Below are 72,089 nucleotides of genomic sequence, written 5' to 3'. Positions count from 1 at the left end.
GATCGTTTTCCATAAATATTTGACCAGTAAACACCAATAAAAAATTGCGGAAAAGTGATATGATAGCCAATAAGGCAATAATACAATATTCATTTGTTTTTATTTGGTTCCAATATATATTATAATCTTTTTTTGCATGGACGAAATCGAAATTACTCGATGCTTATAATGTGAAATTTCTACCACAATCTTCGTTATGAATTTAAAAAGAGGGACGAAAGATACCAGAGGGACAGTCAAACTCATAAATCGAAAATAAACTGACAACGGCATGGCTAAAAATGAAAAAGATAAACAGACAAACAATAGTACACATGACACAACATAGAACACTAAAGAATAAACAACATAATATATTCGAATAAATAAAAGTAAATGGAAATACACGTACCAGTTACCACCAAAATATTTCTCCAACGAGAACGATTTTCATTCTGACTACATTCCTCATCTTTTTTAATCAATAATGGCCTGGCTTTAACTAAGTACCGTTGAGACTCGCAAAAATGTGGTTTGTCGTCACTATTAAAGATATAATCATTCATTTTCAAATGCGCATTGTAAGTTTCCTCGCGATTACGTGGGCCCCATCGAATTTCAACATCCAGTTCAAGTTCTGAAAAAGAATACTTCGAGTTTTTGCAGATGAATAAATCCGATAATTTTATTGGTGTTATCATTTTATTGCCATCTATGTATAGCGTGAAGCTTACAGGAGATACTTCGATGGGATGTTCCACTGAAATAGAATTAAACAGTATTAATGTTTTGAATTAGTACTCTCACTGAGCAATACGGATTGACAAAGAAATTCAAATTAAAACGACAACTGATTTAAACATTCAATTATAACTTAGGAATCATTTAAGGAATGACTGTAATATTTTTTTCTGTTTATGAATAAATACCATAAAAAATTTGGTGCACACTGAATAACGCGCGATATTCATTTTGTTAATTCCTCTATATGTAGCATTTTTCTAGGGGGTTTCCCAGTAATTAACCAAAGTGTATATGTCTGAATCAATTCTCGTTATACTAACTGTAAGATTATAGGCGCTGTTAAAGTAAAAATGTTGCTAAGCTTGAAATCTATTTGACACTTTTGTGTATTAGGTTTGAATTAGGAAACATCTCTTTGAATGTCGATAATAAAAGGTCATAGAGCTAATCAGCAAAAGTCTTTTAATACTAAAAGTTACATGTGTGTGAAAATATTTGTTGAAATTATCCTTAAGGTGTTTAATTGCAATACTCATATATGAAGACCCTATTTCAATACTGAACGAATAACAATGAGATGAAAAACAACGATCCAGAGTTGTTGACGTATTTTCTAAACATATTAAAACTTAATCAAGAGTTGTCTCCCTTTTTTCGTTGTGAATTATAATTCACAAATACCAAATACTAACTAAAGACTTTCTGTATATTATACTCATTTGTGTAGAGGTTCCATCCTCTGTAATTCATATACAACTTATACAAAAACAATCCTTTGAATTAAACATACATTTTATTACACCAACTTGTATTTACATTTTCATGACTAGAATATACATTTTTTACTTTTTGGCAATACTTTGGCTACAGAGTATTCTATGATATTTTGTTGAGGCGCCAGGGTGACTACTGATTACCTACACACAATGGCTATCAGCTGACCTATGTTGACATAGTGTCATAAAACCCCTGGTAGTTAAACACGGTTACACCACCACCTACCATGGGGAGTGACCGGGGAAAACACTCGTATTACCAATGCTCCAGTTAGCGCCCCACCTGTTGGCAGGTGTAGGCCTCCCCTCTATGAGATGAGGTGGAGGAGGTCCCAGAGTCACCCATCTGTAGACCACACCGTTACCACTAACCACATTTTCCAAACCTGCAAATTTTATAACTTGTCAGGCCCAGAGCAAGGGCCGAGTGAAATAATCCCCCAATCACTACCAGTCTCCCTGGACCTCCCCCCATTCAAAATTGACTCTGCGCCTTAGGTGAAAGAAGATAATTGATTTTTTTTTTTTTAAATGTCTCGTTTTCGTTCCAATTAATATAATTGTTAATTAATAAAAACTAAAATTAATGCTGGATGCTCAAATCACAATAGTCCATAATATGTTAATAAAGTGCTTAATAACGGAAATGTCCAATTCATAGAAACGCAAGTTTATTCGCAATTATCCTGTATTGGTCCAATACTATGCAGGTCCTGCTTGGATACTGGTAACCATAATATGCTAATCAAATACAGCAAACAGATGCCTGAAAATATAAAACAAAAACAGCAGCAACTATTCTCATAGGGAGGGCGGGCGGGTTTAAAAGTTTAACTAATTTGTGTAACACCTGCTTTCTAGTCGACAGCAAATTAACAAGTGCCCGATTCGGGAATTCCAAAATTCTAATTCAAGCTGATGCGGGAATTCCAAAATTCTGATTCAAGCTGCGAGCGCCCTCTATGGCCATGCCGAATATGGCAATGAGCTACAGGCTGCAACACCCACACACCCACACAAATATTTGATTGAATTAAACCAGATTATTGAAAATATGAAATTTTTATAATCTCTATTAATTGCAATACTCATATATGAAGACCCTATTTCAATACTGAACGAATAACAATGAGATGAAAAACAACGATCCAGAGTTGTTGACGTATTTTCTAAACATATTAAAACTTAATCAAGAGTTGTCTCCCTTTTTTCGTTGTGAATTATAATTCACAAATACCAAATACTAACTAAAGACTTTCTGTATATTATACTCATTTGTGTAGAGGTTCCATCCTCTGTAATTCATATACAACTTATACAAAAACAATCCTTTGAATTAAACATACATTTTATTACACCAACTTGTATTTACATTTTCATGACTAGAATATACATTTTTTACTTTTTGGCAATACTTTGGCTACAGAGTATTCTATGATATTTTGTTGAGGCGCCAGGGTGACTACTGATTACCTACACACAATGGCTATCAGCTGACCTATGTTGACATAGTGTCATAAAACCCCTGGTAGTTAAACACGGTTACACCACCACCTACCATGGGGAGTGACCGGGGAAAACACTCGTATTACCAATGCTCCAGTTAGCGCCCCACCTGTTGGCAGGTGTAGGCCTCCCCTCTATGAGATGAGGTGGAGGAGGTCCCAGAGTCACCCATCTGTAGACCACACCGTTACCACTAACCACATTTTCCAAACCTGCAAATTTTATAACTTGTCAGGCCCAGAGCAAGGGCCGAGTGAAATAATCCCCCAATCACTACCAGTCTCCCTGGACCGCCACATGAGAGCCCAAGTCAGCTTCCAAATCTGACATGGGTTCTCACCTCCACAAAATTTTCTTTATTGACTCTAAGGAAAAGTTGATTATGTTGTGCGTAGGACCGACTCCCCCCTACACAAACCCTTGTATATTATTCAAGAAAACCTGATTTCCAGTTTGTGACAAATAAGTTCCATTTGTTTTGTATAAAGACACTCCACTTGCCCTAATGTTCTCATGTAATATAGCTTTACCCCTCTTTTCCGTAACAAAGATTTTTGGCCACTAAATCACTCTTTTTCTGTTCTGTTCTATTATTGCACCCACATTCAAGGGTGCAACATGCCAGTATCGCACTGAAGCAATAAAGGCCATATTATAATAACCTTTTTAAATAAAGCCTGGTTACGTAGGGTAGACCATTTTTTCATTTTCAATTAAACCATTTGATGTCAATTCTAAATATGTCAAATCAATAGCTCCACAGAGAATAATAATAAAATGGGGAGATGGTAAAAACAAATATTCTTTTTGCATCCAGTAGGGAGTTCAAATCTTAAAGAGACTATAGAGACAATAACAAGTGGAAACAAGGAGCTATCGTTCATAAACTCGGAACAGTAACTTACCTAGAAGTGACATATTTTTCAGATTCGTAACTTCATACCGCAGGAAAATAAAAACATACCAAACATACTTGAAATGACCATATCTGATATTTACACTGAATTAATAACCTAACCAACATGTAATTCACTTGCGATACCGAAAAATCTGAAAATAACAATGAATCCGAACAAACTAAAATAACCGAAAATAAAACAATTGAAGATGCTAATGATACTATAGTTATGCATCGCACATAAAGAGTAAGAAAGGCACCAGACTGAGAGAGACTTATTGAAAACATATATGACTGTAAATAATTGTGGTTAATTAAGTTAGTGCAGTGATATAACTGTAGGTTTAGGATTTCATAATTGAACATTAAAACTTGTAGCTATCTAGTTCAATTGAGTGCAAATTGAATTTATTGCTTTCATTCACTGGAGATTAATCTTGTTTATCTTGATCATCTTAATTAAAAGGGGGAGGATTGTTATGTTAACAACAAACAAATGGAAGTGTTTAACGACCTTGTCTGGTTATGTTTACATTATACGTTATCACTAATTTATAGTTGAATCGGCTTATAATTAATACTGACAGTTAGGAATTTATAATCATCAGATTAGCGGATGTTGTGTATTTGTCCTTTAACCCTGTGATTGCACTGACACGCTGTTTTGTACTATGGGAGATGTGATGTGTAATAGCCGTGTTCACAATATTCACCGTGTATATTTCCCCAAGATAAATTTGGATTCTTCTCTATTTTTAGCCTAAATTGCTCGTCATAGGTGGCCCAGTTTTCTGACCTCGTTGCCGCTAGTCTTATATCGCGCATATATTTTAACAATTCCTGTGCCCGTGTGCAGTATTTCTCAATGTAGACACTCATAAAAACCATGAATGCTGAAGTCCATTCATTTATGGACAAATTAACACTCGACGATCTTTTTTCAATGCAAATTTTTCCCCTTTTTAATTTCAAATCGCCCTCGTCCACCTCTTCCATTGCTTTTTGCGTTCTCAAAAGAGAATGCAGCTCAATAAACTTTCCCTCCCAAATTTTTTCCTTAATTTTAAAAGGCACGTGTTCCCCCACTGTGTCATGAATGCTAGATTCTTTTGAAGGAGTGAAATCAATGGAATTATTTGCAATTTCAAAGTTTTTGTGTAACGGGTCGTGCCTTAAAGAGGTGAACGCTCGTGCATCCTCCTCCGACTCATTACCTGATGAAAAATCAGTAGTTTCCACCGGTCCTTCTGCCACCACGTGTCCGACCCCTTGTGTTTTCTTTGCAATTCTTCTCCGGCCAGCTCCGTCCTTCTTTTGGGTTATTTCCTCGTTCTGCATTATCCTCAGCATTATCTGTCCGCCTGTCCTGTTAGCCGTTCTTCTCTTCTTTCCCATGGCCCTTGATGGCGATCCTACGGCATTTCTCTTGTTTGGCATCTTTTCTTTTTCTTTTAAAAGTTTAACTAATTTGTGTAACACCTGCTTTCTAGTCGACAGCAAATTAACAAGTGCCCGATTCGGGAATTCCAAAATTCTAATTCAAGCTGATGCGGGAATTCCAAAATTCTGATTCAAGCTGCGAGCGCCCTCTATGGCCATGCCGAATATGGCAATGAGCTACAGGCTGCAACACCCACACACCCACACAAATATTTGATTGAATTAAACCAGATTATTGAAAATATGAAATTTTTATAATCTCTATTAAACTAAGTAAACTAGTTTTGTAAAGCTGTTCCTGATATTCATTCATCAAAAAGGTACCGCGGTCAAATATGCGAACTGAACACTGACATCAAAAAGAACTTGTCTGCACTTGAGTGACCAGAATAGGTCACCTTATAACGTTGCTTCAATAGTACTATTCTAAAAGGAATGCAATAGTGCATAGTATGTAAAAGAATTGTATTTCTGTAAAAATTATTTAAAATAAAATATTCGAAAGATTTTACCAGTACTGAGGTGCTTCAAAGTATCCAGTTTCTGCCTGTAGAGAGTAAACTGGTCCCGTATTGGTGTAGGCATAGATGGTATTGAGTTTAAAACTTCTTTCGTCATGTCTTGAAGCTTGAACCAACTATACAAAAAGTGAACACACAAATGTTAGAGTAGTGGCTAGCGAAAAGAACCTTATACAAGTCACCAATTATTATTGTTTCAGATAAAGTATTTGTAAGTAATGAAGTAGATATTTTTAGTAGATTAGATGATAATTCGTTTATATGCGCCATATTTTAGAAAGCTTTTCGATTATTTTAGTCTCTTCTCAACATGTCGTATATCCTGCATGAATGCGAAATTCAATTATGTGTGTATATATATGATGTAAAAAATATTTTCTACATATGGGTCAGGATCCCTAATAGACCTTGAGATGAGGAACTCAGATGACGTAATTAAAAAACAATATTAGTCCGCCATACAATTGTGGATGCTGTGATTTTAAAAATGGACATTAATGAACAATAAGAACTGTTTTATAGAGCTGATGTGATGAGAAAAGAAATATGTAGATTTGACCTGAAATAAATTATTAGAAAGGACAATTTTTTTATTGAGTTTTATGATCAAATTTTTGGGATTATTTCATGTGGAGAGTGACATTTTTCACCATCTTCCGGGGTCCAGCAATTTGCGAAAAAAGTAATCTCACTTGCCACCCCGAAAATTTAACCAGACATGTATAAATGTATCAGCTTCGATATGAGCCATCATACATGTTCAAGTAAACGATATGGACTGAGCAATGGAGGAAAACGTTACCATTGTCGCCTATGGAGAATTAATTAAAAAAGTTGACCCAAATTGTGAACAATTATTTCAAAGGTGTTGGAGTGTTTCATGGTTCAATGATCACAATTTCGGATGGGAGCTACTGAAATCGAGGTCAGTTACACTCTTTTAGTGCTATTTGATTAAAAAGAATACAAAATGGCTTCCAATAATTTAGATTTTTATCAAAAATATACCAATTTTATACTTATAAACAGTGAAGAGGCAGAAAATGGGACCTGCATTATTTGGACTGGGGCCACTCAGAGGAGAAATAATTATGTTCTAGGGATGATCAATGTTACATACCCAAATGCCAAACGTACTAAAATGAATGTTGCACGTTTAGCAAAAATTTTGCAATTGAAATCTACTGATTTAGCCAAAAATTTAGATGCTTCACACCTTTGTCATAATGCATTGTGTGTGAATACAGACCATATTGTTTTAGAACCTCGGGAGATTAACAATCAAAGAAAAATATGTGTAGCTTCACACCAATGCACCACACATATTGTGCATGGCACAAACTATACTAACTGCATGCTGAATCTGAAATTGTGGTTTGTTATTATTTTGTAGTAAACATGCCTTGCACATTTTACCTCCACATTAATCATTTCTAAAAATACAAGTTTTTAACACAAGTAAAAAACGAAAATGGGAAAAAAGCCCACCCTCATACCCCCAAGACACTGAAACAAACATGGCAAACATGTTTATGCAAGATTATAAGCTCAGTCAAACATTTATGTGGTTTTTTTCGCCAGTGTTTACTAATTTTTACAGTGCAAGGGGAGTAACTCTTGATGGTTTCATTACTGTGTCAGAAAACTGGGTCATTCAATCAACAGCTGATCAAAGGCAGTAAACATGCGGTAGAGAACTAAATGAAAGTGAAACATAGAGACAAATCAATGAACAAAGTATGACAGTCATTAATTTAATAAGACAACAAAAAACAAAATAAATAAAAACAGAAAGAAACAAAAATCCAAATATAACTTCGAGTTACAAAGACAAACTGTGAATGACCCAATGTTGTAATATTGATTTTACATGGTTTTATTTTGTTTATAATTTTATTTCTGTCATTGTATGTACTGTGGTTGGATATTGGGAGATTTGAAGTGGTCTTTTTGTCTGATACAAAGTTTATTTCAGTGTCTTGGACCATTATCCCATTTTCATAACAAACTAAAAATAAACAAACTTTTTAATTTAAAAAAAACACAACTAACTCATATCATGCTCATATATTCCTGAAAAAGTGTTTGTTTTAATATATTGTAAGATGTTTAGTATTCTCTGTAAATAAATAAATAAATAAATAACTAAATATGCTTCCTGAAAGGCTGAAAGAAAACCATATTGTGTAACCTTTTAATATAAATGTTAATCTGGCCAAGAACTACAACCTGGCTGTGGAACGAATTCTTTCGGACTTGAATTCTGACATAGCTTTGGTTCTAACTGATGTTTTTTATATCCACTAATCAACCTGTTTCGCACTCTCTTGTTTAACAAGAAATCGATAGCCTGTTTTTTGCGAGCTTTTAACCTGTTTAATTTGACACGTAAACTTTTTTGATATGCACAATCATATATTTCACGTTTACGTATTTTTTTCAGAGCCACTACAGCACGAGACTCTCTACCCAGACCACAACCTACAGCTTTTAGTGTCTTAGCCAATGCAACATCCCGTTTATTATTGACTTTCAAGACTGCTGCAGATGCACGGCCTAAGGCATTGCGAGAAAAATTCTTATTCTTTGGTAAGTATGTAGAAATTGTCCTATTGACGGACTCACACTTATTAGTATTGCTGAAAAATTGCATCTGATTTAATGCGGTCTGAGACAGTTTCATTTCTAACAATGATTCTATTAATAATTTGTCAGTCTTATTTGGTTTCAAAGACCCATTTTGTAAACCATGACTGCTAAGGTTAATAGATTTGTACCACCAACTAGTTTTTATACCACCATTACATAGTGTTATGCTCCATCTACACGTATCGCTACAATTACCACTATAACAATTCACGACAGACTTAACAATGCGTGGCAAACATTTTGAAATTTGTTGTCGGTCACCATTATATTTTGCAAATAAACATTTCATTATACCATGCGAACGTAATTTTAAATCATTGGCAAAAGCTATTTTAATATCATTCCTCTGAGCCTTTGTAGCTCCAGGGAACATACCGACACTAAATTTTGCTCGCAATACCTCACGGAACTGACTTTGACCCCGGTGTATAGTATCTGCCAGTCTATTTACTGACCATAAAGGGTCAAATATTTCTTGCATGGCTTCTTGTAAACCTTGTACACTTTTTGCATCCCCATCAGTAGTACAATAGTCCACAAGTAAATCAAGTTTAGCAATTTTTTTACCTATTTCATACCCAAGATCCTTCTCACTCAAAGGATCATGCCTATTTGTATTTGATGTGCAGTACTCGTGATTAGGACATTCAATGTCATAACCTTTACCGCGTAACCATGCACCAACCCAGCAAAGTTTGTTTACAAGGTGAAAACCAATGATATCATGATTGTCAGTTTCATTTTCACAGGCAATACCAATAACTTGTGATGCATTTTGTCCCATTTTATGCCTACTTTTTATATGCACACTCTGATAGGTACCATCCATTTGCAATTTTATAGGACTATTTTTATTTAACCCTAAGGTTTCATTTCTCTTTCTGAAACTCTCAACCACTTGTTCGGTTTCATTTTCAGCAAGTTTAACAACCTTGTCACAAACAGTATTTGTTATTCTCTGCATTGTTCCTTTTGACATAGGAGGAATACATGAACTAGTTAAAAGTAGTCGCGCGCTATCATTACCAATATTACAGTTTATCACGCCAGTCTGAAACCCATAGTTAATTGTAGCACTCTTGCGACCAGCACGTCCTGTGTCAATTTCTCTAAATAATTTATATTTTTCTGAAATAAATTTACAATTGGTACACTTCATTTTCCAAATCCAACCAAGACCCCATTGAGTCTCTTGTACCAGTTCAAAATGTGGAACAACACACTTTGGACTTTTATTTAAATGACATATTATAAGACTATTGATCATTAAAATATTCAGATCTCTATCTACTGTTCTATTTTCAGTACTTTTATCCTCTAGATATTCATCTAAATAATCATCTGACAATTTATGCGGTCTTAGTAGTTTGACTGCAGTCGCACATTTTTCAGTTTGGGGGGCTACATAAGATTTTTTATCGTAACTCTCTTTTGAGTACAGCTTGAATTCCTTTTCTGTAAGGCGGGGTAACCAGACAGATTCTGTGGTGTTTTTAGGTGCCAAATCTGTAGCGGAATTAGATAATTTAAGTTTAGGTGGTGCAGGTGAAACTTGCATAGATAATTGTTTTAAAACCTGTGTAGATGGAGGTGTAGATGGAGCTGTAGATGGAGCAACACCATTATTAACACCACAACCTTGATCTGTTGTTAGGGGTACAAAACGCAATAGATGGGCTTGGTTACCAACCTTATATTGGTTTCTTTTCCTTTTCCCTTTCATTATTGAATAAATACACACTCTGTTATGTTTGTACAATTCTAAATTATGACACCATAAAGTCATGACGTCACAAAAGCGATGACGTCACAATGTTATCTTTACCAAAGAAAAGCACCATTTTTCCCTATTTGAACACTCACACAAAAAGAACTCTAAAATGGTTATTGCTTGATGGATTTTAAAACTAAAACCTGTTTTAGAATGGTCTGTGAATGATCTTAACAGTTATAAAAAAATAAAAATGTTCAATTCCTTATTTGAAAGAAACAAATATCAAAAACATTATTTTCTGAGTGAAAAAATCCTTAAATCTACCTTATTTACAGTAAAAAACACAATATTTTCATGCTTTATCATCTAAACATGATGATTTTAATAAAGTCAGTAAGGTAATGAAGGTTTGTTGAATGGCACTTTAAGCTATGAAAAGTCTTAATTAATGTCTAAATTGTGGATTGATAACATATGGATTTTGTGCTTTTTTTCTACTAAAAGATATAAGGAACAGTAATAAGCATGCTTACTTAAAAATACTAAAAATTAACTTATTTTATTTCAGATGCGGAAAAAAACTTCACAGAATTGTTCGAAAAGGTCTACCGAAGGAATTCATACTGCAATACTAGTGGAATCTGACATTTGCTGATCTAATATGGGTCAGGATCCCTAATAGACCTTGAGATGAGGAACCAGTATCCAGTTTCTGCCTGTAGAGAGTAAACTGGTCCCGTATTGGTGTAGGCATAGATGGTATTGAGTTTAAAACTTCTTTCGTCATGTCTTGAAGCTTGAACCAACTATACAAAAAGTGAACACACAAATGTTAGAGTAGTGGCTAGCGAAAAGAACCTTATACAAGTCACCAATTATTATTGTTTCAGATAAAGTATTTGTAAGTAATGAAGTAGATATTTTTAGTAGATTAGATGATAATTCGTTTATATGCGCCATATTTTAGAAAGCTTTTCGATTATTTTAGTCTCTTCTCAACATGTCGTATATCCTGCATGAATGCGAAATTCAATTATGTGTGTATATATATGATGTAAAAAATATTTTCTACATATGGGTCAGGATCCCTAATAGACCTTGAGATGAGGAACTCAGATGACGTAATTAAAAAACAATATTAGTCCGCCATACAATTGTGGATGCTGTGATTTTAAAAATGGACATTAATGAACAATAAGAACTGTTTTATAGAGCTGATGTGATGAGAAAAGAAATATGTAGATTTGACCTGAAATAAATTATTAGAAAGGACAATTTTTTTATTGAGTTTTATGATCAAATTTTTGGGATTATTTCATGTGGAGAGTGACATTTTTCACCATCTTCCGGGGTCCAGCAATTTGCGAAAAAAGTAATCTCACTTGCCACCCCGAAAATTTAACCAGACATGTATAAATGTATCAGCTTCGATATGAGCCATCATACATGTTCAAGTAAACGATATGGACTGAGCAATGGAGGAAAACGTTACCATTGTCGCCTATGGAGAATTAATTAAAAAAGTTGACCCATATACATATTGCCCATATCTAGGATGGTCATTGGATGTGTGTATTGATTGATATTTAAGTCTAGGATACATGATTATATAATCAGTTATCAGTTGTAATTGGCTTTGAACTAGTTCCCAGTAAGTACAAGTACCCTAAGATATGTACTTCCTGTCTATTTTTTGTTTAAAGGGATATACCCATATAAAAGCCCTCCCACGTCCCACCTGTGTTTTTATTATCTATATTTCTGCTTTGTATTAATCTGGTGAATTGAGCCTTTTTCACCTTATTTTAAGTTTCATCTTATGTTGAACTGCTACACCACTGTCGGTTATGGTGAGTGTTGGTGACTTCAAATATGTTTAACACCGCCATATTATATATGTGACTGTCTCATGTCAGAAGTTCAGTGGTTGATAATTCCTGACTGATATATTTGTGTTTTGTAAATGGTTTTGTTATAAGTTGGGTCATTATTTTTTTTTAATTGAATTGATACATAATATATTTAGTTGAGACCTTTAAAAGTCGACTATACAATAAGTATTTTTTCTCATTGTTGCAGGCAAAACGGTTGCCTTCAATTGCTTACATCCACTATATTTTGAATTTTAATGGATATATATTTGTCTTATATGCAATCATAACACTTCTCCTTTTTTTTGATTTATTGAATGACATAATCAACAAAAAAGGATCGATCGGACAATTAATGATATTTGCTTCTTTGTATTCTGGGATTATTTTATCAAATCATTTATTTATTGTCGAACTATAACTAAGTCGAAAACTGCAAAACATTCCTCCAATTTTGTGTCTTACTGGTATCGCATTTCAGCTTTATAAATTGAATGCTATATAATGCTCCTCTGGCTGTTAAACGTTTTGGTAGTTTTAAAAGAAACAAATTTTAGCATAAACCTGATATCTTCAATGATCTTTTACACACTTCTGATCTCGTCAGTTTGACTGGAAAGTCACAGATAGAGTGTTTACTTGTATGCCAGTGGCTATCTTTTTTTCCAAGGTTTTAGTTGAATGATTTTTATTTGATATTTAAAATCAACCTAAAAGTACTTTCCAGACTTAGACTTTCGGTAGAAAAACATTAAAACGAAAATATATCTTTAAAAGGACAACCAATTGATGTCTGTTTTTAATTATTCGATGCGTGCCGTACATTTTGCGTTTATCTGGATGGACCCTATATTGGTTTGTATAAATATTGAAAGACATTTTGCAAGCCTCTGTTTGATATACTGGTAGATAATTTACGATTGTTTACACGTGTACTTTGATAGATTTAGAACGTTGAAGTTTCTCATACGTACTTATTTCGGCACATTATCAAATAGATGTACTTACTCTCTGCAAAAAATTATTTCCCCTTTCTAAAATAAAATAAATCTATTTTATTATGCCTATTTTGTAAATTATACAACATGATAAACTGAAAGAGAGCGACAAAATCATACAAATCACATCAGAATTACCATAATTAGAAAGTTACACATTAAGGTTATAATTTCTTTTTTGGTGGAATGGTCAGTGCATTTTACATCGAAATTTCGTTTACGTTAAATACATGAATAATGATGATACCAGAAGTGGTTAACGACATAGTCTGACTATAAAGTCCTCTCATGGTCGGCTCGGTACCAGAAAGCGTTTGGTGAGCGTTTACAAAATATTATGCGTGACGATGGAAAGTTGGAAAAAACGGCTGCCATTTTGGTTTGGTGAGATCTTCTTCGTATGTTGATTATTTTGGTGTTATTGACTGCCTTCACAACGTCTGCTTTCACGATTAGGTTGTTCGGCCTGACAGCCCGCTTACCACGACGATGACGTACTGGGCTATGAGTGTCGGACATATAATTAACGATGACAAGAATCATTATAAGGGACAAAGTTGTAAGACAGTAAAATAACGGTTTATTATCTAACTCCTAGGATACAGGCCCTCGGACGCCCGTAACACTCTCCCATCCATAATGGGTTTGGTGTGTATGCTGAACGGTTATTTACGGAGACAACAACGTACATGTACTGTATAGCGTTGGTAACAGTTAGGTTTCTGTCTACGAAAGTAGTAAGTCGGTGGTCCATCTATTATTAAATCAACAGCCTAGACTTAGGGTAAAGAGGAGTAGACCAAGCACGTCCGTGCAGTTGTAATGTCTGAGAAGTGAATGATTGTATGGATTGAATGGATTGAATTGAAATACATAAATAGTGCCTTGCAACATCACTAGTGGAGTCAAATAGTGTGACGAATAAACAACCAACCAGTTAAACATTTTTAACCTTTTCAAATATTTTCCAGACCAAGTGGATTCTGATGCATACTTATTTGCAGATGATACCAAGATCGTTAGAATAATAAAAACCCAGAATGACAAATAAATTCAACAAGAAGATCTTAACAAGATGGAATCCTGGAGGTGACAAATGGCTAATCACATTTCACCCGGAAAAATTTAAATATATGAAAATAAGAAAGAAATCTAATAGCACTGACCATCTACCAAAATATAGGCTACTAAATCATCCAATAGCACAAGTTCAAGAGAAAAAAGATATAGGAGTCCCTATCGACTCAGAACTCACCTTTGAAAACCACATAAGTGAAAAAGTAAACAAGGCCAACTCCATATTTGCAGTTCTTCGAATAACATTTAAATACTTGGGAATCGAGACATTCATGCCATTATACAAAACCATGGTTAGAACCCAACTAGACTATGCCAGCTCAGTCTGGTCCCCATACAAGAAAAAAGATATCGACAAAATAGAAGGAGTCCAAAGAAGACCAACATTATCTTATAGGAGAATAAGAGGAGATATGATTCAAACCTTGAAAACAATGAATGGATACTACGACAAAGAAGTAAGCTCATTTTTAAGAAAGGCTGGCGATTCTGAACAAAGATATAGTAGCAGGAACAACAGTATTAAGTCATTCATCAAAGATTCCAATCCAATATCCGTAAACACTCTTTCTCTGTTAGAATTGCTAAAACCTGGAACAAACAACCAGATAAAATAAAAAAGTCACCATATATAAATGCCTTTAAAACCGATTAGACAAATATTGGTCAGACGAAGAGATATATTATAATGACTACGGAGCAGAAATATTCGGAAGTCATGGACAAAACTGTATTAGTAAAACATTAAATTATGAGTCTGGTAAAGAGGATTCGTGGGGGATCCTGTACTGGAAATCAACTATAAGTAACTATAAGTAAGTAAATTGTTTCCGGTAAAACTGTACTTCGTTTTCAACTATAGATGCTTTATAAATTTTCACATACAAATAAACATTGTAGAATTTTAATCACTCATTGACAAATATTTTTTGTCGATTGTTATATAACGTTCGTGAAATGGCACCCAATTGATATGTTTGTCATCTTAAAAAAATGAAAAATACAAGCTGTGAATACCTGTATACTTAACTTGAGAACTGAATGGGTTTTATTTTGGAAATTCATTGGAGGTGCAAAAGCGTTGACCGAAGTACATTTTGTATGAAGCGATTCATTCTAAAAATGTGCGCACGGTCAGCGCTTTTACAACCCTATGAAATTACTAAAAGAAGCATGATCACTATCACGTTTTTCTTTTATTTACCTGTGCACTTTATTGTGGAAACGTACATATGTTATCATATATGTTGCAATTAGTGCAATTCATTAAAATGAAGAATAACGCGAGACTGCTGTTAGCCGATGAAAATAACGTATAATAATAAAACATACATGTAATTATATGAACAGAAATATACAGATACGACGACTTGGGATAAAATATCTATTTCTCTTTCTTAAAAAACGGTTTCGTCGGTATAAAAATGTTCTACAGGTCAATTTTATTAGTGTGTACTTACATTCAAATTAATTCCAAATGGATCATCTTTTTCCATAAGACTTAAACTCTTACTCATCAAGTCAGCTTCATATTCAACCACAGACCCATATAATTGTTCACAAGATCTGTTCTGTGTTCTGTATTTATCAAGACTCTATAAAATAGAAGCGAAATATACCAGAGGGTCGTCATCTTCGCTAGCCAAGGGTTACGATCCACGTCCTTCGTAACCTATGACTAGCGAAGATGGAGGGACATTAAAACTCATATATTGAAGAAAATAAATACTGACAACTAAAAAATAAAAAAGACAAAAAGACATGTTATAGTACACAAACACAACATAGAATACTAAATACTGAGAAGCACGACCCCCACTAAAACTGGAGGTGGCCACAGGTGCTCCATGTAAGCAGATCCTCCTCGACCTGCTGTACCCGTCGTGTCGTTCATATCATTTCAAAGACGATAATACGTCCAATTCGGTAGGTCACAATCGGGAAAAGGGGACGGGTTTGTAAAATAATATTATTTTACATATATTACATATATATACGTCTAAATATGTGATAAACTTACGACACATGCTCTTCATTAGATAACATATAGTTATACGGGTAACACCATAATTAGTATATACTTCATCTCAAATTTAGCCCAACAATTCCAGATCTACAAATTTGCGTTAGTAAATTATTGTTTTCCCCTCAGTGGGATTTAAACCATTGCATCTGAGACATCGTGACAACACCACCAGCACTGTGTCGAGCCCCCTAGACAACTCGACCAACTAGGCTATATAAAGATATAGCTTTCTTTAGTCTAGTAATGCTTTCCTCGTCGGCTATTATGATAAAATATATATTACATTCCTTCTTTTATATATTAACTGAGACCATTGCGTAACATGTAAAACATTCAAAATTGCAATCGCTTTATATTTTGAAAAAAATATATATTAAGCACATGTGTTTAGCATTTACTTTGTTCAGGTTTTTTAGATCAAATCTATATACGATGCATGCCAAAGATAAAAGACATTTCAAAGAGCATAATATATATTTTCTTCCTTAACAAACGGTCTCGTCGGTAGTTCAAGTTCAGATACATTGTTTATATTTTGTCACTCAAAAGCCAACGTGTCAATCATTACTAAATTGACATTTAGGATGTTTCAGAATCTAAAGGATGTATGTTTCATATCTTTTTCTTGAAATTGACAAATCTGGGGAATGTTATACTTGGATATATGGCACACAAAACTATTCACATTTAAAACTTCAATTCTATTTTTGTAGTGAAACTAAACTCTGTTCCATCGCGTTACGTTAACGCAATATTTCCTTTTAACTTAGTGTTGAATATATGCTTTCCCGATTATTTTCAAAGGAAACACTACATTTTCACTACCCTTTTATAGACAGTCAATGTCGTCAAACACAACCCTCGTCATTTTCTGAAACAATTTTTCGTCCCGAAATTTGGTTGCAATTATTTATACAAAAAAAAACTCTTTCCCCAATCCCCCCTCCCCCCAAAAAAATAGAAATAATGACCAATACCTTACCGTATCTATATTTTCCAGAACTGTCTGTTCCTCCTCAATTAGTAAATGATAGAAGGATGCAAATTCCTGACGAATTCTGTCTTTCTGAATCAGTGCTTGCAACTACAAGAGATATCTAAATCTTACAATGATTACATGCACTAACCAGATGCTCCGCAGGGCGTAGCTTTATACGACCGCAGAGGTTGAACCCTGAACGGTTGGGGCAAGTATGGACACAACATGCAAGCTGGATTCAGCTCTAAATTTGGATTGTGATTAAATAGTTGACACAGCATAGGTTTCTGACACAGAATGAATGTGTTCTAATGAACTTAAAATTTTTGTTTTCTCTTAGAGCAATTCACTATGCTGTTGAATATTAATCCTCTCAAAAAAATGTTTGAAGAAATTTTCTTTTTTATTTATGAAATTTCAAATGAGAAAAATTGTTGTTTTCTCTTAGAGCAATTCACTATGCTGTTGAATATTAATCCTCTCAAAAAAATGTTTGAAGAAATTTTCTTTTTTATTTATGAAATTTCAAATGAGAAAAATTTCCCTTTTTGGTCCCTTTTTGGCCCCTAATTCCTATACTGTTGGGACCTAAACTCCCAAAATCAATACCAACCTTCCTTTTGTAGTCATTAACATTGTGTTTAAATTTCATTGATTTCTATTTACTTAAACTAAAGTTATCGTGCGAAAACCAAGAATAATGCTTATTTGGGCGCTTTTTTTGGCCCCTAATTCCTAAACTGTTGAAACCAAAACTCCCAAAATCAATCCCAACCGTTCTTTTGTGGTCATAAACCTTGTGTCAAAATTTCATAGATTTCTATTAACTTAAACTAAAGTTATAGTGCGAAAACCAAGAAAATGCTTATTTGGGCCCTTTTTGGCCCCTAATTCCTAAAATGTTGGGACCAAAACTCCCAAAATCAATACCAACCTTCCTTTTGTGGTCATAAACCTTGTGTTAAAATTTCATAGATTTCCATTCACTTTTACTAAAGTTAGAGTGCGAAAACTAAAAGTATTCGGACGACGACGACGACGCCAACGTGATAGCAATATACGACGAAAATTTTTTCAAATTTTGCGGTCGTATAAAAATGGCAAAGAAATATAATTCTGTTGAATTAAAAAAGATTAAAAGGCATATAAGATCGTCACATCATTTTCAACAATATATTATATAACAAACGAGTCTCACATTTAGTGATAAGTGATTTCAAAAGACGTTTATTTCAATTCAGATGAAATAGTTAATTTAGATATACATATGACTATGTGGAAATGTATTACTAACACTACGCCCGAAGCTCTTTTGTATATTTACATTTCTCAGGAACCAATTATAAAAAACCGTTGGATCCCTGCTTTGGCATCTGTAATGTTAATTAACTTAGCAAAGAATAAAATCTACCTCGAAACCCACTAGACGAGATTGTCAGATAAACCACAATGAACCATGAGTGCTAAATTTGCTTTTTCAAAATTAGCTCAACAATCTATTTTTCAAATAAATTCATGAATATCCGAAAAGTATTATCCTAATAGTATAAACACCTTGGTTATTTGGAAAGGTACACATAGTTTGCAAAATAAATGTACCAAGCTGGAAGAGATGTTAAAAGTTGGAGCCATGTGCAATATATAGAATTGAAAGTTGAAACGTTGAATGTGTCAAAGGGATAATAACCCAGCCAAAGGGTAGAATACCCTGAGGCTCATGTCATCAATGGGTCTTTAAAGCAGATAAAAAAAATTACTTAAATGCCTTTCTATTTTCTCACTTACCTCCGTTTGTTGTTCATTTCGTTGCAAAACTCTGATTGCTTGATCCAGCGTACTTAAACAAATGTTACTTTCCTTCTCAATTTTTTGACTTTGAACTTCCTAAAAATAAATATTTTTTTGTATATTTTAAATCAAGCGTTTTACTTTGTAGTTTTATTTCATTTTTTAAGGGGGTAACAAATCTTCTTTTATAAGGCAATGTTGTTCACTTTGTATTACTCGATACGCGTCAAAGGGATTACACAATTATGAATTTGAAAAGTTTAGTAAAATAAATTCCACAAAATCACATAAAATATTTCATATCTAAATTCTACAACTTGAGCATGTTGAGCAGGAAAAAATAAAATGAACATTTAAAATATTTAAACTTTCCTACTTATGCCACACATACCACTTACTTACATAGATAACAACACTAAAATTGTTTGTTGATTTTATACTAAATTCTGTACTTTGCATTAATTAAGAATTTAGGGATATCATTCAAAAGGTCTAAAATTTACCTCACTAAACTAATATATATTCATGTGAATTGTTCTTAACTTTATCTGTTTATATTTTAGGTCGCAAACAGGTGGCTGTAAATGTATTTGGTATGGAAATGCTATAGAACTCTCAAGGACGCAAATCTATAAACGAAGATGCCTCTCTAATCAATTTCTGTTCAATATTGCAATTTTAGTGAAAAGCAATTCAGCTGCCCTTGTAAAGTAGACAATGTTGGTGATTAAATTATTTACAATATATACGCATCCGATGCTTCGATATGCCAGTTGCAAAATGAAACCGTGTTCCTATGCACTTGTATCAAACAGACATGGTCGACGATTAAACATTTCAATTAAGTTAACTTTGACGGGTTGTTTCAAATATTTAATTTTACAAAAGCAAAATAGTGAAATAATATTTCGCTTATAGTAGTCCGTTTCTTTCAATTTTGTTAAAATAAGCTCAAAACCATCGTTGATTAGTCGATAATTCAACTTTATTTGAATCCGTTCGATTTCGGCGTTACATTGTAGGTGGACATTGGTTGATCATGTTCAAATGGAGAAAGGAAAAGAAGGTCAACATTGAAAAGTGAAACAAATGAGCCACAAGCACAAGGTAAAAACATGTTATTCAATGATTCGATTAATACATTTATTTAATCTTTGAAATAAAATCCAACAACAGATCTAGAACAATCGTATGACAACACGTGCTTGTCTGTCTATTTATGTTTATATCAAATTAATGTCTATATCGGGTCATTAAACCATGATAATTGACAATTTTCGGTTACAAGTAATTAGATGTAGTCTGATACTGGTCTAAAATACGAAATACTGAAAAATGAGTCCATAAATTGTAACTGGGTTTCTTTTTATAATATAGATACTTGCTGATTATTATGCTTTAAATCAAATATGAGAATTTGAGTCAAATTTTTGAAATGAATTTGACAGTTATTGCAACTTTCGTTTATTTCTTATTCGTCTTACAAAAATGCAGTATTAGATTATGGTGTCCCAGTTCATATATCAGTCATTAAAATTTAGAGAGATACGATATTACTCAAGTGTGCAACTGAATTTTATAAAAATGCCATAAAATTTACTGACCTTCGTTCGATTAACATGCTCTTCAATTGTCGTCACAACATGACTAATGCAAGTTCTGCTTAATACAAAGTTTACACATTTTTCGCATTTCAATATTCCACACGTATGGCACCAATACTTGACAACTTCATTGTGTGTGCAGCAATAAATAAAACCATCGGGAGATTGTACAACATGCAACTGCTGTGGATTGGGTACTTTTGACGATTTTTTTCTTCTAAACTTCTTTCGATTTGTTAATTGATCCGCGTCTCGTTTAAAAAAGAATGAAAATAATGGTGTTTCAGGCGGTTTTATTGGTTCAACCTCTGTCACTGTCACTTGTTGGCAGTCATAACTTGAGCCCTCGTCAAAGAATTTTGCTGAAGCACACTTGATTTTGCAAGTTTGCTCACCTTCGTTTCTTTCAATAGAAGCTGAGCTATTCATACTTTGCCTTGGATGCACTGTTGTGAAATTGGTGCTTTCAAAAGATTCATGCTGTCCATCTGATAAGGTTTTTATCTTGTCATTTCTATCTACTGATTCTTCTAAAGAGAGATCACTACTTCCTACATCAGTATCATAATAATTCTCAGACACAATAGTTTCTCTTTCAACTTCATCTTCTTTAGCTGTATTCTGTTTATCAATGCTTTGTAATAGTTCGGAAGAGTCAACGCTAGATTCAACACACGAATCTTCTTTCAACGATTTAATAAGAAAATCTATTTCTTTTTCTTTTCCCTCCGTTTTATTCAGTTTTGTGTCTTTAACATTGACATGATCTCTGTCTGATACTGTAGCTATAGGGTTACCTTTAGCATTTCTAATATCGCTTTGCAAAATGTTGCTTTCTGTAAGTGAATCATTTTTCAAACCACCATCAACGTTGTTGTCCGACAACTCCTCATCAGATGTCTCTGTGTCCGGTGATAAATTATTTTCTTCGGCCATTCCACCTGTTAAAATGATGGTGTGAGTAAATTAAATGAAATCTTGCTTGGTCTTAATTTGTTGGATCTTAATTTGTTAGATCTTAATGTTTGTGTACGAAAAATGAATTTTACTCAAATTACAAAGCTCTGTAAGAGTATTCGAACTCATCAAATGTATATGTTTATACATATTATAAGGTTGTCTCCAATAATATGGTTTAATGAAATAAGATTTAACACCTTGATTTATATAAGTGAGTCAATTACTTCTAGAAAAATCAGAGTAACGTCAAGATTATATAGCTCAATTATGACTACTAAGTTTTTTAATATTTTAATTAGTAATACTGTCTTGTAAATGACTGGTATTGGTTAACATAGGTAATATTGTAAACACAAAATTTGAACCATAATTCAATAGCTTGAACATTTATTTAAATTACTTATTTGGATGTAAGAATCTGGCTTCAGACAATCAAACCGGAGTATAAAATGTTTTTGTGCATATAGTTAGTTGATATAGCTATGAATGACATAAAAAGGAATTAGGCTAAACTTTTCGTCTTCTATATATGTTTAGTGCTAGTTTGATTTTCAAAATATATATAGTGAAAAACTACCTGAGACCGCTTAAATGACAGTGAGACACTCTGGTCTTTCATTGTCCATAAAATTGAATGATCTTTAAGATTATGTATATATATATTATAGTGAAGATTGAGATATTAGAACGATCTAGCCTACGATATTGGCCCTCTTTCCTTTATTTAGTTTGAATATTTACTCAATCGATTTTTTAAAATTTCTTTTTGGAAGGTTTTACCCCTTGATAGGCAACCCTCCTCCGTTACGTTCATTTAAATATAATGATCAACAGTGACTGTCATTACAGAAATGATGAGCTAGACAAGATCAACAAATAATTCAAGATGACAAAATTCACCAATGGACTCAGGATTACAAAATGCATACTCCTTGAATGACGACACTAAAACCTGCTTTTTGCATTATAGGGACACTAATTATTACAGATGGAGAGAAGTTTCATAAATAGCAAAAATTTGAGGGGGAAATACAAATTTATTGTTTAACCTTATATTTTGATATTAAAAAGAAAAGATAAGTTTTAAACAGCAAAAATTAGCATTCAAGACAAAATCTTTTATAATAAACCCATTGGAATGAAATTGTAAGATTAATTTACTTCTAACAGAATTGTTGCACCTGAGTGAGGGTAGTAAGCGTCAAATTGAGTTAACATTTTACCGTGATTCGTCAAAATATCCTTATCGTGATTCGTCAGAGGTCTCAAATAATTATCGTTATCGTCATTTTTGGAAATAGATTTTTTTAAATTTCTTTTTGGAAGGTTTTACCCCTTGATAGGCAACCCTCCTCCGTTACGTTCATTTAAATATAATGATCAACAGTGACTGTCATTACAGAAATGGTGAGCTAGACAAGATCAACAAATAATTCAAGATGACAAAATTCACCGATGGACTCAGGATTATAAAATGCATACTCCTTGAATGACGACACTAAAACCTGCTTTTTGCATTATAGGGACACTAATTATTATAGATGGAGAGAAGTTTCATAAATAGCAAAAATGTGAGGGGAAAATTCAAATTTATTGTTTAACCTTATATTTTGATATTAAAAAGAAAAGATAAGTTTTAAACAGCAAAAATTGGCATTCAAGACAAAATCTTTTATAATAAACCCATTGGAATGAAATTGTAAGATTAATTTACTTCTAACAGAATTGTTGCACCTGAGTGAGGGTAGTAAGCGTCAAATTGGGTTAACATTTTACCGTGATTCGTCAAAATATCCTTATCGTGATTCGTCAGAGGTCTCAAATAATTATCGTTATCGTCATTTTTGGAAAAAAAATAATGTGATCGTCAAAATCAGTCGATGTGTTTATCGTTTAAAAGAAAGTGTACATTTTATCGTCATACACCAAAAATTACTGTTAACGTCATTTGGCAAGAACTTTTATCGTTATTCGTCATGAAGGTACCCCCCTCGAATCACAATTTAAAGTAAAGACATTTTTTTCTGCTTTTTTATTTTAAAAACTATGAAAGATCAGTTGAATATTATAACTTGATCCAGCCAAATTATCAGATTTTAAACCCATTGTCAATTCACCAACACAAATACATACATGTACTATTATTATCGTATGCAAAATGCATTGGACGTGTAACATGGACTCCTAGGGAGCCGCTAGTCACTTAAATATATATATAAATACGTCACATAATTTGTATGCCTTAAAGTATTGACACATTTGATAAAAGGTTTAGAACTACACCGATATTTGAATCGATATTATGTTACAATGATTTAAAAAAAAACAATGTCATACATTACAACCTCCTTTATATATATAGTTAGTGTGTATAACATGTACGAGGGTCAAGATGGGGTGCCTTTATTTCTGTTTTCTTTGATTTTTAAGCGGGTAATTTTTCTCTATTCTTTATAATCTATATATATGGAAGTTTTTAACGGGCCATAGTCAAGGTCGTTAAAAACTTGCATATATATATAGATTATAATGGATTATAATCTATTCTGTATGTTTAAACGCGGCCTATTTTTTTCTCTATTTTTTTGCTTTTTGGCATAATGTTTGGTATCTCATGTACATGATTTTATACTGTTTCATCCATGTAAACAAAAATTAATACTCTGCAAATGTATATACATTTGTACTTATCATGAATGTTTTGTGTTTGTAAACATTGTACTGAAAATATATGAGTATCAAATTGTAGATATCCAAAGTATGAGTATTGATTGGTTTTGACACGTTCAATATGTAAAAATGTATCAGGCTCTGTTGACACTGTTGGTGTTTCTTTTCAAACAAGTACGCTGGCTTTTTTGGTGTTTTTTTTTAGGTGAAACTCATCTCGTATACATTAATAGTTCTTGGTCCTTATTCAATCCCAAACACAACCATATTTAAATTTTATCATCACATTTGTTGTTTTATACAAACACAAGTTCTTACCTCACTAGGCAGTACATGTATATATCTGACTCCTTCATGTAATTGTGAAAATGAAAGTGAAAGTAGAATGAATTTGGAAATATTTCCCGAGAATGATCTATGGAACGCCACAGCTGCCTTATGGTAACGGTTATCATATCAAGAAGGGTAGAGATATATATCATGAAACAATTTCATTATTAGCCAAATGTTATAAAATATAGCGACATTCGACTATAATATACTACTCTGTCAATTTGTTATATTTTTTTTTACATCACTAAGATAAATTTATTTACTATAAAGACGTTTTGCTATAACAAGGAGTTACACATGTACGTACCTTTTCCGATCTTTTCATACTATTCTGTCATTTTATGTTTTATTATGAAAATATTTTTTTTACACTATGAAGGCATCTTGATAAAACATGGCGCTACCTTTTTATACTGATTTGTCATTTAACTATACTATAATGTGATATTGCTATATCATAGTAAAGGTTTATTTTTATAGTTGTCACTATATATATCAAGACAACTTTTTCATACTATTTTGTCACCTCGGTGTATTATTTTGTCTTGAATATTATTATCTTATTATGATAAATTTGTATACTTTATACAATCGTCTCGATATAACATAAAGCAACTTGTGCATACTATTCCGTCATCATAATTTTTTATTATTATCTTCCGACGATGAAGTCGTATACAACAAAGACATCTTGATAAAGGCGCGTTACGATTGCGCGAATTCATCCTTCATTTGCGCGAGAAAAAATCCAACGTTTGCGTGACAAAACGCATTACGTTTGAGCGAAATTTACATGTTGAAGGTTACTGCATTTGCGCGGATTTATGCTAAAAAATATATAAAAAAAATTTGCGACTTTTTGTGTTTCTTTGGTTCTTATAACGTGACTCTGTACTTTTAAAGATCCCGTCATTGTGTTATTGTTTTATTATATGTCATTATATTATTGTTATTGTTATTATAAATTTGATAATACTTTGAACGACAAACGACAAAATTATTTTACTCAAGTAGTGGTATTTATCATATATGGATTTTTAAAAATTTTATAAACTTCTGGATAATTTTATATCTCGGTCTGTTTCTGAAATCAATTCTAACATAACTTTTATTTTGTTTAACCCTGCACACCACCATTCCCCATGTGAAATTATAATTGTTTTGAATATACATTGAACGACAAAATTTCTTCCTATGTGACGTTTACATTTTCTGACGCCATACACGCGAATCAATGAATGTGTTTTTAGATAGGTTAATTTGATAGATGCTTTTTGTGCTTTTTTGTAAATGTTTGTTTGTTTTGAGATTGTAACACAGTGATGACTGCTGTAATCATATTTTGAATATTTCACCGAGTATGTCTGTTTTGTGCAAGCATCGTTGTAAAAATAACGGAATTTGATGCGACTGTCAAACAAGTGAGAGGTTTAGCGCTACAAAACCAGGTTCAATCCACCATTTTCTGCATTTCAAAAAATGCCTGTACCAAGTCAGAAATATGATTGTTTATGTCCCGTACATTCGTTTGATGTGTTTTATCATTTGATTTTGCCATTTGATGCGGGACTTTCCGTTTTGAATTTTCCTCGGAGTTCAGTATTTTTGGGATATTACTTTTTTCTATTACGTTTTATGAAAAAAACATAAAATTTACTTAAATGGGGAATTATTTTGAACAAATTTTCTTAATAAAATAGATATTAAAAATGAATTTAATAAATTAGAACTAATGATTGAACTGAAGACATTTTTTGTCAGTTGTCATCGCATGAAATGGAGGAGTTTAAAACAGGTCAGGCATGATGCATTCAAGGTTTAAGTTGCTCTAAATGTGACACATCTTAGCCGATTACATTTCTTTCAATTGGAGGTGTGCACGAATTTAACATTCCGAAGTGGAAATGGCCCAGGAAGTATGATTACAGGACAAATTTAATCAACGTTTATCATATGTTTTAGCATATGGTGGATATAGGTGTTTTGTGCCTATTGAACCAGTTGCATTTGATGGTACTGCATTACATATTCAATGATAATATCAATAGTAAAATCGATATTTGGGTAGATGTTTGGTCATGTAATCAACTTCGTATATCAAGGTCATCACCATTCACTTTTTTTGGTAGCAGGCCAGTTGCAAAACATAGTCGGTGAAATACCAGAATGTGATCTCCAGTATGTATTATGGTGTAGAAGGTTTCGATAATTCTAGTTTAGAGCAATTAAGATGATAACAGTAAACTAATTTTTTGTTCAATTTCCTTATTTTTGTGGCAGGAATGCAGAGATTCACTTTGGACTTATATGCCTTTTCCAAACACCACCGAGTACAATTGAATTTGCCATTTCATCAAATGTGTAAATGTTAATTTATTTCTCAGAATTAGCAAAGAACCCGAACTCATTGTCATCTTTTGAAAATTCCCAATAATCAAGATAGCCCTGCATAGTTTACAGTCTTACAAGAATATGAAAAAGAAAGATAATAGGATATACTGACAGGCCTGGAAATCAATGTGATAAATAATTAAAATCATAGCCACCACAAATGCATCAATAACAAAGCAATGACATAAAGACATGCATTTTTGTAGATGCCTGATTTTTTTTCATTATTTGTTATTGGCTTTTAACTAGCTGTCAGTAACTGCGAGTACTCTCAGATCTGTACATATCGTCTTTCTGTTGTGTGGATGTATAAGTAATCGTCCACGTCAACTCTTGTGTTTTTGGTATATCTACAAAAAAATTTATTTGTATTCATCTGATGATTTAAGCTTTTTTTTCAACTAATTTTTATAGTTGTTCTTGTGTTGAACTGTTACACCACTGTCCCAAGTTAGGGGAAGTGTTTGGGGCCAACAAACTAGTTTAACCCCGACACATTCGGTATGTGCATGTCCCAAGTCTGTAATTTAGTGGTTTTCGTTTGTTGCTGTGTAACATGTTTGTTTTTCGTTCATTATTTTGTACATAAATTTGGCCGTTAGCTTCTTCGTTTGAATAGTTTTACATTTGTCACTGATTTCGGGGCTTTTATTGCTGACATTGAGGTAATGGCTGAGTGAGCACTCAAGTATCCTATGCCCCCGAATTGTTAATGGATAAAACGGGAGTACCTTAGTTTGAATTTGAGGAGGATCAGATAAGAAATGGAGATGTTATCCTGAAACATCAATTGTTGTCTCTCCTTAATTGACGGAGTCAAAAAGCGAGACAAAGGTATACTGTTTTCCGGCGTCGGTGATGGTGTCGCCAACAATGTATTAAATTGTGATTATGTCAGTTTATGGAGGATAACTAGTGGTAGGCCAATGATATTTGGTATGCAGCTGTATTATAGCTTTGGCACATCTAATGTCCATGGAGATTAATTGATCATGTACCTTCAGACAGCCAGAAAATGACAACCGTCAATATTGGCGATAACAATCTACACATGTACTCCATGTATGTATATAAGTTACAGTATACATTTATTGTACGTTCTTTTTATGATATTCAAGTCATTTATATTGAACCAAGACAGTGGTGTACCAAAGGCTGATTTATTAGACACCAAACGAATAAAGAAAAGTACGCCGCATACACATAGTCTGCATCTGATTGTTTTATTAAAAAAAGATGATAATCGGTCTAAATTGGTCTTAATTATATATGAAATATTTGTCGCTGGGACGTTCAGCAAACAAAACATCAATCAAATAAACGTATTGAAAACCGGATTACGCATTGTGTCGTTGCAACGTCACCGCCTAACAACCAAATAGAAGTTACTTGCATCCAACAGTATCCAGCTGTAGATGCGAAAATGAAATGGTTCGGTTTCAAAGAAGATAACTTTTGTTCAATTAGAAACAGTAATAGAGAATACAGGCAATGCAGTATTGATCAAGGTATGGTAAAAAGAGATTCTGGGTTGGTTCTTTTTCATTATTTTATTTACACTTGCATGTTTTCATCTTTTTTTAAATAACAAATATGATTTAGTTACAACATGCTGCTGAAAGTTTTCTTCCATTAGAAACTAAAGGATGAATACAATAACGCAGTTTTAAAAGTTGTTTTGACGATTGTCTGTATCGGTTGTTTTGCTTATTCTATTTTACTTTGTCCAAAGTTGTGGGGTTTCAAATGGATTAAAAAAAACTGGTGATCTACGAGGGTGGTAATAAAAAGGGGGGTCTGAACACGGAAACACGTGAATCAAAAATCGCAAATATTAAGGAAAAAATTACCAGAAGTTATTTCTCAGTCGTTCTTGGAGATTATGCAGTCACCATTAATAGATATGAAGACCCTGCTGTTACCTTTTAGCGTCCGCTATACTAGTAGTTGCATCTGATTTAAAATATATATATACTCGTAGTAATAACGGAGACATATATGTCTCTGGTAATAATTAAAGCTATTTATGAAGAAAGAGAATAATATCCTGGGAACCAGTTAATCAATCATAATTCAAAACAATATCCGTGCTGACTTTGAATAAGTGTTTCCCGATTTTTTTTTGGAAAAAGATGAATTTTATGAAGAATCTGATGCCATCTCATACTTTCGATTAGACCTGCTGAGTTATTTATTTACAATACATTGTATTAAAAGTCAGGTTATTTATTTTCAAACTACCACAGAACAAACCATTTATTTTTGTGATTATCAAGGCTGAGTTATTCATTTTCAAAATCCTCCTGCCCCCCCCCCCCCCCTTTCCAGAATATCAAATGGTCGTCCCCTAAGAGAACTAAGCCAAGTTACTAGAGTGTTTACCGTGTGAAAACCAATCTTGAAGTGAATATTGCCAGGGATGCAATATAACATGTAAATGGAAGTGAGTAGATTTCAACTGATGTTTCAATCAGAAAAAGTAGAACTTTAATAAACAATCTTGAAACAGTGAAGTGTATAACTCTTGCAAGAATGTAAAATTCTTTCTCCGTAATTAATAATTTTTATGCAAATAAAAATTTCCAATATAATGTTCCTCTATGACTTATATTTTTATTTCTAATATGACGTGCTTCTTTCGCTTTGTGAATAAACCCATGCTCTAAATCCGATAAAATTCATTTGCACAATTTTGTTGCTAATTTTTACATTGCATTTGTTGCCACATGTGACAATTGTTTTAATTACAGGCAACAGCTCCTGTCTGATATACATGTATGTGAATCCTCTGTGTTTGTTCTTCGATTTGTGCTATTAAAATACCGGTTCTAACGATTTTTTTTTAACTTATTCAGCCTAAAAAAGTCATTTTCAGGTATTGTCTCATTTCAGGGACTTTTTTATACTATATATAGAATATCTTATATTTGCGTTTTTCAATAAAAACGTATTTTCTTGTCCCAGCCACCTTAAAAAAAAATATGTTTGATCTTTGCAAGTAATTTTTTGTGCAGTCAGTACATTGAATTAGATTTAACATTTTTAAGCAAAGACACGTACAGTTTATTTTTAGAGGGATTGATAAGATATTGACTCCTGAATGGTCCAAAACAACCAAAATGACATGTCCCTAGCCCGCCTGTTCAACATTCATAAGTTCTAAAATATCGTAAAAAAATTAAGAAATATAAATGTTATTTTTACTTTACATAAGTTCATTAATAATTCAAAAGTATGTTCAGAGCCAACATATTTTAATAAACAGCTTTCAATATAGGATTTTTAATTTCAGAAGGTGTGTCCCTCACAAAATGTCCACTACGAAACGAAGTCATTAAAATTTGCCAATAAACAGTTTTATAAAATCAATGTAATTTTTGTTTGCAAGAGATATAAACATTAGGGTCTTACAAAAGAAGTGATGCTTTTATAACGGCAATTAAATTGTTGGTAAGAAAAATTGAGCACATCAAATGGACCAGAGTGATACCGTATTTTTGTTAATGTCCACTACGAAACGGGTCAAATCTCCTTCAGTATCTGGTTGTAAAATTATGAAAAAAATATCAGTGTACAGCTTAATAAATGCTTTGATGAATACAATCAGTCTTGTTACTATTGCAATGTAGGGATTGTAGGGGGGGGATAAAACATTCGAATATGTCCCCTACGAAACGGTCCTCTACGAAACAAGTATGGGAGAAAAACGTTTCGTAGTGGACACTACCACTACCATGCAGTCTATTTTTAATATTTTTTCAATTATATTCGTGCAAAACAAATAACAAGGGTTAGTTTCATGTTATTTTTATTATGTTTTTATTAACATATAATAGGGTTGATGTCAACTACGAAACTTTTTGTCCACTACGAAACGGTTTTGTCCACTACGTAACGCATCAAAATGTCCACTACGTAACATGAGTTGTACCTTCGTATGTGAAGTACTGTCTAATCTTTGACGATAAAAATGGTTGTTTTGGACGTATCGATAATAAAGGCGAGTAAACACAAAAGCGTCTTCAATGTTTCGTATGCTTTACTAGAGTCTAAGATATACAAAGAGACGTCGTCAAGTGACGACGTTGCGGGCCTATTGTTACGTAAAATGGCGGTAAAACGTTAAACAAATAAAAGAGTATAAAATAACTATAACTAATTCACAACATTCTGGGGGCCGCAAAATGCAATTACTGTTCATGTATTGGTCATAAAAAGGGTATTGAAAAAACACTATTAACAATTAAAGTTCATATTTCCAGTGGCACCAGTTTCACAATTGGTCTCGTGGTAATCAGTCCATGTAGGCCAACTGGTCTCATCCTATATCCATGACGGTCCTTGCATCCACAAAGTCGATTCTTTGAATTGCGTTGATGATATTCCTCGAGTTTGAAGGTCGGCTGGATTTGAGTCTGTTGGTACGTATTTCCAGTCGTAGTGCTGTGTCGTTTCTTTAATTTCTATCACACGATTCTGAACAAATCTTCCAAATGATTTTAAAGACGAAATCCAGTGCAGAACGATCTGACTGTCACTCCATAGTACTGTGCGTTGTGGTTTTAGGGTTTTCGTGAGGTTTTTAGCCATTCGAGCTCCTATTACTGCAGCCATCAATTCTAGCTTTGGTAATGTCATTTTTGCGAGCGGAGCGATCCGGTTTTTTGCAATTACTAGAGAAGAAGTGTTTCCTTTACATAAGTAGGCACTAGCTCCATAAGCGCGTTGGCTGGCATCAACAAAGACATGTAATGTTATTTTCTCGTTGCTTTCGTTCTCATTTTGATCGTTAAAATAATGTCGTGCGATTTTCGTTTTAACAGTTACATCTCGGATGTCATCTAAAATTTCACACCATGATTTAACTATGTTACTAGGTAACACCTGGTCCCAATCGTATCCTTCTTTCCATAATGTTTGTATCAGTAGCTTAGCTCTCACAGTCACTGGTCCAAGAATTCCGAGTGGGTCGTAAATTGACGATGATTTACGCAATACTTCTCTCTTTGTCGCTTGTGAATTATCAATACCTATGCGATCTTCATTTAGTTTCGCAAATGTCAATATGTCTGACTTCGCATCCCAACGCATTCCAAGAATTTTCATCTCGCTATCCTTATCAAGTACGTTTGCCTTTGTAGCTTCGTTGCTAAGTTGATTGCTATTTGACTTCCATGTTCTCAAATTGAATCCTGCATTTGTCAAGAGTTCTCTAGATTCTTCAAAGAAATTTAAGGCGGCTTCTTCCGTATTAACACTTGTAAGTACGTTGTCTACATACAAATCACGCTTGAGTATTTCAGCAGTAGCACTTTTAACCGTTGATAAATGTTTCAACAATGTAGCGTTCAGAATAAATGGCGAACATGTCGCTCCGAATAAAATTACCTTGAATCTGTAAGTCTCAAGCTCACTCTTGGGGTTGCTTGGATCTCTAAGCCAGAAAAATCGGGTGGAATCGCGGTCTTCTTCGTCTAGTCCAATCTGGAGGAATGCTTTCTCAATATCAGTTGTTAATGCGTATTTCCCGTAGCGGAATCTTGTAAGAATATCTGTTAACTTATTAAGCTGCGGCGGTGTAGAAGAAAGGCAATCATTTAAGCTAGGTGATTCTGAATCTTGACGACAACTGCAATCATATACTATACGTATCGGTGTAGTCGATGAATCTTTTTTCACTGGGTGGTGCGGAATATAATGTACTCGATTAGTAGTCTCATCCGGGGTTTCAACCTTCTCAATGAAACCTCGATTTTCTTGGTCGTTGATAATGTTACCGTATATCTTAAGCATTTCTGGTTCTTTAGCAAGTCGGTTTATCACGTTGTATGTTCTCTTTTTGGCGATCATCTCGTTGCTAGGCAACTCCGGATGTTCCTGTTTCCATGGGAACTTGGCAATGTACCTATTGTCTTTCAAATGAATGTTATTCTCTTGGTAAGTGGTCATTTCTTGTAAGTCCGTTTTCGCTTTTACTTCACTGTCATTTTCTGTACCTATGGATTCGATTTCCCAAAATTTATGTATTTCACATTCTTCTAGTCTGTGTGGGGTCAAAATATTCATAATCGATGACGTTGATTGATTATTACTGTTAGTGTACAATTGTATAGGTCCTGATAGCAAGTATCCAACTTTGGACTGTACAGCGGTTGGTCCGGAACCTCTAATTACTCTGTCTCCAACTATATCCCAATAATAATCGGCGCCAACTAAGACTGATATCTCAAAATCCTTGTCCTGTAAAGCTGGGTGGGCTAACTTCAATCCATTTAAATGCGTAAAACTCGACTGGTTCCTTGCGTATGTATGTATCGGATAAGCAATCTGTGGTACTATAAGAACTTCAATAGGGATAAGCGTATTCGTTAGACCTTTTATATAGATAGTAGCAATTGGTAAATTTCTAACCTTCTTGTTGGATTCACCGAAACCGGATATCGTTATCGCTTCTTTCCTATGTGGTCTCAGGTTCAATAAATCGGCCATCTCTTGAGTGATAAAGCTTCGCTGGGCTCCTTCGTCGAATAGTATATTGGCGGTGTTAAAATGTGTCTTGTCATACGTGATAGGTGCTATCGCGGTTTTCAACAATACTTGCGATCTAACCGATGATGTGGATGAATGCATGCTTGCGACTGCGGCATCGGTATCTGGTTTTGATGTACTGCTATCTTTAGACTTGGTATACAAGTGTGTTTCATTCTTTGAACAAATGCTAGTATGGTGTCGTTTATTACAGTTTTTACATGTTTTATCGGATTTGCAATCGGCAACTCTGTGATTTCCTAAGTAATTGAAACATGCCTGTTTTTCCTTAACAATTCGTTTTCGATCTTCAATTTCCATGACATTTTTACAAGCTAACGGGGCGTGAACTCCTTGACAAAAGAAGCACGGTTTCTTGGTTATGTCTCTTTTTCCTTTTTGATTAGCGTAGTTGCGATTTGTACCCGTGAAGAATGCTGATGTGGGTGTGTAATTTGGCTCTATATCATCCCCGTTTACCGACTGACCTGCTTCCTTAATCGTTATCTCATGTTGAATAGCTTGCCGTAACGACGGCAAGTTCCAGTGGTCGCCTCCGTGGGCACGTACCATGTTTTCTCGTATATTCCCAGGTAATTTATTTAATATTATGGGCACTAAAAGGCTTCCGAACGACTCGTGAGACTCCCCTATACTTTCAAGGCCACGGATGTAGTTTTCCATACTGTCGTAGAATTTTTTCAAATGTGTAATATTTGACGTTGGACTAGGAAGGCTGATTAAACTCTGCATGTATGTCTGTACTATCTTATGTGGTTGACCGAATCTTTGTTTCAGTACATGTAATGCTTGTCCGTAATTTGTGTTAGTTATTTGTAGACCTGCTATGCATTGGGTGGCTTCTCCGAACAGTTGAGATTTCAAGTAATTAAATTTCTGTACATCGCTTAAAGACAGGTTATCGTGTACGGCAGCACTAAACGAATCCCAAAAGGGTTGCCATTCTAACATATTCCCACCGAACGTTGGTAAATTTAATTTGGGAAGTTTGTGGTACATGCTGGAGTTTGAAAAAACGGACGCTGATGTATTTGCGTGCATGAAACTGGGTTGTGGCTGACTTTCTTGATGATTTGTGTAATTAATAAACTCGTGTGCATTTGGGTTTAGCAATGACTTACTTGACTGTTTGACTGTGATTTCCGATTCCTAAATGATTTTTGAAAGTTTAGTTACACTCATTTCTATGTCATATGTGTATCTGTCGGCTTCCTCTATTTCTTCGCTCACTTCCTCTTCCGATAGTTCCTCCACAATCTTCTCGTTCAGTTGATCGATCGTTTCCTGCTTCTTCACAATAAGTCCTCGAATGGTTGAAAGTTCACTAACGTCATATTCCTGCAAAAGTTCCTCGGAACTCGGTTCCACTTTCTTCAGTAACTTTGTAAGAACTCCCCGATGTCCAGCTCGTCTGGTCTTCATCTTCGCGGTACTCATCTTTTAAATTCTTCTGTTTTTGTCACGGCAGCAATGTTTTGGACGTATCGATAATAAAGGCGAGTAAACACAAAAGCGTCTTCAATGTTTCGTATGCTTTACTAGAGTCTAAGATATACAAAGAGACGTCGTCAAGTGACCTATTGTTACGTAAAATGGCGGTAAAACGTTAAACAAATAAAAGAGTATAAAATAACTATAACTAATTCACAACAATGGTTTTCCAATTCAGAAAAAAATGAGATTTTTCTAGTATTTAAAGTAAACAAACTGGAATGTCTATAGGAAACATTTAAAATTGCAAAAATATGTGTGTTTAGAAGAAGTTTCGTAGGGGACTTTTACAGTCCACAAATTATGAAAATAATATCATTTTGAACAGATATATCATGTTAAGGAGGGGTATTTGCGAAAAATACCAGTCGAGAGAATGTTAAATTTCACGAGCCGTAAGGCGAGGGAAATTCATTCTCAAGACTGGTATTTTTCGCAAATACCGCTCAATAACATGATACACCGAATGTTAATGTACTAAAACGCATTGATGATCGTGAAGTTACAAGCGTCCAGTCGGATAGAGTATTTTTGGCAAATACCACGGCAGAGAGGGTAAAAAAGGCATATCCTTTTAGCAAATACCCCGGCGGCGTTAAAAATGAACGATATTCATTTGATAACAGTAAATTGGTGAAAAATACACTGGCTATTAACCAATCAAAACCCCGGATTCTTACATAAGGTGTAATTATAAAGAATACTAGAACACACCCGTGATATCACGGGTCCGTGACTGAATTAAAGTATATAACTATGCGCAAGCCTTATTTTAGTATTAGTATTGTCATCTGATAAAGTCATGCCGATTATAAGATAAACAGTTTTTCTCTGCTTTCAAGTATTTCTGTTTGAACCCGTCGAACTGAAACAATAATATTAATTATTTGGACACGTGATATCACGGGTCCGTGACTGAATTAAAGTATATAACTATGCGCAAGCCTTATTTTAGTATTTAGTATTGTCATCTGATAAAGTCATGCCGATTATAAGATAAACAGTTTTTCTCTGCTTTCAAGTATTTCTGTTTGAACCCTTCGAACTGAAACAATAATATTAATTATTTGGAAAACAAAGGTCCTGGAATGGAGTATTTTTTAATCAACAGCATTGTCCTATATAAGTTATAAATAAAGTTGAATTCTTTGCTTCGCTGTTTTACGTCATGCCCACTAACAAATTGAAAACTGTACCTATACGCCTTATTGTTAGTCCAGATTTTTAGTATTCGTATTGTTATCTTAGAAAGTATTACTGATTAAAATACTACAATAGGTAACAATTTGACAATTTATTAGTGTCAACCCTGTGGTTATGACCCGTGTATATAGCATATTAATCCTGAATACAACGTTTGGTGGTGCGCCTGTCAGATGCGGAACGTACAGAGTAAGGTAATAGGTAACAGGTGAATATACTATTGGTATCGGTAGCGGACTCGACCCGGAACTTCTTAATTATTGGCAATATTAATTACGTGGAAAACAAAAGGGCCTAGAGTGGTGTAATTTTTAATCTACACCTTTGTACTATATTAGTTATATATAAATTTGAATTCTGTGATTCGTCGTTTTTACGTGATGACGGCTGACAAATTGGACCTCGTAATTTTAGTATTATAGATTTAAGATTGCACTTTTTGTTTACAAACAGGTCAATAATGCTCGAAACACAAAATCGAGTATTTTGATTGGTTGATTCTTGAGTCTGAGTACAAAAATCCTGCTCGAAAGTTTTATGACCGCAAGGCCTGATTTACGGATCACCCCCAAAGAACTAGAAGACCAAACACAATTCTTATAAAACGTACGTTATTGTCTCTATCTGCCATAAGTTTCAAAATGTACATAAGCCCTACCGTTTAAAATCGACATCTTTCTAACGTTTCACAAAGCGGCTTTTTTCGATAACAAAAAGCCTTTTGAAGATTACTGAAAACGTGATAGAACGAAGTGATATTTGAGGAAAATATTATGATTTTTTGACCCATTATTAGGAATGTAGCAGTGCATGTTTAGTGGCATTGATCAAAACTCATTGTACGTACAGGAAACAGGGATGAAACAGATTGATTATTAATGAAACATGATTTTATTTTTATAAAAAAAATAACAGGCCCACAATCACCAATTTTATACACCCGTCATTCAACAGGTTGGGGACAACCCGCCAAATGGGGAACTATTCCCCAAATGAGTAACAATCCCTCATTTGAGTAATCATTTCATAATACTAAAAACTAAATTTTCTAAAAATGGGTCTTTTTAATAGGTAAAATGGCACAAATTTATAGAAAATGGAACAACTTCTCCCAAAGAACTATATTTTTATTGTGGGTTTTAAAAAAGTTAGAAGCCTAGAAAATAATCAAATTTTCTGATTTTTCATAGGCTAGTATCTTCTCAGTAAATCAAGATAAGGATAATCATCTTTTGGAAAAGTTGCTGCATTTTTCATGAATATGTGCCATTTTAAAAAAAAAGACTCAGTTACGAAAATTTAGTTTTTTAGCACTACAAAATGATTACTCAAATGAGGGATTGTTACTCATTTGGGGAACAGTTCCCCATTTGGTGGGTTGTCCCCAACCTGTTCAACGGTACCTTGAATGACCGAATAACACTGTTATTATCCGAATAACACATGTAATGACCGAATAACTCTTCAAATATCAATATTAACACATTTGAGTGACTTTTAAAATATATTATTGAATAAAATTATATTAGAAGTGTATTTTATAACCTAAAAATGATTTACATGTTGCAGGTAAGTTAATATTGATCATTATAAATTTATGGATATCGGTGTGTATTTCCAAGATGGCGACCAAGGAAATCGTATGGAATGAATAAAAGAAAGATTGCATATCGTCGCTGTTATGCAAAAACCTCGTATCTAACGTTTTGATAATTTTACACCAGGCAGAAAAAACTGAAATCTTTTTATCGATTATTTAGAATTTAATATGTATGTTCCGCTGTATGCGAAAATATCTGATCTTCTAACCAATCAATTGCCAAGACGAGCAAAATTTCTGCACCTATATTGTATTTTCATTATTTTTAAGCTAATATATTAGCTTTGAGAACCTAAAATTGATAAAACTGTAACTGTAATAATGTCAGCTGCTGTGCAAAGTGTTTTTCTTTTGAGATACGATATTTTCACACAACAAAATGTCTCACCAATCCGACTACACTATTTCGTCACATGTCAGAATTCGGGTTAATGATTGGTTAGAAGATCAGATATTCTCGCATACAGTGGAACATACATATTTAATTCTAAATCTTCGATAAAAAGATTTCCGCAAAAAATTGAGATACGAGGTTTTTGCATAACAGCGACGATATGCCTTCAAAGGAAAACGCTATGAAAATATAGTATTAAATATTTTACTGTATATATACAGAGAATTGTCTAATGATTGTTTTTCAGAAAGGATTTGAAAATTTAACCAGTACATCAAAGCAATGCAATTACTCCAATCACTAATTATTTTTCATACCAATTTACTCAACATTAAATAAAATGTAATTAAGAATTTTCACATATCCAATTCAAATTTAATTAAAAAATTATTATACTTGATTGTTTTAATAAAAACAAAGCTTCTGAATGGATGATTCGTATGTTTGTTCTAATAAAATTTTCTCAAAACTAAATTAAAGATTTTCATTGGCAAATATAAATGTTTTTACAAGTATCTATAATTTTGTATAAAAAAAAAAACCATGATGACATTTTTGCTGTCTTTCATTTTCAAAATGGCTTTATATCCGTGTGTAGAAAAAAAAAAAAAAAAAAAAATATCCGTGTGTTCAATGTGATGAATTTCAAAGAAGAAAATCTTTCACTAAGTTTATTATATTTCATTTATTTCTTATTTCATTTAAAATGTATTAAACTTACTTAATTTAAGTTACTAAAAAATCAGAAATAATATTCTTCTAAAATTAGTATTTACGTTTTTTTTTTTATTGCTACTTTCCTTTATTTTCATACATTGAATAAGTTTTAATAGTGAAATGTTCAGTACCAAATATATAATTTAGTAGTGATAATGAGTTAATATGTTCCAATAAACAAAATAATCATTACCTCACACTTCTGTTATATTGTTAATTCGGTTGTTGTTTACTGACACGTGCCCATTACATAATTAATCATTAAGAGATAATGAAATTATATTACGGTATGGACACTCTGCATTAAACAGGCTTGTGACTGTCTTGCTTTACCAAGGCTGCATTACCAACACCAATAATTATTAAAATGAAAAAAAGAACACAAATAAATATTTACAACTATATACAATATGTACATCCTATGTTAGCTTTCTGTGAAAGGGTAATAATGTTCAATGTTTCACCAATAATTTTTGATTATTTAAAATAAAATTATTTAAAATTATTAAAAAAAAAAAAGTATATAAAGTTGGTTTGAGTTTTCCTGTTAAAAAAGCCTTCTTCTGGCAAATTATAATTTAAAATTAAAAATATGTAAGAACTTTTGGATTATTTTAGTCATTCGATGTTAAAAAAAAAATTCTTCTTCTTAAACAAAATACATTTCACGTGGAGTCATTGAGAAAATATTTCAGTTCATTTGCTAACTTTGTTAATAAACCAACTGACCGACTTCCCGTACGTGGTATACACATTAATACAATTATACCGCGGCTCGTACGTCCTTGGTCTACTTCAAACTACTACTAAATAGAGTTTAATGGCGACTACCCTTTATATAAAAACATTTCAAGTAAATGTTTTAAATTTTTCATTATTTAGGTGTTAGCCTATATTATATATTCATATTATAGAAATTTTGTGAGTTGTTTTTTTTCCCCCTTAAATTTAATTAATCTTGTTATTTAAATCTGAGCTATAGTGTTTATTTTAATTATCTTGATTATCTATTGGTTAATTCATATTACGAAGAAAAATATATGTGAGCTTATTATTCCGTTATTTGTAACTTAGCCTTCTTTGTTTCTAAATATTAAATGATTTGGTAGGTAGGTGTGTTTGTTTTTTAAACATGAAAACTGTAAGTATCATATACTTTTGGATAGACATATCTGACTTTTACAAATATGCAAATCGCAGAAGGGGTCTGACATATTCCCGTACATGGTATACACATTAATACAATTATACCGCGGCTCGTACGTCCTTGGTAAATTGTGATTCTCAATTCTTTTTATACATCCTTGATACATGTCAGAAGATGAAAACAGTCTTAATTTTTTTATATTTAATCCTAAAATTTGAAAACTGCATTTTATTTTAGAAAAAAATAATGTATTTTGCACAAACCAGGTGCCAATATAATCACCTAAAATTAATCAAAATGTAACAATTTCAGCACAAGAAACACAAACCTAAAACTATTTACTATTAATTTTTAGTACTGAAAAGTATTAAATAACATTTTTTATGATTCAAGCGATCATCAGAACCACAACTTGAGAAAATATTAATTTCTGGATTTTATAGTCATTTCCTGTCCATGTACTGATCCAATTTTTATTTCATAGGAAAACATATGACATACGAAAACATATGACACCATTTTTTTTTTACATACAAAAATCGCAAAGTAATCAGAAACAGTCATACAGTAAAAAATCATAGTAAGCCTTTACAAAAAAACTAGATACCTAAAATCAATCTACAGGACATGCTTTTTGGTGGATGAAGACTTGAAGTTTTCTGAAGTCCTATGGCGCCGGCTGTAAAATCATTGAACCGTTACCACATCCGTATGCAGCATCTGTTTCTGTGTATTAAAATTTCATAACAACTTCAGATTCTTGACACTGATTTTTACACATGATTAAGCATCTGAATCATTTAATTTGTAAATTAGGATTGGAAAACAATCATTATCGTAAATATATACCCTTTTATTTCTGTAAATTATTAGATTTTTTTTATGTTTGGAACACTTTTCTAAATGAGGGGTCAAATTGATAAAGAAGATATAGGTTTAGAAACATCACAAAATTCTTTTGACATGTTATGACCATTTAATACTTGATACATCATACATGTGATAGATGCATAGTTATTGGGGAAAAGTTGCATCAAATAATATGAATATAAAGGTGCTCATTTTTACAGTGAGTTGTAATGTTCTTCCAATGAGGGTTTCCCAACCTGTTAATGGTCCATCATTGTGAATAATTCAAAATTGGAAATTTCAACAAGCATTTAATATCCTTACACAAGAAAATTAATTCTGGTCTGCTAGCTACATGTTCATCTTTTCTACTGATTAAATAACTAGAATCATGCAAGCAGACTTAAGAAAAGCTCATCATACAAATATGACACTTTTTCTAGACAATCCAGATCGTGCAAAATACTTCGCTAAAAATTGTAAGGTTCTTTAAAATTGTTGTCACGCACTAAAAACCCCCATGGGAACTTTCAAAAGTTGGCAGACGAAGTATGTAACAAGTCTTACTATTTTTATGCCCCATTTATGGGCATTATGTTTTCTGGTCTGTCTGTCCATCCTGCTTCAGGTTAAAGTTTATGGTCAGGGTAGTTTTTGATGAAGTTGAAGTCTAATCAACTTAAAACTTGGTACACATGTGTTCCTTATGATATGATCTTTCTAATTTTACTGCCAAATTAAAGATTTTATCTAATTTTCACGGTCCACTGAACATAGAAAATGATTGTACGGATGGGAAATCCATGTACTTATGACACATTCTTGTTTGACAAATATAAATATGTCATAACGATAATGGAACAAAGCAGGCTGGGCTAGTGGGGCTGCTTTTATGGTAATTCAAGTTATCTTTTATTCACCTTCTTCCACCTCAGAGCAATCAGCTCTTTGATTAAATTTGAGTAAACACCTGAATAAAAACCCAACAGTGAAAACCGTAAGCAGTGAAAATTGTTATTAGTATGAAAACACATCACATGATTGAAGATTATTTCACCAATTTTCATAAAACTTTGGTGAATTGTTTACACATCAATTATTGTCCAAAAAGTGAATTCCCACTCAAAAATGAAACCATGTCCCTTTCTGTACATATTTGGTTTGGTGGTTGTTGAAAGATGTACACACACCTATAGTTATTTTTAAAATTTTAGTTGTATACCATGGTTACTGGCACATTTTTCTGTACATCCACATCCTTTGATTATGCAGGTTGTGTCTAGTTAATAGTTGTTTCATTGGCAATCATACATGAAAGTTATATATTTTCACATACATGTACATGATGTACATTGACCATATTGATATAATTATTTAATTGTTTATTGTACAAAAATCCTTCATTCCTTCTTTTAGGATGCATTCCATTGAAGACTGATGTATATGTAGATACTGTTTGGCAGCTATGAAGTTCTTCAGTACTTTACTTCCATATAACTTTAACTGGGACCAAGTTGCAGTTGGCCTGTGGCAAAGATATCCTAACCCTAAAAGGTACATTTATTTTTGTATATAGTTTGTAGGATGATTAGTTTGACTGATTGTAACTGAAGGGACAGAAATTACTACTGAAATTGTTTTATTATTTAATGCACAAAGCTGTTTTAGAAACATTACAATAATTTCTGAATTTACAGTAAAGAATAAAATAACAACTAGAATTGAAATATATCATATACATAATGACATAGTCTTATTTTGAAGGTTATTGTATTGGGATGTTGTTGTTTTTTACAGAAGACACATGCATGTACATGTTACGACATTTATCGCATACACTGTATGTCAACAAAATCATGAAAATAGATTATTTGAAATAACTTTTTTTAGTTTATCAAACCTTGCATTCTATATTTCTTAGGCCTAAATGGGGTTTAAATCTGGACAATTTTGTCAACTTTCTCCAAAATCTTGATTTTTACCAATATTAGTGTACAGTCAGTGGTACTACTTGTACATGTTATTTTTAATTACTTGAAGAAGTAATATTAATATACAATGTACTTATATAAGTAAATTTGTAGGATACTTATACAAGTGAATTTTATTTACTTGTATAGGTAAACAAAAATATTGGCTGAATTATGTCCCTTAGACATTCAGTTTTTTTTACTTGTAGAAGTAAAAAAGTCATCCTATTTTCTTTTATTGAATTCTTATGATTTCTTTGCTCTAATAAAATTTTTAATTATCTGCCCTTTGCAGATGTCTTTTCTAATCATTTAAGTGTAATTTCATGGACAATGAAAATCTCATTTGTCTGTTATCTTCAGAACACTGCTCATTTACAAGCCCCCCAGGAGCAATTTTTGAAGGCCTTGTGCAAATACTTAAGATCTTTGCGCAATCAGTTTCTTTGTTGAATTAATGAGATGAAACATTGAACTCTTATAAAAAAAATTGAGCAAACCTGGGAACAATCATTAAAGGCATGAATTTATATCTCAAAACATGAGGACTTTTGTTGGATTGTAAGAATTTTTTTTACTTATACAAGTAAATTTTTGAGAAAATTAAGGGGAGATTATTCAAACATTATTTATTTACTTATAAATGTGTATATTTTTTTTTATTTCTTCAAGTAAATAAAAATAACTTGTACAAGTAGTACCCCTGACTGGTGTACAAGCATATGCTGTATGCATGAACTATCATTGAATATTAGTACATTATCAATGATTATACATATAGAGAGTGATACAATATTGTCGTTGCTGATTTTTCACATTGAATGCTTGTAATAGTTTGTTGGTGATTCAACCTGAAGTTTACAATATTAATGTATTTGTGTTTATTCCTATCATGCCTACAATTAATGAAAAGGCAAAACAAAAATATATTTCTGTTAATTCCTGTCTCCCTACATATTATTTTGGTCAAATTCAAACAGAGTCTGAAATCATCTTGGTATCACAAACAGTCACCCTATTTCAGTGAAACACAAAATACCTGCAAGAGTAATCATGGTAATAGTTAAATTACTGAATGCCATTGTGCTGACTTTACAATGGACATGTATATTACTGCAAGACTGAACATACATGTATGATACTATCATATTAAACATTCCATTGCAGCAAGCATGTTTTAACTGAAGATGTTGTGTCTAGAGTCTTAGTTGGAAAGAAGATATTTACAAAAAGGTTATTGACCAAGAAGTACAATGTTCCAAAGTGGGGTAGAGATGGACCAAAGTGGTATGTGACTGCCATAATTGAAGAATCTGTGGTGGATCCTGTCAAGAAGACCATGACAACATACACCAGAAATATAGATCTTAAATGGTTTATCGTAAGTATATTTATTATTATACCCCCACTTTAAAAAAAAAGGGGGTTTACTGTTTTACCTCTCTCTGCCCATCTATCCATCCATCCATCCATCCGTCAGTCAGTCCGTATTTTCGTAACATTTTTCTCAGGAACTACAGTACAACGATTTCTGAAAGGAGTAGGTCCAGTAAGACCCCTTTTTGGCCCCCAAAAATAGCAGTTTTACAAAATTGTTAAAATGTAAACTTTTAGTCATTTATTGAATAGTAGAAAGGTTCTGCTACATAAATATGGGCTCTTTTTGACAATACAATGCACATTTATTGAGAACTAGCACCATTAATACATGCTAAATTACTAAAGTCTTCACAATTCCAGCATTTTAGTTAAATTTTAGACGGTTTCCGTGTAAAACGAAAGTGGCCGCATTCGTTTTCATCCAAAATATTGAAATGGAAGTTGTATTTGATGATAATACATAACATATATAAAGATTGAGGATGAACACAGATGCGGCCACTTTCGTTTTTGACAAAAACCATCTGAAAAGTGACATTTTTTCGCATATTTGGTAGATTTCTCATATTTGAGCCTGAATCGGATCGTTTTTAATGACTAAATAAGTTAAAATCTTTCACATAAATTAATTGCATCATATGAAATAGACACTTAAGTGTTTAAAAAGTGGTCAAAATCTTTCGTCAGATGAAACTGAAATTTGAGGCCAAAATCGGTCCCTACTCCTTTGGTTTCAGGGTTTATAAGTCAGTTATACCGTGTGATGCGTTTTCAGATTCATCACTCAACAACTTCCTGTTAATCGAAATATTTCGGCGGGGGTATCATCAGTGAGCAGTACATGTAGCTCACAGTTTTACTTGTTTTGAATGTTATACCTTAATTATATATATTGGTCCAAAAATCTTTGTCATATGTCTATATCAAGGATCTTGAATTTTTTCACACAATTTCAGTCAACATGCATGGTCAATTTGAAATGTCTTAAGTTTGTCCTCTTTTAACAAATTGTTGATATCACACTGTCACTAGATTCATAGCATCAATGAACTTGTATTGACTGTTTCATCACATTTATTTCATGAATTTTCTTACCATTTTACTTATAACGTCCAAAAACAAGTAAGGGAAGGCAACAGTTTAAATTAAAATGATTTCAATGACTCAAAATGGTTAATTTCTCAGAAATTGCTAATTTCTATGGATTTTGGATTTTGAATAAGAAGTTTAAACTGGAAGTTTTACTACAATATTAAACATGTTAAAGTAAGAGAAATTTCATATTCATTTCAAGATTCGTTTTGTTCATATTGACGGGAAATCACCAGGTTTTTGTTGCTGCCACTTTTGTTGCAAAAGTGAGACATAGCAAACGTACATTCTGTCAGCTTTGGATATGTCATCTTAATCATTGAATGTTACATGCCCTTTATGGGCAGATGATTGGTTTAGTAAAATATTCATATATAAGACCATTCAATCACCAATGGGTCATTCTTTATTCACATGTCAGGACTATCTGAAGCCTTTGACTGATTGAGCTGCAGAATCTATGAATTAACTATGGACAATATTTTGTGGTGCTATATTGTACTTCTCAATTACTATATTTTCTTGAATAATCTTTGATTTATTAGGTACATAATCATAAATGTGCATTTGTATAACACCAAAAATTAATTTAATTTAATAATTTTTTTAATTTTAGAATGTTGTTGAAAAATGTGTCTACACAGTTGACCCAGAGAATAGATGCAAAGTAATCCAAGAAAAATCATTCTGGAATACGTCTAAAGTTTTTGGATTTGGCAGAGCTATTGAACTTTATGGATACGAAAAAGCCAAAAAAGATGCTCAGAAAACTCATGAAGGATTTATTCAAATTTTAGAGAAATTATTCCCATCAGATACTTTTGTTCCAGCAACAGTCCTGGCTACAACTGGTAAAGAAAGGATTAAGCAGACGGCACGTAAGGCAACAGAAATGGCAAAGGATGCTACAGAGAAAGCTAAAGACAAGGCAAAATCTAGAGTTTTTGTGCCAAATTCATAGAAATATGAAGATTTTGGTTATCAATGATTATGGTCACATTGGCTAAATTGATGACGATAATGAAATATTATATACTGGCTTAAACTTATACTGTCAGTTTTCATTGTAATTCTACACAGATTTTTATGGTGCAACATGATCACTGTTGATTATTGAATGAAAGCTTGCAGCTTACTGAATGATCAGTTTATTTTAGCTGTTAAATATAAATATTCATGTTTCATTATTTTTTTCAATATTTTCCATAAGGGTATGAAAGTTTGAGATTTGCTTTCATTTCTTGAAATGATTGTTGATGTGTTTGTGTGGATTGTATGGTGAAAAAAACATAGAAGAAATTAAAATGACTAGCCTTGAGTGTTTGCATTTTAACAAGTGCTGGTATGGTTTATGTTTCTAAATATTTCTTGAAATGTTTGTAAGAGCACTGCCATGAATTATTTATGAGTTAATGTTAATTGTATGTTCATGTAAGTACTGAATCAAAAAATGATAAAAGAAGATGAAATTTCTAGTGCTTGTCTTTTACCTAGTGCTTGAACATGTTGAATTATATTTGTTCGATTATAAATAAATCAGTTTAAGTCTTAGTTTTATTTTGTTCAGACTTTAAAAGGCTTGTGATTATAAATATCAATATTGCAGTTTAAAAAAGAGCTTAAAAAGGGCATTTTTTTGGCATTCACATTTATTAACTCACCTTTAGAAAAAACAATTCTCCTTGAAAGCAAGCGCACCAATTTTGGCAAAAGTTTGTCTAGAATCTGTTCTTCAATTTGCGATTTTCATTGCCACAAACCAACCATCATAGCCTCTATGGGGAAAAAATAAGAGCTGGTTAATAAGTCAAGATGTACCCACATTCCATCTCTACAAAATGATCACCATACTTATTCAAGGAGTTATTACCCCTATAGTTTAACGGTAAAACCAATTGTAACAGTTTTGCTTTCTATCTTGAAAAAGGTACATTGTAGATGGAACCTGTAAGTCATATAAAATAATCAGCAATCCAACATCTACAAAAAAAAACAACTAAACAGAATTTGTTGATTAAATCTGTATGCATGTTAAAGGAGTTATTGACCTTAAGTTTCAATTTTTGGTATTTTATTGGGTTTTTTTTGTTGACCTATAAAAAAATTAAAAGATAAAAACAGTGCACAGCAAAAATATAAGGTGTACAATATATAGCCGCAGTAATGTCAAATGAAGAAAAATATCATTGGATGTCTATAGGAGTAATTTTCATGACATGGCAATTTTATTCGATTCATGCTTACTTGACTATAACCTTACAAACTATGATAGATACACAGAAAATAAACAAAAAAATTACCAATAAACTCTGCATAAGAAAAATTTGCCTTTCAAGAATTGGTAAATCTGACTTGACTTGTAAGAGTTATAATTTAAAAAAATAACTTAGTAGTTTTATAAAAAACGGGGAAAAAATATATCTACAAGAAAACCAAGTGATAGAAAACTCTTCAATGAACTTTGTCATGGTTTTTGTATCCTAGTGCATAGAAGATGGCAGCTACAATCCCATAATGACTAATGTTTCATATTTTTGGCAATTTAGCAAATTGAGCCTCCCTTTGAATCTCCTAATTTTATTATAAATAAAACAACAAAATATGGAGATAATGGTAATATTTTCAATGACACAACTATCCACAAAAAACAAAAGAATGAGGAGGCATTCATCATGGAATGATGAAAATTGAACAAAACCTATAATTCACCAATTTCTACACGAAGAAATGCTTGTATCAGAGACATACAATACTTTAAATGTCTGCTTGTAACAAGTCGGGAATATGATAGTTTTTTTTTTACATTCGTTTAATGTTTGAGCTTTTGATTTTGCCATTTGATAAGTAACTTACCGTCATTTTACTAAATACTGCATATTAAGATTTGACATTCCTTTGCATTACAAATTAAAAAAAAAAGAAGGAAAATCAACAGGCGCTCAATATGATAAAGAAGATGTGGTATGCTTGCCAATAGTCCCTTCATCAATAAAAAAAAGCAAGGGTCTCTGGTTGAAGTTCCGTCAATTGTTTCAATATGGTTTTCATAACGATTATTTTTTGGTACGTGACGTCTTATGTTAGAAAAGTTTTATCTCCTGCAATGACGTACAAAACACATTCAAGTAAACAGTACAACCACAAATATTGAACAACTTGTACTAAAGTAGTTCATATTATGTTGAGTAGGCTAAGGAGAGACAATTGGAAATGCGACAGGATTTGAACTGGTGTGTTTTAATTGGAAAGTTAGTACATGTAAATTTTTAAATCGTACTGAGGCCGGAAACTGAATTAAGGTGTTTGTTTCCTCACTGATTGGAACACATTATCGTCAATTAAACGGATTTCCGAAGCAATATTGTCATTGATTAAATGAAAAATAAGGGTATTCTTACAAAAACTGATACCCCAGTCGTATCAATATAGATGTTTGAAAAAGTAAATCTGTTTCATTTATATGGTGTAAAGAAATATACAAATGTATCTTTGCTAAAAAAAATTAGTTTCAGACAATAATTAATGATCGATTCTATTTTATACAAGAGCCAAGAGTTAATTATAGTTAAAACACATTGTTTTTGTTTTAATCAAATGAAGGCATACATTAAAATGAATGGTTTGCTCTATAGTTATGAACACTTTAATATTGGCATTTATCATATAGAGACTAGAATATCGACATTGAGCTAAGGCATACTTTTCTCGGGCTGTCTATGACGTATTTACGATAATGCCATTAGATGTGTATTAATTGATAGTCAAATCTGGTCAAATTTATTGGTCACTTGTAAGGTAAAACGATCAGTGCTTCACTTGTCACTAACGTCTTTTTGAAAATTTAGTTTGTACTCCGTGTCAATCAAATGAGTAAGGCCCTCCAAACTGATTTTAAAGTATGTATAGCTATTCCAACACTGTTTTCTAGAGCCTGAATCACTCCCCTATTTTTCTTTTGCATTCATCTGTCATTTGAGACTAGATTATTTTTTTGGTTGAATGTATATTTATAAGTGCTTGAAATGCCATTCAAAGTATTTTCTATCTCTTTTTTTTAAATTTGTTTCAAAAGCATAATAAAAGGCTAACAAAATGGAAATGGGGAATGTGCCAAGGAGACAACAACCCGACAATAGAACAGACAGAACAGACAGAACAGCAGAATGTCACCAAAAGGTCTTCAATGCAGCGAGAAACTCCCGCACCTGGAGGCGTCCTTCAGCTTCTTAATATCATTTTTTTAAGGCCAATTATATCTGTTACGAGTGCTTGACAATATCAATCATGTTCACTTATTTGAGTTTCTTTTTCTTTTTATCATTTTCAATAGCTAAACCCATTAAGGAAATGGAATACCTGTCACATTTTTGCCATGATACAGGCATATCCTATATTTATGTATGTAGACAACTGCCAGTCATCCGAAACTGTAAAATTTCCTTAGAATTATCAATTCTGGGGCAATAACTAAAAATCGGTTGTCCGACTTGTCTGAAAATTTTACTGCAGAAATGATGAATCTGATTTTATTTCAAATTTGAGATAAATCCTTTGAGAAATAAATTAATAAGCATTTCTTATTTTGCCTTTTTGGTCCTGTCAATCTTTACCATAATGAAAAAAAAAAATTGTTTTGATGCGTTTATTGTAATAAGATCATTAATCCATAATACTAGGTTTGTTCATTTCCATCTGGTCTACAAACACATTTTTTTTTGGATAGATTTCTATGAATTCTAAGACACTCGTACTTAAAGATTAATGCTCTGGTGGTATATTGCTTTTAGGTGTACCTATAAAAAAAAATGGCCTAGGTCCAAACCAGATCACGGAATACAAGTTCATGATACATATATAAGGCATATGGTATCAAAGACCAACGGAATCAACGGATATTTCAGGATTTAATGACGTTAATATTTGTTCTGTTTTTTTTTATTTCTTCATTGTTACACTTGCAACCACAACTCTGTTTAAGTGTGCATCTGTCCGATATGAGTGCACTTAAAGTGTCCCTGGTTATGCTAAAAGCTTAGAAATTCACCGTTGTTTTTTGTTTAACGATGACAACATCTAAAAGTATTCCAAAATTAACCAAAATGACTTGTTTATTATGTAATATTCATATACATGACATTGTACAGACTTATAAATAATTATAATTAGATAAAAACTGATAACAAAAATAAAAAATTAAAAAATTAAAAAAAACCACAGCTAAGTAGACAGAAAGTTATTGTTTTTTTGCTGGAATTTCAACATGTAAGGTGAATTACCAGCAGCGCCCATTCGCTTGATAAGCGATATCGACTTATCGTGCATTGAATACGTATTTGTATAAGCAAACCATTCAAGATATATATAAAGTCTTGTTTGGTGCAAGGCAAAAACTAACTAGCGCACGTGGAATTTACAACAAAATTGTTAGATAACTTTAACAGTTTAATAAAATATAACGTAATCATTTCACTGACTTTCAGTGAAGTATGCCACTGGACGTTAAGCAACCAACAATCAATTCAGTGAAGTACAATTTATGTTTGGGTGAGCTTGATTAATTGATTGTTGCATGCTCAATATGCAAATGTTTTATGCATATTCATGACGAAAGCAGATGAACAAAAATCACTGAAAATGTAGCGCCGGAATTCTAGTTTTGAAATAACAGGATAAAGAATACATAGATATTACAAAATATACATAGTCACACTCTATCAGCACTGGTTTTACTGTTGGAGGGGGCTAAGTCTAACCAACCATATGTATACATATATGCCAATTAATCAATATGATTTTGTAGAATGAGAAGTAATCAATGTATATCTATTTTTCGAACTTTGTTTTATAACGAGAAAAGGCGTAGTATAACAACTGATTTACCAAAGTCCTTGGTTTATAAAACAGAATAAAAATACATCAATAAAATAGGATCATATCATAGATATCAAGTTGAAAAGCATAGAGGACCAAAAATTCAAACAACTATTGCCAAATACAGCTAAGGTAATCTATTCCTGAGGTAAAAAAGCCTTAGTATTTCAAAAAGTTTTATAAACAGTTAATTGATTATTAAGATCATATCAATGATAATTCATGTCAACACAAAAGTGCTGACTACTGGGCATATGATACCCTTGGGGAATAAAAACTCCACCAGCAGTGGTATCGACCCAGAAGTTGTTAATAAACTCATATCATAAATACCTGGATCGAAATTTTGTTTTTTTGCGCCAGACGCGCGTTTCGTCTACAAAAGTTTCATCAGTGACGCTCGAATCAAAACATGTTAAAAGGGCATGATAAAATTAAAGTACGAAGTTGAAGTGCATTGAGAATTAAAAATTCCTAAAAGTATTTCCAAATACAGATAAGGTAATCTATTCATGCGGTAGAAAAACCTTAGTATTTCAATAATTCAAAGTTTTTTAAACAGTTAATTTATTATTATGACCATATCAATGATAGTACATTTCAACACAGACTACAAGGCTGGTGATATCCTCGACTGGGAATTAAAACTCCACAAGCAGTGCCATCGACCCAGTGGTTGTAAATAAACTCGTTTTATAGATACCAAGATTAAAAACCGATTCCTTTATTTGTACCTTGTTTTCCCATTTCAAATTTCCAATTTGCAAAATATGAAAAACATAAAGACTTACATCAAATCATTTCTATTCCACCGTAATTTTCCTTGAATACGGCGAATGACTGGCAAGTTTGAACAATTACCAGTGTATCGAATGTTCTAAACTCTATTTGCAAAATGACCCGGACAGAAACTGAACCATATATGTATATAGTTATCAAAGGTACCAAGCTTATAATTGTATACACCCGGCAGACGCGCGTTTCGTCTACATAAGACTCATCAGTGACGTGCAGATCCAAATAGTTATAAAGCCCAAGAAGTACAAAGTTGAAGAGCATTTAGCACCCAAAATTCCAAAAATTTATGCCAAATACGGCCAAGATAATCTATGTTTGGGATAAGAAAATCGTTAGTATTTCGAAAAATTCGTAATTTTGTAAACAGGAAATTAAAAAAAAATGACCATATAATTGATATTCATGACAACACTGAAGTGCTGACTACTGGGCTGGTAATAACCTAGGGGACGAAACGTCCACCAGCTGTGGTATCGATAAAGTGGTGTTAATTATACACTGTTTAGAGCCATTTATATAATATCGCTGTCAATCATGTACCTTAATAACTTGTTCTAGTAAAAAAAAGTAAAATAAAAAAAAAATACCGAACTCCAAGGAAAATTCAAATCGGAAAATCAAACGCGCAAACACATCAAACGAAGGAAAGCAGCTGTCAAATATCTGACTTTGTACAAGCATTTCCTTCGGTAGAAAATGGTAAATTAAACCTGTCGATGATCAATAGTGTAAGTTTATAGAGTAGTAATTTCAATACATTGAATAGGATAGGACAACAAGCAAAGCATAATACGTAAGCCTTCTCCGTAAGTTGTAGTATTGTGAATTCGAAAGGAACCATATCATATTTCAAATACTAGAAATTTGTGAATATTTTCAGAAAAAATAGTGTTAAATGTTAATTAATTTTTAGTTATAATCATTCATCGATGAGAGGAATATCGATCTCTACCATGCACATAACTTAATATCATGTACTCTCTTGATGTCTAAGGATTTATAGATATTAGATACAAATTGTAAAGTGATATAAAAAGTACTGCGCTTGTGAAATATGTTTAGTACTACTGCTTACAGTTTCTTTAAATCGCCCCTTATAAAGAAGTTTTAACTTTTAAATATTCATAGACTTACACGTACTTTAGAACAAACATTGCACATTCCTTCCACGTTGAAAATTTCAGTAGTATTGAATGAATCTAAGCTTTTACTGACACCCTGATATTCATGGGCAATTGCGGACATCGACAACGAACTTTATCATGCTAATGCCAAACAATTTCATTCATGGTTCATTCATTATGAACAATCTGCCTCGTTTTTGATAATAACTTTTAGAAATATCTTTAAAAAAAAATCACCCACACTTGTTGTTCAGTGAAAACATTAACGGTACCAATTTTTCTGCACCAGATGCGCATTTCGACAAATAATGTCTCTTCAGTGATGCTCGGAGCCAAAATATGTAAAATCCAAAGCTTATATAAAAGATGTAGAGCTAAAATCCAATCGTTCCATAAAGTATAGCCAATTCCGTGAAAGGAATCAGAGCTTTGCATGAGGGAGATACATTAATTCCTTAATTTATAATAATTTTTTACATTTTGTAACAGCAAATTTAATAACACAAAAAAATCCGTATTTTCATGCCAGTACCGGAGTACTGGCTACTGAGCTGGTGATACCCTCAGCGACTAACAGTCCACCAGCAAGTAATAACTGGACTGTTGGAAGTTCAGCTTTCTACTACTTTTGCCCAATTTGTAATGATTTTACACAATTTCAACGTCGGTCTTTTCTGCGAATTATGTGCATTTGGCACAAGCATCAAGCTATCATTCAATTTTTGCCGTTCGTGTTTCAGACAAAAAAACAAAACACATTTTACCCTTCACATTGATTATAGCCAGAAGAGGAAAGAAGTATATCGGCCGTTAATCTTTGCCATAAGGTCAATCCAAAATGAACTGTTCCGTCTGTCTCGCCTCTATAGTGAATACATTCATAGCATTGTACATATATAAGGTGCGAACACAGCTTATTCTGTGATTTTTCTAGTACCATAAAGGGCCCCCTTGATTTGGATTGTTTAATTTTTACATCTACAAATCCCATTTTATTCATACAAAACTTATGTGGTGCGTACAAATAAAAACATCTTTTTGCAAATTCCTTTGCTGTCAATCCTTTTCAAGAAGTCGTATAAATATTTATGTGTAAGTTTGAGTTGTCTTAGATATACACTGTCTTTCATTTGTCCATTGAAAATTATGATTGACAGAACAAAAACAACATATAAAACAATTGTATTAAAAATTCAATTTTATTTAAAATAAAGAAATCAGTATAGAAATAACAATATTTCTCAAATAAATTAATTACAATACGATATCTAAAAAAAATATTCATAAAATTAACAACCAACATACTATTTCACAATAAATAACATATTTTACAACTTGAATAATATCGTATAATATTCAGTTTCAATTACATACACACACATGCATACACACACACACTTGAATGATACTTTGATTGCATATTATCATTTTGAAAATTAAATGATGTTTTGAAATAATGGTTGACCAAATGTTAACTCATTCAGCAAGTATATGAACTAAAATTATGTAGGTATATTGTTTTTATTAGTTTAGTCTTAATAGTGCGTTGTTACTTGCTCATTTTTTTTCCCATCTTGATAAAATATGAAGTATGAGATCTTAGAAATCCATTTATCAATTTATGTATACCTTTAAATAATATCTTAAACATAGTTGTAAATATATCGACTAGTGCTAGAGGATTAAAAAAAATATTTTGCTAAAATTGGCTCAATAAAGAGCTTTATTATATAACATTTGATCAATCAAAACGAGGCTATTTATAACATTGTATCAATCAAACCGAGGCTATTTATAACATTGTATCAATCAAATCGAAAACATCAAAAAATTCAAATGACCTTACAAAATAGGTAACAACGCATAACCATCAAAAGTACCGTATATTGAATTACATTGTATGTAAAAAAAAAAAATTGGGTTAAAAAATTACATCTTCCTTGACCTTGTCAAATTCCATTAGGAAACATCAACAAAATATACAACATATACATAAATAAATAATAGCCGGCATTTATCATTGTCATGATGCAGGGACGGAAACTAAATTAACTACAAGTTCCACATAGACACAACACAATACAAAATACAATACAAAAATGTTAATTTATCACAGTTGTCCGGATTTATTTTCTTCGGGAAGAGATCATTGGAAGAGCTAAGATTTCCTGGTATGTTAACTGTCGAATTTTCCATTTTTAACACTATTTAAAACAGAGCGGCTGAATCCTTTTAAATCTCTTAAAAGGATATAGTTCCAATTATAAAATTTTGAAGCGGTAAAAGTCTTGTGTTGTTGATTGATGATTGTGTTTCTGTCTAAAGTTTCTATTGGTCTATATCCAGAAATGTTCACTAAAAGGGAAAACTCACAAAGAATATCGTTTAATGAGGCAATAACTCTGTTTGATAGATCCTTTAACTTGTTGTCTATTTCAACGTTTAAATTTTTATACACCTCCATCAAAATATACACCTTTGAAATCTTAAGGTAATTTTCTTTGTTGACATCAGAATCCTGTAATAGATAAATATAGAAACACTTTACAACTATGTCATCTTAATCTTACAAAAAAGGTAAAAACCTTAACAGAAAAGGAAGAATGCGTTACAGGACAAAATTGTAAACGAATCTAGCTGTTAAACAACATATGGCAAAATCAAAGGTACTTTATTCAAATGATTTGCACCACGTGACTTTGCCCCTTTTGGTCAAATTTCTTCCCTTAGCTTAAAGTTGAAAATATAATTTATTTCAGATTTGCTGGTAATCTAATCATTTTCCGTCATGTATCTAAAACTAATGTATCTTTAAAAACTTCCTTTGGCGGATATTTTTAAAAAATGCTTAAAATTTGACTTTTTACGAAATGGGAAGGTTCAAATCATCATGTTTAAAATGTTTTTAAAAGAATTTGGCCGAAAACTTAAGAAAGAAGGTTGATCTTATATAGCAATTTTATTATGGTTACGCTTCCGATTTTTTAACTAAAAAGGCCGAAAGATTTCAGTGTAGACAATGTCCATTTGTACACGGACAGAAGCCTAAAAACATGTACAATGCAACTATATGCGAATAAATTATTCATTCATAGGTATTGACATATTGGCATTTTTAATTAAGAGGCTTATATAATCCTATTGTGATGGCTGCCGTCATGATAAGGCAAAATGGCCGCTATGCAAATTAATTAGCCCAAATTTTGCCATATGAATCTTTTCATAGGCAAGACATTTTAATGGGAAAACTGAGTTTGTTCCCTATTTTTGATTGAATGTCGTAAACAAATCTTGTTAGAAACTTTTATTTCCATTTGTGAAAGAGAGATTTTATTTATGGAATTTCTTTATTTAACCGTTTTTTTTCTCATTTCGATGTCATAGTGAGTTATTTTTATAATAAGATACACTCGAAATAAACAAGTTATTCATATTTTTAAAAAGCTTATTCCTGTTGCAGTTTTCTAGAGAAATTACACAAAGATAAAACAATACTCGTTTTTTTTTATATTGTTTTGTCCTTACCTGTGCTGGATTTGGCACACAATCTTCAGGGAAATTTGCTGTTTTTGGATTTCTGTCCAACAGTGCAAGCATATCTTTATCCATGATTAAACTATTTTTCTGCAAAAACAAATAGAATTAAAACATTATGATTTTCAAAATTATTGTTTTGTTTTATTGCAGCCTATTTCTTTCGGGTTTCAACATCAATTAATTAAATGTGCTCTCAATTTCAGTATTGCTTGCTGTTGTATAAAAGCCGATTTTTTATTTAACTTTTGACACTAAATTGGTGTTCTTTCACCAGTTGTTGCTTGTGTACTCTCATTAGAATTCTTTTCTACTAAGCAAGCCATGATATTAGAAGGAGGGTTCGAGTACCAGAAAAATATCGTAGCCTGTAATACATGTTTTGATTTCTAACCAAGTCATGCATGTATTGTGTTAGTAATCGTCGGTGTTGTTTGAAGAATGTTGGTGTTTAGTTTTATTGTTTGTGTTAACTATTAGATTTCCCATCATCTCTGAAAAATACATACACGTCTTTACTAGACTAGCGAGAACAAGAGTATGACATGCAAATATTTGAAAATACATTTCCACTGTATTGTGACTTCTTCATCTATTTCAATTGTTTCCTTGTTTGCTGTCTTCCTGAGAGAAGCCAACATACTTCTTCATTCAGTTACACAACCGCACAAAAAAGTGCTATCATGTAAATAATTGAGAGGACCTTTATCAATTGATTGATTGATGATCAATAATTTCCGCCATTTGAGCCCTATTGGATATTTTGTAGGGAACATTTTTATTCATGGATGCAACACGGGTGGTCGGAGATAACCACCGACATTCACCTGAAAAACTTACCATTTCATTCCATTTGATTAGAGTCGAATACACCTACCACCTAGGCCACCTTTTTCTAAATAGTAAAGCGCCGAATAATTATTCATAAACTTGATCGTTCTCTTCTTCACGATTTTGAAATATGTTGTAGGTCGAAAACGTTGAAATAAACTTTACAAAAATATAGCTATTTAAAATGATTGCTTCATTCTACTTACAGCATGAGAAAATATTTCGTCTATTTGGCTTAAAAATAATTTGGTTTTTCTCGACAGCCGTTGAACCACCTCTGGTGTATTTACGTTGACGTGTATGTTGAAATTGACACTAGATGGCGTACTTCCTGCACAAGGCTTCATCCAAGGGTTCGAGGACTGTATAGGAGCTGCGTGTACAAAGGTATAGAGTCCACAAACAGCAAGGTCTGTTTGAAATAATGAATCAAAAATTAATTATAAGCATATTGAATCTTTACAATGATACATATTTGACACATTTTTATTTATAAACTGTGGATTGATGTAACACAAGTAAAAGATTTGAAATCGTCATGGATTTGCATGGACTATTTGTCAATGAACATTTAACAAGTATCAATCAAATATTCAAAGTTTAAATCAAGTTCGTAATAAAACGTATTTTTCGGGTTTTTCTTTGATTTTGTTCAGTTGTAGATGTCACGCGAACCGAACGAAAACAAGAGCAAGTGGATTAAATCTGAAGTAAGAATCGAATGTCTTTTTAGTGGCATAATTACAGTAACTGTTTAATCATTTCTATCATAAGATTTAAGTAATACGAAACATACTCGAATTTCTATTTCAAATTATGATGAAAATTATTGCTTAATAATTAAAAAAATTCAGAAATATAAGAAGGCAGATTAGATAAAAAAAAAAAAGAATAGTTGTGAACTTGGAATACCTACATGTTAAAATAATAAATTTCATTTTGCAAAACTTTTCTTTTCTTTCTTAATATCTATCTGTAAATTGCAATATAACTAGAGAATTGAATCTTGTAAGTATTTATATACAAAATGCTGTATTTACCTACTTTTTCCGGAAACGTGTAAAAGATACCATTCCTTTTCCCGTCCGGATGGTCCGAATCATTCTCACGTCCAATAGAAAACAAGGGCCATGTTGGACTATATCTATTCATAGCAACCGTAGCTTTCCAAATCAACAATAACGTTTAGTATCGCCCCCTATATGTTAGTCATGGTATAATCCTTGATTGAGATTTTCTAATGACAAAAAAAAAACTATCTCCCGGAAAGTGGTTTTAACATTGCTATTTTGCGGTTTGTTTACGTATGCTCAAAATATTACTTTACTATGCCCTTGTGTTCACTTCATTAGACTTGACTGAAATGTATAGATATATTGTGCAATAAAAATACGCTTAACCGTTCATGTGCAAAAAAAACCATAGAAATGATTTAGCAAGATGTTAAATATTGCCACAAGGAAAACGAATGATGCACTTTTATTTTTAGCAGTTATTTTTTGACGAGTGTAAGCATAATTATGTAAGCATATGTGTACATATGGTGTTTATCAGGATTGATTGTTATGCAAATTATTTCATTGCGGATAAGGACAAAATATATTAATTTAAAAAGGAAGATGAATAAAAACACGTAGAAAATAGTATGATAGTAAATAAAGCGTAAGAAATTGATGAAGGATATGACGCCTACGTTTAATGAATGAAAGATACTTTGACTTCGCGGAAGTGGTAGGATGACCTCCGTGATTTGAACCAGCGGTAAACAAAAGTACAAGTATGGTAATGTGTTATTTCCGATGTATGTGTTTCTTTTGGTATAAAACACTTGCCCTTAATTGGGATTAATTCTTGGATGGCTTCACAATTTGTTCCTTTAATAAATTTATGACTTCAAATATAATTGATATAAGATTGTTATTTTACTCATAATTAATCATTTTTAGCACATACATTATAATTTACAACTGACAGGACTTCGTACACTATTTCAACCATGTACACTCTTGACATACTTATACATACATTTGTAAATGTAAGAACATTTATTGCTTGCACGCTTTTTGAAATAACTTGTTCTTTTCTTGTTATGATATTTATATTTATAATGGTATCGAGATTATGAACGCATAACATCTCATTGCTGTCGTCAGCTTAGATATTTAAAAAAAATCAGAGCAGATCAGCCCCAAGGATTGACCATTGTTGCGAGCTAACGGTAATGCCAAGTCAGGAATATGATAGTTGTTATCCATTCGTTTGATGTGTTTGGGCGTTTTGTTTTGCCATTTGTTTAGGGACTTTCCGGTTTGAATTTAGGAGTTCAGTATTTTTGTGATTTTACTTTTTATGCCAAATAACTGTTTACATCACGGTTAAATTTGGGGTCCTCATTGCGGTCCGCTTTAAGTCTTTAAGTCATGTAGATTTCATTCAAAAGCAAATTCAACGATTGAGACGTGAACAAATGTACAGTAATGTTTACTCTTTGGTCGGGTAGTTGTCTCTTTGACACATTACCCATTTCCATTCTCAATTTTATATAACAAACTGCAGGATAAAGACAATATATGTTTAGTTGCTGTGTATTTCTACTCGGCTCGAAACAAGATAACAGCTCGCCGAAGCCTGCATTACACCTGTTTTTAGCCTCGTACTAAAACAGCTGATATTTGAAGACACTGAATAGTTATTGTCATTATTGGTCCTCTCTGGAAATCTCTTGTCCAGCATTAAAACATGTGATAAGGATAAGCGACCGTTGGATTTGCTAAATTTACAAATGTACAACTACATCTTTTCATTATTGGCCGATGCATTATTTAAGGTGAGTCACACACAAAACACCCACCCAAAAACATACTCGTGTAAAAGAGTCTGGATGAGGGTCTTTTTAAGCAATTTTTCTGAATTATTTTAAGGTTGCTCTCTATTCTCTATTCTTTATATATTTTACAGGTATTTTCTAAATTTAGGCATTTTGTAAAATGACTGCATATTCAGGCAATTTATAAAATGACTGCCTATTCAGGCAATTTATAAAATGCCTAACTAACCTTGTTAGGCATTATACAAAATGACTAAAAATACCTAGTCATTTTGTAAAATGCCTGAATTTGTTAAACAAAATCCAACAAAATGGCTTTTCAGTTTCATGCAGTTTGTAGAAGAAGGATATCATTGAGATGACAACAGTGGACAAAACACAATATCTTGCAAGGAAAATAACTAATGGTTCGGTAGGAATAGTTCATTCATTAAAAACCAACTTGGAAGGTTATAATAACCTCATCAGTCTCTATTCTTTATTTTTTCGGCCCGTTTTTCTCTATTCTGAATTTTTTTGGCCTGTTTTTCTATATTCTTTATTCTTTTGGCCCTTTATTCTGGCATTTTTTAAACGTAAGAAAAATAAAAATTGAATTCCTATGTACCCGGATGTTTTGTTTTGTACGCATTAATGAAATATTTTTTTAAATACAATTGTTAAGTATTTCAGAAAACTTTAATGCTTCCAACCGGACATACTATACAACAGAACAATGGAGGAGAGTACTCCACGAACCATAACAAGGTGTGTTAATACTTCAAGTGTAGCTATTTAATTGTTCACGATAGTATTCTTTTCAATTTTAAATTTGATTTGGTAGGAAACTATAGCTGGTCATTGAAATTAATTATAAAATAATACCTACTATTGCTCTAAAGAGAGATTAGCATATCGTCTATTCTTTTATTTGACCTTGTAAAATATTGAACACAGACGTATGGCTATTTTCCCTTGTACTTTTATGGAACAAAGTTTAAGGTATAATAATTTTATAAAGCATTGATAGGTTTCACATATTGAATATGATCTAAAGAGACAATCACGCAGGCAGTTGCAATTATTGTCTGTTTGTCAATTAACTGCTCATAAAACGAAACATTTTAGGATTTTCTACAACAAGAAATATGCTAGACAGTCATTGTAACATATAGTCCGATTTAGTTGGCACAGCATTTTGGATATTTTGTTTTTAAATGCTTGTTAGCTTCGCAGCGCTATTTATGATTTTTATGTAGATGGAACGCACGTCTGAACACCAGTTTAGTATTTTGTTAATTTAAAACAACCGTTTTGTAGATACTACTGCTGTTTGACCTTTCGTCCCCAAGAATAGCCACAGCATGGTGCTTAGCGCTTCTAAGGACAATTTTCTAATAACAAAACGTTAAAATGATTCGAAAGACAGGGTTTCTACCTCCATAAAGTAATAATCCTAGCAAGATTAGCATAACGTTTGGTTTTCAATGATCTTCATTTTCGCTATTGATTTTGCCTCCCAACTGTTTTATTTTTATAGAGAGGCGTATGATACCAGAGGGGCAGTCTAACTCATAGATCGAAAATAAACTGACAACGCCATTGCTGAAAATGAAAAAGACACATAAAAATAATAGTACACATGACACAACATAGAAAACTAAAGACTAAGCAACAAGAACCCCACCAAAAACTGGGGGTGATCTCAGGTGCTCCGGAAGAGTAAGCAGATCCTGCTCTTTAAATTGCCACTGCAAAATCGCCTGTCACAGTAGTAGACAAAAGTTACGCAAGTCATGCGAACTCAATTATATCATGCAATTTTTATACATTATTTTGTTCTGCAATGAAATTCAGGGTTAATTTTCTACAACTGTTAAGATGGTTTTACCACTTAAAGAGGAACGATGGACCTTGAACAGATCAAATTCAATTTTGCTAACACAATTCAGTTCACTGGATTTGAATTATCCATTCAAATCGAACTTGTTAAACACAAGCAGAGCATCAAGTTATTTTCAGCAATAGTCTTAAAATATATAAGTTAACATGTAACAGGGAATTTGAGATTGGCATGGTTTTCTTAAAATATCAATGTTCTTAAAAGAATGGAAGAAAATTGAATAAGTATGCCAGTCGTAAGACTTTGTGATTTTGACGTCATAAAATTCGGTCACGACAGTCAGGTAAACATATTTCATATACATTGAACATATTACTTAGCAAGTTATATTTATGTCTTATGTAAAACAGTGATATCATCACATATGTCTTTTATTCATATTCACTGCAAAATACTTTTAAATCAGTTATATCCAATAAAACTATAGATTTAAACGACAACCTTTTTTTAGAAAGAAGAAAAACAATATACATGTAGACTGAACATCTACACAATTTGCTTTATATATTTAAATAGTTTCGTATTTTATATGCATAATATATGATTTTACGAATTTACTGTAACAAAAAGAATGGTACTTTTAGATTCAACATACAAAAGAATCATTTTAATTAAAAGTTTGAATTTGTTACCTTCGAACCTAAACGTGGGCAAATTAAAACCTGTCAAATCCTGAATCAAATACACAGTAAGATTTAGTTATTAAAGGGTCCCAATAATTAAAAACTTGGAATTAAACTAAATTTCAGTCAGGAAACAGGCTCTGCGTTGAAGGCCGTTCTTTTACCTATGATTGTTTGCTTTTTATATATTGGATTAAGATTTTTTTCATTGTAACTCATACCACATCTGATCAATTAAGAATCAGACACGTATTTTTTACACTTCTATTAAACGACTATGGTGATAGCCCCGAAAATAAATCACAAATAAATATTTCATTTCCACATTTATAGTTTTTTTTTTTGTAATGTTAGCTCGCAATCGAACGAATGAGTCAAACCCTAAGATGATAACACGGGAACTCAGTTAAAATCTCAAGTTAGAAAACGACAAATTAGGATGAATAATGTAGTAGTCAGGGCAGCATGTTTACATGTTTAACCCCGCCGCATTTCTGCGCCTGTCCCAAGTCAGGAGCCTCTGGCCTTTGTTAGTCTTGTATGATTTTTAATTTTCGTGTCTTGTGTATAATTTGGAGTTTAGCATGACGTCTATTATTACTGAACTAGTATGTATATTTGTTTAGGGGCCCGCTGAAGGACGCTCCCGGGTGCAGGAGTTTCTAGCTGCATTGAAGACATAATGGTGACCTTCTGTTGTTGTCTATTCTATGGTCGGGTTGTTGTCTCTTTGACACATTCACCATTTCCATTCTCAATTTTAATTTAATAACTTAATATTTCAAAGTCGAAATCACGTATTGGAAAACTATATCTCTTTCGAATCTACGGACATAAGTTTTTGCATCTGAAAATGAGACATACATGCGGTAAGTAATATTTGAAGGGAGAAGCAGTTACATTATAAATTATGAGAAAAATATTATTCTTTATTAAAAAAATCATGTATTATACACAAACAAACAAACATAGGGACACCTACGGGTGCGGGAATTCTCGCTGCGTTGGAGACCCATTGGTGGCCTTCGTCTGTTGTCTGCTCTATGGTCGGGTTGTTGTCGCTTTGACACATTCCCCATTTCCTTTCTCAATTCTATTTCTACGAAAATGCGTGCATAAGCAAAAAATAAGCAGTTGTAAAAATAATAATCAAGATTGCCTATCAAATATTTTATCGGCTCAGTTGGTGCTAAATGTTAAACATTAACGACTTGTGCGTGATATGTTTTTGTAGCTTACTTGAATGACACAAATTCGAAAACGGATTTGAAAATTTTCATTTCATTGAAATATCCAACCACATACAATATTGAAAAACAATCAATCAAATAGGTATAATATGATTTTTGGTGGAAAGGAAGATACAATTTACGTCAAACGAACATCTGCACCTTTTGAAGTAGTAAAGGATTGTTATATAATAGATAATCGAGATATTATTTTGTGTTCGACATATAAGGTACACACTTATTGTATAGTAAAATTCAAAAGTACTTTATGACACTATGTCCCTCTGGGTACGAACGATTTTATTTGAAATAGTTGATCACGAACTTGTATGCTATATAGGAATGGGAAAATACCTTTCTAGGCTCGAAAATATGATTACAGTATCATTTGTATTTATATCAACTTTGTATTATTATCACACCCATTGTGGTTGTTTTTTTACATCTTACATATCATCTATATAAGAAATTTCTTATTTTTATATGACCTAGACATATGATTACTAAAGTATATTTTACATGTAATAAATCATTCAAAAACTAACAGATGCATTGTACTGTATCCGCTTGTTATAAATAGTTAGGGAAAAAATAGGCGTATTATGATGAATTGAACTGCTTAATATTAATTTTGTAATATGTTCGTTTTGTATTATACCATTATTTATTTCGGCTTACAAAGTTTATTTCGTATTAAATGTCGGGATACATAGTAAAAAGGCCATACCACAGATTTTTTTTAATTAGATCTGGCAAACAGCTTTGGCATGTAAAACGAACTAAAAATCAGAAAAATTAACGGGCTTAAGTTCTTTAAGTTCTGAAATATTGTTTTCTTTAAATTCAATGGGTTACGTAAATACATTGTTGCTTACTTAACTGTGACATTTATTTCAAGCAAATGCAGGTTAACAATCAAATAGGTACAATATGTAGCTGTAAGCTCTGTCCGACGCGCCTACCTTGAAGAAGGGAAGGACAAGGCATACTGGATAAGTGTCAAAAATTGTCCTTGCAACAATGCTTCATTGAGACCGCTTTGAAGGTTCATCAATGTGCATAAAGCGTGTCATTCATTCTTCACGATGCATCAGATTCAACGTCTCCATTGCGACCACACGGAACTAAATTACATCCCGTACAATAAAACGAATGTTCTATTGTAAAGCGTTTGATTGCCGGAAGCGGAAAGTTTAAAGGGTGACAATATTCCTATAACTGATAAAACTTAACTTTTATAAAAGATTTTTCATAAATATCAATATGTATGGTTAAATCAAATTTCTCTTTTACGTGTAAAATATTATATTCTTATATTTTCTAATTATATACATTTTCCTGTAATTGAAAAAAAAAACATTTGAAAAAAATTGTTCTCAACAACTTCATTTACTTGAATAAAAAACTTAGTTTTCTTGGAACTAAAACGACACTTCATTCCTCTTCTTTGTAAAAAGTAAAATAACAAAAAATACCGAACGCCGAGGAAAAATCAAAACGGAAAGTCCCTAATCAAATGGTGAAATAAAAATCTAAACATATCACACGAATGGAAAACAACTGCCGTATTCTTGACTTGGTATGGTCATTTCCCTCCTATTTACAAAATGGAGGACTAAACCAGGTTTTATAGCTAGCTTAACCTCTCACTTGTATGACAGTCGCATAAAATTCAATTATATTTACATCGATGTGTGAATAAAACAAACAGACATTATAGGTAAAATGTAAAAAAAATTGGGGTACATCAGTCAAATTATACAATTATAGCCCGTAGAAAAGGTGGATATCAACATTTTTAACACGGAAATGACATTTCAATGTGGGTAGGGTTGACAATTTTGGATATTGGACACAATTGATTTCAATACCGAACTAACAGTGGAACAGGAGGACCTTTTGAACTTTTGAACAAAGAGGAAAACACTTAGATTACTGTATGCTGAAGTGTATTCTTACAAACACAACATTAAATTGGAAAATGCATTTCTCGTATGTACAAAAATGGTAGAATCTATTTGTAAAATATTGAGGGCCCTGTAAAGGACCGTTAATAAGAGATATCCAAGACAATAGATGCATTTGCAAATCTTTGTTTCCTTGTCACTTGATGGGCTTCCTGTAACGTGGCCATATTGTTTACTTATATCTTTTATGATGTCATCTTATAGGAGATAACTCGTGTACACATGTATCAAGAAACTTTAAAATCTATTCACGGTGGGTATGGTTGTCCTGCGAGAGAACGTTCTGTGCTGGTGATTTGGTCCTGTCAGGTGCTGGTGGGTCCTGATTCTGTGCTGGTGGGTTTGTTTACATTGTATCAGAACGGTAATAACACGACTGTTTTGTTGCTTAATTTTTCTCTGATGCGTCATAAGTACCATGCAAAGTATATTACAACAATATTATATTGCAAAAGTCGTGCAAGTTCGTTAAACGGAATTGTCCTGACGCTGTGCTGGTGATAAGAAAAACGGTCCTGGTTCTGTGCTCCTATGTCCTGGTTCTGTGCCTTTATATTTTAGTTAAAAGTGGCATATATTCAAGATCATTGATGCTGTACTGTTATTGACTATTTAACTGTTGTCTACTTTCTTGAAATTGACATTGTTCACTGGGTAAAAGCTGATGACCGTAACTGCATTCACGGTCATCCCAAGATGTCGGATGAAAAAATAGGCCAGTATCTGTATTGTCTGTAACAGTGTTTCTATATCATTTTCTTTATAAAGGAGACATTAATACGGTGTAAATTTATAAAAGATTCACACGGAAATCAAAAATTACTTCCGAGAAATGTGCATGAAACAGGAAATTCGATTTAAAAAAATCGCTAAGATGACCGTAAATCACAATCGAGATGACCGTAACAAAATCAGCAATTCATAACAAGGGTGACCGTAATTGGTGAAAAGATGACCGTAATTTGTAAAGGATGACCGTAATTTCTAAATGCGTAACTTTTAAAGGATGATCGTCAATTCTAAGAAATATCCGTATTTGTATAACTACCTTTTTTGTATCAAATGATTAATGGTGTTGATATAAAACGTATTTATATAAGAGTATTATCCTATAGGTAGGAGAAAATAAGACGTGCTTTAAATACATAGTTCACCATATATATCTTTTTTTACGGTAGAGGGTATAATTTTTTAAATGAACATACAACAAGACATGCACATGAAAAGTGGGGACGTGCTTTAAATACATAGTTCACCATATATATCTTTTTTTACGGTAGAGGGTATAATTTTTAAAATGAACATACAACAAGACATGCACATGAAAAAGTGGGGAAAACTTGGAACAAAAGCGCGATTAAATGACACCTTACAAGTAAATAAAAAAAAAAAATTGTGCTGCACAGCCTCTAACTAAAAGCCAAAAGATTTTTTTTTATTTCTGGAATTCCTTGAAATGACATATAATAAATGCACTTTTTTTAAAAATGCCAATGGATGTACACCCATTGATATTATATCGTCTTTGATTTGTCTTCTATTTTTTCTTGCAATTAAAATAACAAAACCTGTTTTTAAAATGCAACGATCAAACTAGTGAAGGCGAGCTCCAGCAAAATAGATCTTTAAAATAGTCTTGTGCGTATAGCGTATCACAAGGGGCAGTGGCAGATTAAGCCATTTAAAAAAAGGGGGTCCCAACCCAGGGTAAAGGGGGTTCAAACTATATATCCCCATTCAAATGCACTGATCGGTAAATAAAAAGGGGGTTCCAACCCCTGGACCCCTCTTGGATCCACAATTAAGGGGAACCTTGTCAATTTGTATATACAGCAATATTATTCATATATAAAGACAAACTAAGATTTTAATCTGCTTCCTCTGGAACCAAATACACAGCTCAATTACCGGATATTCATATGTTTGATTAGTGTTTTTTATGCTCTATTTATGGGCATTATGTTTTCTGGTCTGTGCGTCCGTTCGTTTGTTCGTCCGTTCGTCTGCTCGTTCGTCCGTCTGTCCCACCTCAGGTTAAAGTTTTTGGTCGAGGAGGTTTTTGATGACGTTGAAGTCCAATCGACTTGAAACTTTGTCCACATGTTTTCTATGATATGATCTTTCTAATCTAATCATAATGCCAAATTACACCCCCCCCCCATTTTAACGGTTCACTGAACATAGAAAATTATACAGATGAGGCATGTACTAGAGACACATTCTTGTTTCTTCAACTTTTCGTCGTATCTCTGTCAATTTGTATTAAAATTTTAAAGTCGTTATCAATAAATATTTCATTGTTTAAGAGAAATTTGCAATTTACTATAATTGTCATGAACTCAAAATACGGCAAATAGTTAAAAATAAATGATGAAACATGTTTAAATCCGCTAACTGAGCCCCCTATTGAGACAAACACAACGAAAAGCTATGAATACAAATACGTATATTCTTAGAATTAAGGGTCATCATTTAAAAGTTACGATCGTCCTTTATAAATTACAGTCATTCTTTACAAATAACGGTCATCTTTTACAAGTTACGGTCATCTGTTTACCAATCACGGTCATCCTTGTTTTATGTTACGGTCATCTTGAAAATATTTTGATAATCATTATGATTTACGGACATCTTAGCGATTTTTTCAAATTGAATTTCCCGTTTCCTGAACATTTTTCGGTAGTCATTTGTGATTTCTGTGTGAATCTTTTATTAATTTACATCGTATCAATGTATACTTTGTAAAGGAAATGATATAGAAACACTGTAACCGACAATACAGATACTGACCTAATTTTTCATCCGACATCTTGGGATGACCGTGAATGCAGTTACGGTCATCAGCTTTACCCCAGTGATTGTTGTGAATCTGTTTACTGTTATTATGAGAGAAAAAATACCCCTATTTTTTTAATTTTTTTTTTAAATTAACTGTAATCTTATTTATTGGCCTGTTAATGGAACCCTTCTTGCCCCCTTTTAAGATAAGAAAATATGTTTACGATTTTCGGGATTACGATCATTTTGCAAGATCACCAAAATATGTTGTAATTTTTACAATACTTATATAAAGTAGATGATGTGTATGTTTGTTGTCAATGGACAAATTTCCATAAGAAACCAAAAGAAGTATGTGTTAATAAACCATACGTCATCGTACGACCTTCAACAATAACCCATAAAATAAAAATGTAAAAGGTTTTGCATAAAAATGGAGAGCAAAAATATAGATTTGTTTTTACATAAATAAGGCCGTTAGTTTTCTCGTTTGAATTGTTTTACAGTGTCTTATCGGGGCCTTTTATAGCTGACTATGCGGTATGGGCTTTGCTCATTGTTGAAGGCCGTACGGTGACCTATAGTTGTTAATGTCTGTGTCATTATGGTCTTTTGTGGATAGTTGTCTCGTTTGCAATCATACCATATTCCTCTTTTTTATAAAACAATACAAATCTACACACAAAAAATACTGGCTTAATTTCAACTGGTTATCAACCAGAATCGCTATAAGATGGTATATAAGCTCACCTGTGTCGAGGGGTCGTGTGAGGTTCATGTATTGTCTTTGTGTCCGCAAATACAAAAAGATCTTTTCTGAAATTACTTGACCAAATGTTACCAAATGATTTTTCAAGAGTGAATCTAGGAAAAACAAATTATCAACAAACATGACCACTGTCTGTTAAAATGTATTCGAGTTTTTAGTTACAGCCGATTCCATTGAGTATGTAGGCAAAGGTAATATCTTTGATTAGCTTGCTTGTTAGCTAAACTGTGAAGTCATTGTTAGGTAAGGTATACTACCCTCCTTTCGAAGTAGCCTGGTCCTACAGACAGAAAGATGTGTCATTTGTCGGACTAGTCTACTCTTAAAGTAGGGTAGTTTACATAACCTAACAATGACTTTTCTGTTCAGCAAGCAAGGTAACCAAAGATATTCCCTTTGTCTACACACTCATTGAAATCGGCTTTAATATTACAAAAGTTCAAGCAATTAGGGCAAAACTTACCGAGTAATAAAAATCAAAAGGCTGATGTCTATCTACTTCGCACATTTCAGAAAATTTAGATCAGATAACGAAACTGGGTCCAGCAACATTTATAAGCAATTTAAGATTTTGACCCCACAGTTTCCATTCACCACAAATATTCTCGTTACAACGAATCATTTTAAATACAAAAATACCAGGTGCAGCCTTTTTGACATTGGTTAGAGGTATAGGGGGAGGGTTAAGATCTCACAAACATGTTAACCCCGCCGCATTTTTGCGCCTGTCCCAAGTCAGGAGCCTCTCTGGCCTTTGTTAGTCTTGTATTATTTTAATTTTAGTTTCTTGTGTACAATTTGGAAATTAGTATGGCGTTCATTATCACTGGACTAGTATATATTTGTTTAGGGGCCAGCTGAAGGACGCCTCCGGGTGCGGGAATTTCTCGCTACATTGAAGACCTGTTGGTGACCCTCTGCTGTTGTTTTTTTAATTGGTCGGGTTGTTGTCTCTTTGACACATTCCCCATTTCCATTCTCAATTTTATTTTGTTTATCTATTAATGTATGTATACGGATAAAGTTATGAAAGGCAGCAGGGTCACCAGGGTGAGGAGTCCATGTCATCTGAAATAAATGCTAAGCATAGATCTAGAAAACGACAGATAATCATGACATTAAAAAAAAACTCTTCTTTTCGACTTTTTTCGAACAAATTGACACATAAATGAATTATATAGTATTGTGGAATTTTTAACTTGTGTTCAATTCATTGGCTACATCTTTTACTAGGATAACAATCCTGTCAAGTATGAGCTCGGTAAAATATTTCAGAAAAGAAGATGGAAATGTGAAAGTTTCCGTGCGTCAGGTGCAACAGCATACGAACAGCTAACATGCCTCGTCAGAGTGGAAGCTAAAAGTCCACGAAAATTTGATTTCAAACCTTTATTCGTTCCAACAAAGTTACATATATGTATTGAGATTTTGTTGAGGATTCAACCATCTACGACAACAATTTTTTTTTTAGAATTTACAGCTCTTCTATAAATATATGCAAAGCAAACTATTGATCAAATTGCTTGCTATGATTGTTTGGATGTTTTTAAACGACAGGTAAGTAGTCTGTTTACTATATACTAGAATTTGTTTAGACAATAAATATTAACTTCAATTCCTGTCAGTTTGTATTTGTCCAATCAAATCCCAGTATGTATTGAAACTCTGCTTACCTATTGTTTGAAAACATCTGTTGTGAGCACAAGAATCACTGCACACTTTTAAAGTTCTGCTTCACCAAACATTAAAATGTGAACTTAAGTTTTGAGACTTTTTTAATCGACACGATTGGGATTTTTGTATATGAGAACATGGTTTATCTATTAGTTGAAAATGCGGCTTTGAACTAGCTTTCAGTACCTGCGAGCATTCGTTGTTCAATAATGTGTGTCTTTGTGTTATTATTTTATGTGATAAATTGTTGTGTTGGTACACCACTATAACAATGAAGGAGGAAACGAGGAGGGTTGGTTGGGTGGAAGTGGGGAGGGGTATGCGGAGCGCTAACAAACATGTCTATGCGGCATGGGCTTTGATCATTGTTGAAGCATCAATGTAAGGGGTATTTAATATCTTAATAAAACTATTCTTATTTTAGATACTATATATTGTTATCTTATATTGGACGAAAGATGTTGCCCTTTTATGTAATTATGTAATACAAGTTACGATCATTTGAAAACACATATTAAACAGCCAAATGGATGCACAAGAGCTAAAATATGAGTCATAGATCCTATTGACAACAATTATCTGCCCAATTTTATTGATTTTGTAACATTTGTTTCAAATATGACCAACTTCTTATCCAAAATCACCAGCACCGTATCAGGACCCACCAGCACAATGACAGGACCCACCAGCACAGTATCAGGACATGAATAAATTGAGAAAATGCTAAATTTTAATAGATTAAAAGGTTTTTTCAGAAAATAGTTTTGTCGTGTGGATTGCGGTATAGAAAGCGGACTCTATGAGCATTTTTGTTTAATTTTTCAGTTCTAGATTTTCTGAAAATGAGCATTTTTGTGTTACGCTTA

General features: G+C 32.7%; 5 protein-coding genes across 8 annotated transcripts in view; 1 reads left to right on the top strand and 4 right to left on the bottom strand.

Annotated features, from left to right (window-relative positions):
- Positions 1 to 6,199, bottom strand: part of LOC139520582 (uncharacterized) — a 17,335-nt gene extending 11,136 nt beyond the window's left edge. Inside the window, exons 1-2 of the mRNA XM_071313372.1 lie at positions 5,856 to 6,199; positions 392 to 739 (exon numbers count right to left, since the gene is read on the bottom strand). Coding sequence (XP_071169473.1) covers positions 392 to 739; positions 5,856 to 5,961 — 454 coding nt within the window. The 5' untranslated portion in view covers positions 5,962 to 6,199. The remainder of the gene's footprint in view (positions 1 to 391; positions 740 to 5,855) is intronic.
- A 4,659-nt stretch (positions 6,200 to 10,858) lies between these two features.
- Positions 10,859 to 21,507, bottom strand: LOC139521544 (uncharacterized). The gene is made up of 6 exons (XM_071315020.1): positions 20,571 to 21,507; positions 18,964 to 19,062; positions 17,182 to 17,283; positions 15,634 to 15,768; positions 13,107 to 13,132; positions 10,859 to 11,033 (listed from the first exon to the last, which is right to left on the bottom strand). Exons 1-6 carry the CDS (start codon positions 21,504 to 21,506, stop codon positions 10,859 to 10,861), a joined length of 1,473 nt encoding a protein of 490 aa, XP_071171121.1. The 5' UTR covers position 21,507.
- A 6,792-nt stretch (positions 21,508 to 28,299) lies between these two features.
- Positions 28,300 to 46,855, top strand: LOC139520580 (PRELI domain-containing protein 1, mitochondrial-like). Of its 3 annotated transcripts, none has more exons than XM_071313371.1 (4): positions 28,300 to 28,432; positions 42,291 to 42,428; positions 44,012 to 44,225; positions 45,933 to 46,855. In XM_071313371.1, exons 2-4 carry the CDS (start codon positions 42,340 to 42,342, stop codon positions 46,275 to 46,277), a joined length of 648 nt encoding a protein of 215 aa, XP_071169472.1. In that variant the 5' UTR covers positions 28,300 to 28,432; positions 42,291 to 42,339; the 3' UTR covers positions 46,278 to 46,855. The 3 variants fall into 3 exon arrangements, with proteins under 3 accessions (XP_071169472.1, XP_071169471.1, XP_071169470.1); XM_071313370.1 differs by having other exon boundaries at positions 28,317 to 28,454; XM_071313369.1 differs by lacking the exon at positions 28,300 to 28,432 and adding an exon at positions 36,865 to 37,006.
- Positions 31,248 to 34,472, bottom strand: LOC139521543 (uncharacterized). Its single transcript, XM_071315019.1, has one exon. It carries the CDS (start codon positions 34,470 to 34,472, stop codon positions 31,248 to 31,250), a length of 3,225 nt encoding a protein of 1,074 aa, XP_071171120.1.
- Positions 46,856 to 54,289: 7,434 nt separating the features above from the next.
- LOC139520579 (uncharacterized) lies at positions 54,290 to 59,012 on the bottom strand. 2 transcript variants are annotated; one of them, XM_071313367.1, is made up of 4 exons: positions 58,515 to 59,012; positions 57,681 to 57,886; positions 56,635 to 56,733; positions 54,290 to 55,627 (listed from the first exon to the last, which is right to left on the bottom strand). In XM_071313367.1, the coding sequence occupies exons 1-4, from the start codon at positions 58,624 to 58,626 to the stop codon at positions 55,286 to 55,288; spliced, it is 759 nt and encodes a 252-aa protein (XP_071169468.1). In that variant the 5' UTR covers positions 58,627 to 59,012; the 3' UTR covers positions 54,290 to 55,285. The 2 variants fall into 2 exon arrangements, with proteins under 2 accessions (XP_071169468.1, XP_071169469.1); XM_071313368.1 differs by lacking the exon at positions 58,515 to 59,012 and adding an exon at positions 58,391 to 58,467.
- Positions 59,013 to 72,089: the final 13,077 nt, after the last annotated feature.

The sequence above is a fragment of the Mytilus edulis genome, chromosome 4 (genome assembly GCF_963676685.1).
Source record: "Mytilus edulis chromosome 4, xbMytEdul2.2, whole genome shotgun sequence".
In the NCBI taxonomy this organism is placed as follows: Eukaryota; Metazoa; Mollusca; class Bivalvia; order Mytilida; family Mytilidae; genus Mytilus; species Mytilus edulis.
The sequence above is the reverse complement of the archived record's forward strand: the minus strand, read 5'-3'. Positions and strand labels throughout refer to the sequence as shown.

Excerpts from the sequence above, each read along its gene's own strand:
- LOC139521544 (XM_071315020.1), bottom strand. The coding sequence starts at position 21,506 with ATGGCCGAAGAAAATAATTTATCACCGGACACAGAGACATCTGATGAG. Across the intron at positions 19,063-20,570 it reads AGCATGTTAATCGAACGAAG|GAAGTTCAAAGTCAAAAAAT; the intron begins GTCAGTAAATTT and ends ATTTATTTTTAG. Across the intron at positions 13,133-15,633 it reads CATTTGGAATTAATTTGAAT|AAAGGGGAAATAATTTTTTG; the intron begins GTAAGTACACAC and ends ATTTTATTTTAG.
- LOC139520579 (XM_071313367.1), bottom strand. The coding sequence starts at position 58,626 with ATGAATAGATATAGTCCAACATGGCCCTTGTTTTCTATTGGACGTGAG. Across the intron at positions 57,887-58,514 it reads CACGTTTCCGGAAAAAGTAG|ACCTTGCTGTTTGTGGACTC; the intron begins GTAAATACAGCA and ends TATTTCAAACAG. Across the intron at positions 56,734-57,680 it reads ACGAAATATTTTCTCATGCT|AAAAATAGTTTAATCATGGA; the intron begins GTAAGTAGAATG and ends TTGTTTTTGCAG.
- LOC139520580 (XM_071313371.1), top strand. The coding sequence starts at position 42,340 with ATGAAGTTCTTCAGTACTTTACTTCCATATAACTTTAACTGGGACCAA. Across the intron at positions 42,429-44,011 it reads AGATATCCTAACCCTAAAAG|CAAGCATGTTTTAACTGAAG; the intron begins GTACATTTATTT and ends ATTCCATTGCAG. Across the intron at positions 44,226-45,932 it reads TAGATCTTAAATGGTTTATC|AATGTTGTTGAAAAATGTGT; the intron begins GTAAGTATATTT and ends TTTTAATTTTAG.
- LOC139521543 (XM_071315019.1), bottom strand. The coding sequence starts at position 34,472 with ATGTACCACAAACTTCCCAAATTAAATTTACCAACGTTCGGTGGGAAT.